General features: G+C 35.2%; 5 protein-coding genes and 2 long non-coding RNA genes across 37 annotated transcripts in view; 4 read left to right on the forward strand and 3 right to left on the reverse strand.

The window, feature by feature from the left end:
* The window catches only part of usb1 (U6 snRNA biogenesis 1), a 9,428-nt gene extending 5,878 nt beyond the window's left edge, over positions 1–3,550 (forward strand). For 3 of the 4 annotated variants that reach the window (XM_088651686.1, XM_087310671.1, XM_087310670.1), the window contains exons 5-7: positions 2,086–2,191; positions 2,274–2,357; positions 2,486–3,550. In XM_088651686.1, the coding sequence (XP_088507812.1) occupies positions 2,086–2,191; positions 2,274–2,357; positions 2,486–2,590 (295 nt within the window). In that variant the 3' untranslated portion in view covers positions 2,591–3,550. The remainder of the gene's footprint in view (positions 1–2,085; positions 2,192–2,273; positions 2,358–2,485) is intronic. The other variant, NM_001003460.1, reaches the window with a different exon arrangement.
* Positions 3,551–5,857: 2,307 nt separating this feature from the next.
* On the reverse strand, positions 5,858–20,620 carry pla2g15 (phospholipase A2, group XV). Of its 2 annotated transcripts, none has more exons than XR_015525568.1 (6): positions 20,323–20,590; positions 15,656–15,812; positions 12,511–12,629; positions 10,942–11,040; positions 9,097–10,837; positions 5,858–9,017 (listed from the first exon to the last, which is right to left on the reverse strand). XR_015525568.1 is itself a non-coding variant. In NM_001386706.1 (6 exons), the coding sequence occupies exons 1-6, from the start codon at positions 20,456–20,458 to the stop codon at positions 6,794–6,796; spliced, it is 1,248 nt and encodes a 415-aa protein (NP_001373635.1). In that variant the 5' UTR covers positions 20,459–20,620; the 3' UTR covers positions 5,858–6,793. The 2 variants fall into 2 exon arrangements, 1 of the variants encoding a protein (NP_001373635.1); NM_001386706.1 differs by having other exon boundaries at positions 5,858–7,305; positions 10,613–10,837; positions 20,323–20,620.
* Positions 9,217–16,915, forward strand: LOC147830829 (uncharacterized). The gene is made up of 2 exons (XR_015526340.1): positions 9,217–11,086; positions 15,634–16,915. It is a non-coding gene; the product is annotated as an uncharacterized LOC147830829 (long non-coding RNA).
* LOC141380927 (uncharacterized) lies at positions 20,305–26,468 on the forward strand. 9 transcript variants are annotated; one of them, XR_015526315.1, is made up of 8 exons: positions 20,305–20,741; positions 22,902–22,969; positions 24,564–24,621; positions 24,711–24,804; positions 24,928–25,084; positions 25,180–25,275; positions 25,450–25,579; positions 26,323–26,468. It is a non-coding gene; the product is annotated as an uncharacterized LOC141380927 (long non-coding RNA). The 9 variants fall into 9 exon arrangements; XR_015526314.1 differs by lacking the exon at positions 26,323–26,468 and adding an exon at positions 23,531–23,603 and having other exon boundaries at positions 22,902–23,427; positions 25,450–25,752; XR_015526312.1 differs by lacking the exon at positions 26,323–26,468 and adding an exon at positions 23,531–23,603 and having other exon boundaries at positions 25,450–25,752.
* A 2,928-nt stretch (positions 26,469–29,396) lies between these two features.
* Positions 29,397–44,931, reverse strand: lcat (lecithin-cholesterol acyltransferase). 9 transcript variants are annotated; one of them, XR_015525874.1, is made up of 8 exons: positions 44,732–44,922; positions 44,351–44,507; positions 42,407–42,522; positions 41,924–42,019; positions 36,516–36,740; positions 33,416–34,039; positions 32,343–32,605; positions 29,397–30,035 (listed from the first exon to the last, which is right to left on the reverse strand). XR_015525874.1 is itself a non-coding variant. In NM_001324407.1 (6 exons), exons 1-6 carry the CDS (start codon positions 44,874–44,876, stop codon positions 33,468–33,470), a joined length of 1,311 nt encoding a protein of 436 aa, NP_001311336.1. In that variant the 5' UTR covers positions 44,877–44,931; the 3' UTR covers positions 33,400–33,467. The 9 variants fall into 9 exon arrangements, 1 of the variants encoding a protein (NP_001311336.1); XR_015525872.1 differs by having other exon boundaries at positions 32,343–32,610; positions 33,410–34,039; XR_015525873.1 differs by having other exon boundaries at positions 32,343–32,613; positions 33,410–34,039.
* Positions 44,932–48,272: 3,341 nt separating this feature from the next.
* On the forward strand, positions 48,273–61,498 carry drc7 (dynein regulatory complex subunit 7). 3 transcript variants are annotated; one of them, XM_087311950.1, is made up of 18 exons: positions 48,273–48,378; positions 48,499–48,629; positions 51,560–51,734; positions 52,618–52,743; positions 52,841–53,035; positions 54,482–54,640; positions 54,713–54,931; positions 55,019–55,141; positions 56,371–56,443; positions 56,529–56,657; positions 56,775–56,903; positions 56,983–57,200; positions 57,450–57,665; positions 58,185–58,295; positions 58,371–58,481; positions 58,565–58,759; positions 60,611–60,750; positions 61,116–61,498. In XM_087311950.1, exons 2-18 carry the CDS (start codon positions 48,499–48,501, stop codon positions 61,195–61,197), a joined length of 2,532 nt encoding a protein of 843 aa, XP_087168076.1. In that variant the 5' UTR covers positions 48,273–48,378; the 3' UTR covers positions 61,198–61,498. The 3 variants fall into 3 exon arrangements, with proteins under 3 accessions (XP_087168076.1, XP_087168077.1, XP_087168078.1); XM_087311951.1 differs by having other exon boundaries at positions 61,120–61,498; XM_087311952.1 differs by lacking the exons at positions 56,371–56,443; positions 56,529–56,657; positions 56,775–56,903; positions 56,983–57,200.
* A 329-nt stretch (positions 61,499–61,827) lies between these two features.
* ckap5 (cytoskeleton associated protein 5) overlaps positions 61,828–71,674 on the reverse strand; it is a 45,081-nt gene continuing 35,234 nt past the window's right edge. For 7 of the 9 annotated variants that reach the window (XM_087310714.1, XM_087310713.1, XM_087310710.1 and 4 more), the window contains 9 exons: positions 71,101–71,280; positions 70,777–70,964; positions 70,594–70,669; positions 67,456–67,644; positions 66,130–66,267; positions 65,956–66,039; positions 64,628–64,787; positions 64,400–64,542; positions 61,835–62,562 (listed from right to left, as the gene is read on the reverse strand). In XM_087310714.1, the coding sequence (XP_087166840.1) occupies positions 62,347–62,562; positions 64,400–64,542; positions 64,628–64,787; positions 65,956–66,039; positions 66,130–66,267; positions 67,456–67,644; positions 70,594–70,669; positions 70,777–70,964; positions 71,101–71,280 (1,374 nt within the window). In that variant the 3' untranslated portion in view covers positions 61,835–62,346. 9 annotated transcript variants of the gene reach the window in all.

The following is a 71,674-nucleotide window of genomic DNA, read 5'->3' on the forward strand; positions in this document are numbered from 1 at the left end:
AAAGTCAACAAATTAAAAATGAAACCCCTGAAATGACACAAAACTCAGGAGGAAATGTGGATAGTGTGGTGACACAATGACGTTAATCAATCTATGTGCTTTATTATGTAAAACGTAGGGATGTAACGGTATCAGAATTTCACGGTACGGTAATACCTCGGTATGAATGTCGCGGTACGGTATTTATTGAATCATTTACAGGAAAAAACAAAACTTATGAAAATACTCCAAAAAAGTGCCAAAAGTGTCAATGACATACAAATTAGCCATCTATCTGTAAGCTTTGAAACAGGAACTTCAATTTTAATAACAAAAAATTATTAAACCATGTAAAAAAATAAAGTTTCAATTTAGTATTGTTGAAAACTCATCACATTCAACATTTAATCACACTCAGCCCATCTACCCAGATGAGAGCTCTGCTAGTCGGACTTCTCATCAAGCATCTCCCGCTGGATCTAATCTCACTATATTTATTAAACGGGATATTTCATTTATCTTGTTGTCTTTATCTAACGACATATTCCCTGACTTTGGGCATTGGAATCTATTACTTGTTCTCAGGTAACGTGTTTTGGCTGAGCGCAAAGATAAGTTAATGATTAATGTAAGCACGTACATTCTGTATATTGACTGATCGCTTGCCTTTATTTCCTATAATGTATAAACTTATTGTATATTATACTTTTAAAATGGCCATTATCGATTCTTAAAACTGATACTCAGCAAAAGAGAGGCTGTGTTTCGTATTTTCACTGAAATTGAAAGGAGGCAGTTGTTATCGGCTCCGTTTTGTTATAAATATCCACACAGTGAAGATGACGCTCATCTTATGCAGCACGGCGCCTCAACATTTCTGCTGTCTAAGCTGCTAATATTAAAATGAAAATAGGCAGTTCCTTAAATCATGTTTACATTTTATTGTTGAGAAAGTGAAACAACGAAGCCAGGGTGATGTGAATGAAGTTATAAAGTACACTGTTCCCTTTGAAGATTTACCCGTGTCCTCGGTATAATCTGCTTTTCCATATCAAACTGAGAAGAAGAGACTGCAGCCTTGATCAAACTTGCGAAGTCTGAACTTACACGGAGATAATGCAGGACTGAACTGTGCGTGTAAGAGTTTTCCAGCTCTTTTCATCCCCGCTTCTAGCAGCACACTCCATTTCCGCATTACTGGATCTTTAGCAACAACAGACCGCAAGGGATGATGGTCAAGCATGGGCTGATGGCAATTGTAGTTTTCGTTACCTCCCGTTCGCTTCATTCGCCTGAGCAAATTTTCTCAGAAGACCTATAGTTTTACCGAGTCATGCGACTTCGGTAATATCGAAAAAAATTAATATTGCGGTATGACGGTATTTACAATACCGTTACATCCCTAGTAAAACGGGATCATGAAAGGAACATTCAAAAAGCAACTCAAGTAAACACCTTAATCATGTTATTGTCTTACTCAGATTAGGGCAAATAATTCGATTACTGATGTCCATGTAAACACTCATTGACAATCATAGTGACGATTCTTTCAGACCAATCAGTGATCAGCAGTGTGCATGCGTCACATTTTGGTAATTGTATGGCTTCCTTGAAACCTCACTGCAAAAAGTACAAAGTATAGAACACAGTGGAAATGAGTCAATCAATGAGCCACGCACATCAATGCAGTGCAAAAGCATCTTAAGGGTGAGTTCACACCTGCCACATTGGGTGTGATTGCTGTTAACGTGAATAAGTGTAAATGCCGCCATCCAAATAAAGAAGTGAAGTGAGACCTGAGGAGAAAAAGAAAGGTTTCCAAAGAAATGAACTGTGACCGCAAGATTGACCAAAGATATGTATTCTAAACAAACCAAAAACAGGACATGATGACACAAGATTCAACCATACAAACCACAGTATGCTAGTTTATTTTTTTTTGTATTGCAATGTTGTTCAATAAGAACAAAGCTACAAAAACAAACCTGCAGCATGGCCTTTATAATAAACAGTGTCTTCATTTGTGTGAATGAGCCTTTAGGCTTAACTAGGATATGTGTTATTCATTTATTTACTTCAATCAATGATATTTTATTGTTGACGCAGGACTTTTCTTGGGATGGAAGTCTCCACTGGAACGCCTCACTTGCTTGAGCTTAGCAAAATAGTGGATGAAACCATGAAAGAATTCAACCTTAGCACCTTTTATGAGGTTAACATTTGACATCCTCACCACATTTGTAATGTTTAAATATAATCGGTTGTCATATAACACTTTTATCTGCCCATTCTAGGATCCTTCTTTCCACATAAGTCTCGCTTGGTGTGTGGGGGATCAAACGGAAAGGTTGAAAAAGGCATGTTTATTAGAATTGCAGGTAGGAGCCCGGACACACTCCTGTACCACAACCTAAACAAGCACATGTATTGATGAAAGTCAAAGGTTATGGCTGTTTTTTATGTAGCTTTCTGAACTAATACAACTTTTGATTGAACTTTGTTGCAGGGTCTTATTGACGCTCATGAAGATGGGCCATTCCATGCAAGGCTAAACTGCAACGAGCTTCGCTGCAAGACAGGAAATAAAGTCTTTGTTTTTCCCCTCCAATGATCCTAACACTACCGATGCTTAGTCAGACATGAAATATAAAAATGTTAAAGAGGTATTTGCAACTTTCATTTCTTAATCTAGGGTTTTCCCCCCTTAGAATTACAAATTTAAAAACAAAATCTTAATATAAGTTTACCACACATTTTTTATATACTTTATTTTTATTTCTCTGTTTTTTAAGGGGAAAAAAACAAGGGAAAAAATACAAATAGTAGATTAAAATAAATAAATAACACAACAAAACACCAGAACTTAATTGAACAGTTGACAGGTCACATATTGCCTTACAGGTCACATGAACAAATACATATATAAATCAGATTACACTCTGTAAAGACATAAGTACAATCCATTTCTCCCAATATTGCAGGTATTTGTCCATTTGTAGTTTTAAAGAAAAAGTCATCCTCTCCATATTTTGAACATTAGATATGATATCCAACCACTCAGATTTTGTAGGGGGTTCCAGTTGTAGCCACTTTCGAGTCACAGTTTTCTTACTGGTTGCTAGGAGTATTTTTAACAAATACTTTTCTTTTACCGTTAAGTTGGCTGCAATATTTCCCAGATAAATTGCTGTAAAAGAAAGATCCACATCATCACCAAAAATATTATGTATTACTTGCATTACGTCCTTCAAATATGACTGAATGGCTTGGAAACTCCAAAATATGTGAAAGTGGTTTGCCAAGTCTTCTCCACATTTCCTCCAGCACTGCCCCCTGTCCTTCTCCTGCGTTTGCCTGTATGTTAATTTGGGGGTTATAAAGTATCTGGTAAGATTCTTCCAGCAAAAATCTATCCACATACCAGAATTGGAAGAGGTGGCCTGAACTGAGCAGATATTCAACCAATCTTCCTCTGAGATAACTAGGTTGGATTCTCTCTCCCATTTTAGTCTGATGTAATTTGTTGATTCTTCCTTGGGCGATCGATGGCAGAATACAGTTTTGAACCAAGTCTTCTATTGTCTTTGTTCTTGTAGATGTCAATAACTAAGTCAATTAAACTGGGGGGATGGTTCTCCGAGCATCTAATCTCGCTATTAAAATAGGTCCTGGTTTGCAAGTACCTAAAGAAATCACATTTGTCCAGACCATACATATCTGAGATTTTCTGGAAGCGATCTAATTCCCCATTTGAGGAAATTAAAGTAAATGTAGTGATGCCAAGCCTATACCAAGCTTGAAATCTCCCATCGATTTTAGCTGGTTTAAAGTCAGGGTCAAATGCTACCCATTTTACCACACATTTTTTACTTAATTTTTACAATTCTAACCCTTTCCTATTTACATCATGAACGTCTCACAATTGACAGTTTTACTAGAGAAATTCTAGAAGTGTTTTTTTCTTTAAAGGGGATTTTTTTCTTAACAATTCTAGAGGCCATTGAGCAAACCTGTATTTTTAAACTCCTGAACTGACTGTCTAGCTATTTCTTAGGGGGGGGGAAGTCAAAATTGCAAGACGTAAACACTCAAAAAAGGATATTAATTCTCTATGTTGAGGGGGAGCAATTTTAAAGAGCCCCTATTATGCATTATAAAAGGTCATATTTTGGTTTAGGGGGTCTCCAACAACAGGCTGATATGCATGTAAGGTCAAAAAACACTTTCATTGTTTTATAATATGCATTTATCTTTACCTAATTATCCCAACGACTCTCCTACAATTCATTCAGCGATTCATTTGTTCCCAAACCCCTCCTTTGCGTAAGGCTAATTTACGCTGATTGGTTTGATGACCCAGTTTGTTGTGATTGGTCGACTGCATTCATGTCACTGAAATGCTCAAGAAATAGTCAGAGCACAGAGTATTTGTGAGCCCAATGCAGGAATGCATTAAAGCAATGACGTTAAACACCATCATATTACTCTATTTTTAACCACTAACCCAAGTAATAACAATGACACACATTCAGTATTAATCCAAACAGTGGCAAAAGTTGAACTTTTTTGAAAATTGACTGCGCCACGCGTGTTAGGAACAGCTAATGGTGGCCATAGCAACAAACAGCAAGAGATCGCGAGCACAAAACGTATTTAAACTGATAAAGGAAGAAGCACACGTTACGTTTTCAATGTGGTCTTGGACGCGATATGTGAATAGCACCATAAAGATTTAACCTGACAGATACGTTACAAGCACTGATCTATAACAGATACGTGATTACAAGCCGCGCAGAGTGACTACAACTTACAACACACTATTAAATACATATTTTGCAAACTACAGAAAACGAGACAACCGTTTTAATCACACTTCACTTTGTGTAGGAAAGAGAAACTCTGGAAGAATCTGGAGGGGAAAAAAATGGTCCATACATACTGTAACAGTTACTGACAAAATCCTGTACATTAGTAGACTTGATCCTGATCCTTCCTTTAATAACAAATGGCCGCCAAATCCCATGTTGCAGGGTAGGTTATTGTATCAATCATCAGAAAAATGACAGGAACAAACACAGCACACAGTTGGCTATACCAGACGGGAGACTGGAGACTCTCGGATGCCCTTAAATAAATGATAATCTCTTGGAAATCGTGCATCTCCTGCCCGCTCTTTAGATACATCATGCACCTCCAACATGTCCCTCAACCACCCGCAAATCATCTCTGTCTCCCATGGAAATTACGTTTCCCAGCTTGAGATGTCTGCTATATTGTGTTGTTGTGAAAATGAACTTTAACCCTTTAATCCCTGCAGCCGCATGTCTGGCCATCTCTCAGTGATGGTAATCCTCAGGTCATGATCAATCTCATGATTCCTTGCACTACGCTAGTGTCTGAAGAGAAAGGCTCAATCACGTTTTACCGTTCATATTTGGTATTGTTTCATGTCAACGTACATACGAACGAATTTTAAAAAATAATTTATTTTGAGGGAAAAATTAATTTAAAAAATAATATTTTAAACAAAGGTGCGTTTTTAGATTTAACCCTCAGCTGATATTTTTATTCACTTAAAGCTGTGATACACACTGCATGAAATATAACTTTCAAAAGCCCATAATAGGGGCTCTTTAAAACCATGAGATACAAGCTTGCAATTGCAAGAAAAGTTGAGGACTATGAAAAGTTGCACTGTATTTATTCCGGAATAAGCTTCAGAAACACAGTTTACTAATATGTGAATTTTTAGATTTTGCAGACGTACACGTTTCCATCAGCTTTTGTGTTCTATAGACTTGTATATTTAAACAGAATATAATAAAGATTCTGCAGTGAATACGATGGAATGCATAAAGGAATGCTTTAAGCATGACAGTTTTGGTAAAGAGCATTTTATTGTACATAATTGCAACATGGTGATTTCTCACTAATCCAGGGCATGTATGCAACATCTGTTTTTGTGAGTAACAGATAGCCAGTTAGCTCTGCATTGTTACCATCGGACCCGTTTATGAACAACACACCACATCCTGAAAATGAAAGACGTAGTTTCACTTCCCACGGTTAGTGTTGTACCTGAAAACGACTCGTTTTACAGCCTCATTTGTAGCATTAGGCAGCAAACAAATTGCTTTGCAATTCATTGTTCATTATATTTAAGAGGTAAGTACATGTCAAATAACAAAAATAATTACAAAACAAAGAAATTGTACACGTGTATTGATGGTTAACCCATCATGGGTCACATTTGCAGTCGTTGAGGTTAAGCTGACATAAATTGAGCAACGAGATTTCCAGCAGTTGTTTTTTTTCACTACATTCAAGAGCGACTGATAAAAATACATAAATCAATACTAGTCACAGACAGCTTGATAAATAAGCACTTGCGTCAACAGAAATACTGCAGAATCAGTACGATTTGGATAGAAACACCTTTGGAAATGTGGTAAAAACTCTATTGGAGGTTAAAAAAGGTTAAAAACGGACAATATCTTAAAATGCAATTGGAAAAAGTGGATTAACGGCAGTCAATTGCTTCTTCACATTAAACCACATACATATGTGCATTTAAATCTATAATAATAATAATAATAATAATAATAAATGGAGATCTGAATTCATTAATAATTTCTATAAACGCTGATTGTGCCCAACATTTTACGAGTACAATTTGTCACACTGATAACCTGACAATAAACAAATTACCACAAGGAACATCCACCCAAAAAGCAGAACTGCATCCTGTCCTTTTGGCAAACCAGAATGGTAATTCATTGGTTAAGGAAGGGGGAGCTGTAAAGCCTCGATGTCATCATGGTGAAAACAACACTTTTTTGATATAGTCAACTGTGGTGCTGTTCAACAGCATGGCGACATGCTCATTTCCAGGCAGCTCCAGCCACTCCACGGCCTGTTTTTGTTGGCCTTTCCAGCGTTTGCATTGTATGGCGCTTATCAGGTTGACCGTTCCGTCTCCATCTCCATTAATAACAGCCGGGTCTGTATCTGGGAAGTTTGTGTAATTGTAACCCTGAGGTGTTGGAATACCTGTGCCGTAAAGACAGTGGACAGGAACGCCCGGGGGCTGAAGTGCACTAACCAGTGGTTCAGTATCCTGCCTCATGGCCCAGCCATCCTCGTAGTCGATGTCTTTAAAGAAGCGCTGATAGTCCTGGACAGTGTAGGTGGTGTTTGGGGTGTAAACCAGGACCATGTCTTTGGGCCAGGTGTGGGCGTAGGGTAAGAGCCAGGTGGTGGAGACGGCCGTTCGCTGCTGGGTGCGGATTTTTAGGGGACTGATAACAGGAATGCGGTTGTTGTCGCCTAGGATGGAACCAAGATCAGATGATAAAATCAGTGATCACAAATGGTTTTAAAGCGTCTCGATTTTGACATTTTAAAGGATAAAGGATATCCTTATTTAGATTTGAAGGACCCCTGAGGTAGTTTTACATGCATCCAAGGGAGAAAAAAATTGGTAGAAGATCCAAGGTAGAACAACTTTAATTGTAGGCGTCATAAATGATTATCGTTTCCCTTTTACTGTTCTCTTTTTGGTCAGCTGGCCTCTTCTGGCATTGTGTTTGGTCTACCACTTAAAGCATGTGTTAAAAAACAAAACGCACATTACCTTCAGTGTTACCGTCACAAAATAGCTAGTTACTGTAATTACATTTTCCACCTAAAAATTTAGTATTTTTCATTTTTAGCTCATTTAATTAAATTTTACATGTACCATATCTGAATTTCACCTATGATTTTACTTTCAAGAGTCTGCACTTAGATATTGCTTGATAATAATAGCAGGTTTGGGATGGTGTCCCAGGAGAGAACCCTGAGCTCGGAGATAATTGAGCCTAGGTCTCCCGCCTTGTCAATGAGCATGTAAGGGGAGTACGAGATCAGGTAGTTCTCGAGAGCTCCCTGTGGTAAAGGAGTAAGGAGGGAGATGGGGTGGACAGGGGGTTTCTTCAGAAAATGAAGATAAGGGAGTAGTTGTAGCCAGGCTACTTATAAAGAGTTTGGATTCATCTGATTGGCTAACTAATGATTATAGATGAGAGACCAGCTGCGATCAATCATTCCACGTGCTCCTCTCAAAAAAAATTTTTCTCAAAAGTTTGTGAAACTTTACATATTAATCAGGGCCTGAGACAAAAATATTTTGCATTTAATTAAGCACTGAATGGATGTGTCTGACCACTGTGTTCATCAGTTTTGCAGTGTTTCAAACGTGGAACTGAACTAAAAAAAAAGGCTTTTATCCATTACCCTCAATAGTGAAATATGTACACATTTTGTGCAAATGCCATGTAGAAATGTTCTTTGCTATGTTTCCTTCCAAGAATGCGATTTAAGTTTATGTACATAACTAGAATATTGCATAAAAGACGTGCAAATAAAGCAGCGTTTCCATCCAAATAGTCAAAGAGAGCACAATCTTCACTTCCCGATTAACTGGCGCCAAATATCACAAATAAAAAAATGGAATTTGCTGCAGTTGGAGAAGCTGCGTGAATCTTTTCTTCATTTTATAAATGACTTTAGAAGACAATGCCAACATGTAATGAACGTGTGGTGGCGTTTGAAGGCGTGAGATGCGGAGCACAGATACTCTTGAAAGTTCTGGATGTCATTAATAATATAATAACACTAATACTGAGGTGATTCAGGCTTTTTAGAATGACCAAAACCACATTTCAGATGTTTTACAGTGTGCTCAGTTTGTTAGGTTTGTGCATTCACACACATTTTCAGCATCACATGATCTCTTACAACAAAATCACGACTTTAATGCGCATACTGGAATTGATGGGTAAAAGTTTCCATCGTAGTTTAAGCGCATCTTATTGAATAAAAAGTGATCTTACTCAGTTATGTTTTTATGAACAATTTCAATTTGTATGTGCATCTTGGCTTTTCCATCAAATGGTTTTTTATGCGCTTATACAAAATACGCATAAAAATAGCTGGATGGAAACGTAGCTAAATGTTGGTTTCATTTAGTTTTGAAAATCTTATTCCATAAACTATAACTAAAAGAACATGTTTATATGATAACAATATACTACTTATAAGGGGGCGACGCGGTGGTGGAGTGGGTAGCACGTTCACCTCAGAGCAAGAAAGTCGCTGTTTTGAGCCTTGGATGGGTCAGTTGGCATTTCTGTGTGGAGTTTGCATGTTCTCTCGGTGTTCACGTGGGTTTCCTCCAGGTGCTCCGGTTTCCCCCACAGTCCAAAGACATGCGGTACGAGTAAAATGGGTAGGCTAAAATTGACCATAATGTATGTCTGTCTGTGTGTAAGTGTGTGAGAATGCATGTATGGATGTTTCCTAGTCATGGGTTGGGGCTGGAAGGTCATCCGCTGTGTAAAAAATATGCTGGATAGGTTGTTGGTTCATTCCGCTGTGGCGACCCCTAATTAGTAATGGGACTAAGCCGAAAAGAAAATGAATGAATGAATACTAATAATAATAATAAAAAAAACTTTATAAAAAAACTTTCACTTTAAGTGTAAACATTTAAAAGCATTTACTTGCCCTCAAAACCCAGGTTTTGTGAAAACTAATAGCCAAAACTTACCAAATAAGCAAACATTCCCTGATAATAAAAAAAAAGCTTTTGTTTTCTTCTGCAAAGTCTGTGCAAATAATTCATTATTTTCAAGAAGGTTTAGATATAGTTCAAACACTGTGTTATTAAATAAAAATCCAATCGTTGTTTTTTAAAGGAACAGTTCACCTACTTTTTGAATTAATGGACACCAATAATTCAATTTTAATATGATTAAGACAATACTCTGATTAAGAGTCTACTATGTAAACAGTGATTTTTGATTACCTTTATCCGGCTTAAGTTATAATCGAACTAAACAAATCAAATTAAGACGTGGAGTATGCTGATTTTGGTCGCATTATTGAAGTGCAGTACAGACATGTAAACACCTTAATCAAACTATTACCATCGTGTAGGATTTCTGCCGCATTTTGTGAAAGGATAGTCTATGCACACTTCTCTGCACCTACTGAGTCAGTGAAGGACCACAGACACCTGCATCGCAAAATGCAGAGCTTTTTTCTCCCATTCGGCATGCGGTATCAAACTTCATTAAAACTACACTCTTCCAGCAGTTCATACTCACAATCCAATATCTCGTTTGATTTTCACGGAGGACGTGCATGAAATGTTCATAAATTAAAGTGAAAGCGCCAAAACTGCAGTTAAAGTCGACAAATTAACACCCGAAATGAAACAAAACTCAAGAGGAAATGTGGATAGTGCGTTGACTCAATGACGTTAACCCAATTATGTGCTGTAACATGTAAAACAGGATCATGAAAGGAACATTTAAAAAGCAACTCATGCAAACACCTTAATCATGTTATTGTCTTATTTAGATAAAGGAAAATAATTTGACTTCTGGTGTCCATGTAAATCCTTCAATTTTCACACACCACGTTTCTTTTGTGTAGAACAGGAAAATGGAAACACAAGGGTTGAAAACTACTTGAGGGTTGAGTAAATAAAATGTTTTAAGTGAACCATCCCTTTAATGTCCCACATCATGACAAAAACATGAATAATTATCAAATGGTTGCGTTAAGCTTTTTTTTGTTTGGCCCTTACCTGTTGCCATAACTCTCAGAGTTTTGGCCACTCCAGCCCACGGAGGCCCCAGAGACACGTATGCCTTGATGTATCGGTCCTTCCAAGCCTGCGGTTGGTGATTGAGGAAATAAAGCGTGTACATGTTCCCCATACTGTGAGCAATGAGAACCACAGGACCTCCAGCCTTATGAGCCATCTCCTCAATCATCTGCTGCAGACGCAAGAAATACTCCTTATTCTCATCTAGATCCAAAGAAAAATCAACAAAATTAGACATTAAGACCAAAATCATCATGTGTCTGATAACGGTTTGTTTTTATAGATAAGTAGAATGAAAAGAGACTCACTTGGGGCTTTACGCCAGTCATAAGGAGCACCTCGAACATCATCGTTTCTGGTGTAACCCCAGTCAACCAGAGATTGCACTATAGTGAAGAAGTACATGCCTGAAATAGACAACACTCCTGATAAACAACACTACAGCCACTGCAGGTGAAGTTTTCAACATACTTGCCCAGTTAACTGATCACGTTTAGCAATTTAAGCATTACGGATGTGACAGTAGAAATTAAAAACATGAATACACAAAAAGTATACAGTGAACATTATGTTGAAACATCCGTTTATATTTTCCTTAACAAAAACAACAAACCACAGAGTTAAAGGATCAGAAAAATATCAATCTCTAAACAGGGAAATAAACATAGGTTAGGATTGTGACCAAAAAAGTTAGTGAGTTTACAGTCTACATATATAAATTCTATGAATTAAACTGCACAAACCAAAAGAAAAAATGCTAATCAAAAGGATAAGAGTTGTCTTACTATAGAACAAAAATTATTGATTTTAATTTATTTGGCATTTTTTCCATTTATGAGGTAAAAGCTTCATTATGGATGTGACATCTCTCCATTGTGAATGTGATAGATGTGAAATTGCCACTTGTGTGTCTTTGGTAAATCAAATAGAGCTGTTTGAAAACATTAACAGAGATATTTTGAGCATTTTTAAAGTACTGGAAAATACTAGCTTACACCAAAAGAAATGTTGAAACGGTTTCACTATTTTGGTGAAAATGTCTTTTTTTTATAGCAAGGTTGACATTTGCATGGAATTGCTCCGTACTTTGTTTAAAAAATTCTGTTTAAATATGCAAATGACTGAGACATTATTTAATAAAATACATATTTATTTGAATGCATATCTATCTGATCCAGATCGGTCTAAAAAATAATACATTTGCAAAATAAAATAAGTAACTTCAAAACACAACTCAAAAATAGTCAATATCAATTTGTAAACTCAAAACACGATTAAAAAATCTGCAAATCCACTTTGCAAATTTAAAACACGATTTTTTAAATCTTCAAAAAATGATTAAAAATTATGCAATTCTAATTCGTAATTTCAAAACATGGTACAAAAATACACAAACCCATTTTATTTAGTGAAAATATTTATGATTTTTACTTGTGAATTTTGTACTTTTACTTTGTGGGTTTTGTAAATGTTAATTGTTGCTGAGCATTTATGCAATTTATTTTGCTCTAACAAGGAGGCTAAAGACCATGGCCTCTAGTGTCTGTCGCTAAAGCACCTTTCGAGGTTTTTGCTAGCGCACATTGCTAAAGGTCACATGAAGTGCTTTGAAATGTGCATTTTTATTCGATGTTTGATGTAATCTCAATCGAAATATGAAGAGTGGGTGGGGCAATTAAATGAAAATCCGGTTTCGATTTTGGCTTCTAACAATTATGAAAAACCATAAATCACGATAAACAAATCCATTTTATTTGGTGAAAATATTAATGATTTTACTTGTGAATTCACAAATTAGCAGCAACTTCTGGTTTATGCAGACAACCATATGTACATTACCATGTCTAGACTAAAAGAAACATCCAGTTTGTACTCACCCACACTCCGTTTGCTGGGATCCAGGTATTCCAGACTGTAGGTCTCTCCGAAGCCAGGAACTCTGATGTCCACTCCTGGAGGAGGTTCACTGAGGTGATTGGTACGGTTATACAGTAACCTGAGAATTTAAGTCAGCTTTATTTATCTAGCGTTTTTACAATGCAGATAAGTGTCAAAGCAGCTTCACAGTATCAGTGATAAACAGGAAAAATGTCAGAATCCACTCTAGAAACTCCACTCTGGAGACAATTCAGAGTCTGGTAAAACAGCTCAAAAAGACAGGAGTGTTTTTCAGATAGAGTCACATGAATTTTATACTCAGCGAGAAATATATTTGTATACAGAAAACATGGTAATTATGTATTTGCATTGTCAAAACAGGAGGCAAGATTAAGAAGATCAAAAGTGTGCTTTCAATATCAAAAAACACGTAGCATTTGTCGATTTCATATTCACTAGAGCGTGTTACTGTCTATATTTTTTTAAATGGTGTTCTTTCCAAATAAGAATATTAGCCAATGACCGGAGACATCTCATAAATCTTATTATTATTTAATATGATGATAATTATTCATGTTAAAACAAATGTCAACATATTATTTAGTAAAGAATAACTATGTAGAGTGCTTCATGATAATGTTCATTTATATAGCAACACTAAATATACGGTGTTCAAGAGAGCTCAAACACACTGCAAGTCAAAGAAAACACATGCAAATTGAAAAACAAATTGAGAAATCGTCTTCATTGGTTTGAAAACATGTGCACACAAATAGCACAGGCCACAACGGAAATGTGTTGTGGACCCCAAAAAAAGTGACAAATTCGTCTGCTTCCTAGCATCAATATTTTCAGAGATCTGAGATTTTTTTTTTTTTTATGTTTCTTGTTTGTATATTTTCAGCCAAGATAATCTGATGAACTGCACAATTAACGTTAAACAAACACTCTTTTATGGTGCATTCACACCAGCACAGATGAAGCCTCAAGCGAGAGTGATTTACATGTCAAGTCAACGCAAAGACAAAAATAGAAATTCTGGGGTTTTAGCACCAGTAGCCTACTAGTACTGCGCGCTGACATATAGCACCAAAGTGCTTACAGTGACCCGAGTTCGATTGCCTTTTCTTCCCCTCTCTCTGGCCACCCTGAAGAGATGCTCATTTAAATGTACTACTTTTTGTCTATAATAAATCTATTCAATCACTCTCAACTGGGTGTCTGAGTTTGGTTTTCGACTGAAGGAGATCTTTTGCATTAAGTTTTTTTTTTGGGGGGGGAAATCCACCACCCCAAGACATTTGTTTTTCCGTTAAATTACGCCCATGTTGTTTTCCCCTAGACTTGTGGCGTTATAGCTCCCCATGCTTTCCTGTCTAAATTCTATACTGTCTTGTCATAATAAAGGTGAAAAAACCCTAAAAAAAAAAAAAAAAAAAATATATATATATATATATATATATATATATATATATATATATATATATATATATATATATATATATATACATACACATACATATACATATATATACATATCACGAGAGTTACTACGAACTTTGTATTAAAATAAAGAAGAAAAAAAAAAATGACATCACTCTCAGATTTCCAGGAATAACCCTGACTCTGAACAGGAAGCAGCCGGTTTGTCAATTTTGGGGTCCCCCAACACATTTCCATTGTAGTCTGCGCTATTTGCAGCTAACTTCTGTATTTGGCATGTTGTGAGAATTGTGTTGTGTCAATCTGACGACGTTTTCTCATTTTGTTAACGTTTTTCTATTTGTATTTGTGTTTGTGTTTGTGTTTTTAACTTGCTGTGTGTTTGAGCTTTCTCTTTCTTCTAGGCTTGCTACTACTATTATTAACAATAGGAGTGTAACGAATCACGGTTGATCCATATTTCGTACAGATCACAACCCACGGTTCGAAACACACGTGACCCATGTATTAATACATTTTTTACTTGTAGATTAATCCTAAATTTATAACGATCACAGAGAGATCGTCTCTCGCGTCATTCAAATCACATGTATGAAAGCATTTAGGCTTTCCTGTAAATTATAATGATGACGGAAGTAGTTGTGGAGGGTTAGTCGGGACATGGTGGGTTTCTTAAGTTTTTAAAGGTGTTTTCTGTCACTACTTGTTTAGCCTGCATTAATGTATTCAGTGTAAGCTGCACGATTGATCATTAAAAGATCAGGATCTTAACACCCACGCAACATAAATTATAAATGATGGTGATTTGCATATGCTTATTAGTCAGAGATGGTCTTTAGTCTTTTGAGTTAGCTTCAGAAGTTATAACCAGTCAAATAACACAAAAGTACTGGCATAACAGTTTATAGTTTAGTCGATTAAAATCCTCATCATATATGCATTTAACGACGCTCAAAAATAAACGTTGGATGCAGAAATTACATTATTTAACCAATAGGTGGTGACAGTCCACCATCAAAATATGCCACTGAATTAAATTTTTTAATTCTTTAAAAATGAAACATCATTACAAAATATCAGGTTTTATGAGTGAATAATGGAATCATTTATTGAAAATGAGACTAAAATAAATATGGTTTGTACAAATTATAATGTTATATTTCTACATTTAGCCTTATCAGCAACAGTAGTAACATTGACTTTCCACAGTACTGAATATTTTAACATATATTTTTATTCTGCTGATTATTTCATTATTTCCTTCTTAATAAAATTACAGGTTCTGTTTGTTAAAACCAAAAGTGTCTTGCAGTGCTGTTTTTGAAATAAATGGAAAGCAAATTACATTTATCTCCTATCCCTTTTTGGCTCATCCGAAAAATGGTCCTATTTGTGGCTAAAAAAAAAAACAATGTAATCCAAACCATGAGATTTGTGTTCCATTACACCACTAATTAATAAGAATTTATAAATACTGTAATATTACAAAACTAACCTTTATAGTTATGTGCTCATATTAAAAGATCTTGATTTAAACATGTCTATATTATCTTTTAAAACAATTGATGTAATACCTATAGAGATAATTAATGATGTTTTACTTCCGTCACTCTACAAACGTAGTTGCAAAAGAAAGATATGTGTTTTTATTAATGCTATGGATTTGTTTTTAATTGCAGAGAGACCTCGTATTGTTTTTACCTCATGTTATCAATCCAGCAGTCAATGGCCACCGGCACCAGCAGCTCCAGGTTGAGCCACAGTGTGAAGTAGTCCTCGGTCTTCTTATAGCAGATATAATGCACAACGCTGGGCTTGTCTAGTTTTGCTTCCAGCTGGTTCCCAAGATCTCCCGGAACTATGGAGAGAGACAAAAAGTGAGTAATTAGGCAAATGACAAATAAGAGTACAAGAGATTTCACGGAAAACTCAATATTAAGTGCTTTACGAACTACAAAGAATCCTTGATTAAACAAACTTGACTCTATCACCATTTAAAGGGGATTACCTAATCCTCCACTGCTGATTAAACACCCTTATCATTGCTAATCTCTCAACCAGTTTGTTCTGGCTTAAAGTATTTTATAAACCACCGCTGTATTTACAAGTACGGTTTCCTGCAAAGTCTGCAAGTTTTTATCATCCGTCACATTTTTTTTTTTTAAATATTTAACATTTAAACCACAAGGAGAGTTTTTTTGTTCACATTATCATGTACATATTGACTAGTCAAATATTGTAGCGGCTGTAAAACAGTCTAAAGATATATTTTATCACTGAATAATAGTGCAGTGTTGATTCAGACAGATAAATTTACTTTATTTTAGCTCAGTGGTGCTTTTATTTTAAGGTTATTTTATAGTATTACATTATATATAATTGCAGTAGAAACTTAGATCCTGCTGAATGCTTTGGAGTACAGCAGATCATTTAAATTTGATATCAAAAATATTTGTAAAAGTCAAGATTTTAAAACCGCTAAAGTTTTCTGTTATACTATTCCTACAGTATATGCAAGTTTTTTATGTGTTGTAGAAATCTGTGTTTTTGAAACTAGCAAAGACAGCAGAAGTCAATTATTTATTTTAATTATTTAGCCAGACATGTTTACTGTTCCAAAATATTATAAATGTTTCCTAAAATGTAATACATTGTGTTAAATGGGAGGAAAAGTAATTTTTTTTACCCAGACATTTAAAAATAACATCTTAGAGCAGTAATCACAAAACCATGATACCATGGTATTTTAATTCCGGGGTTATCATACAGTCAGAAACTTACGTCGGCCCATGCCTAGTAAGAGTATTACTATAATATTGCATGGTACTTATTATTTAATGAATCTGAGCTGACATACTAACAATGTGCAACTGCATGTTAAAGATTTATCAATAATGTAAAAATGTATTGTTCATTGTTATTTATAATATTAACAAATGTAATAAACAATAATAATCAAAACTTTTTGTAAAGTGTAGTGATATTTCTACAAGCATTTTATACGTAGGTTTTCAACAGTGGTTTAGCCTACAGTGGTTTTTACCATATAACAATACCATATACCAGAGGTGCCCAAATCTTATGGCATGAAGGGCCAAAAACCAAATATCATACAGAGCCGTGGGCCGAAGGTAAATATGCCAAACTATTTAACGTTATTGTCATGGTTAATTTCCTAATTATTCCTAATATTTATTTTTTAAAAATCAAAAACATTTCTTTAAAATGGTATTAACTAATGCAGTAGAACTTTTTAAATGATAACTTACTCCAAAAAAACATAAAAAATCACATGTATACATTTATACAGTTCAATACTAAATACACTAGTCAAGCAGAGTCTGCCTTTGACTTAATTTGCTCACCAAAATCTCTGCATTGTCAGGTAACAGTATGTACATTTAAACAAAATCTGATTATTTACAGCATTTAATTGACACATTTAATTTCAGTTAGCTTTTCAAACAAAACAAACAAAGGGTTACATTCATTTTGATTTGACAATCTCAAAACCATCCCCATCATTCTCCTACTGTTCTCAGATGGGATGGTCCCGCAGGGCCTAGTTTGAACATCTCTGCCCTTTACTAAAGATTTATAAAAAATGTAAAAATGTATCGCTCATTGTTATTTATAATATTAACAAATTTAATAACCAATAATGATATAATTCACCTTATTGTGAAGTGTAGCTATTTCTACAAGCATATTATATCGATTTTTGACAGTGGTTTTGCCACTACACCCATGTCAAAAACATGGTAAATTTAATACCATTTACTAAATATATCATATACCAATACCCTGAAGATTTATAAATAATGTAAAAATGTATTAGTTATTGTTATTTATAATATTAACAAATAAAATAAACAATAATCAAATTCTGGTTTTTGTAAAGCATAGCGATATTTCTACAAGGATAATATATAGATTTTTGACAGTGGTTTTGTGCATGTAAAGTATCTGTTGTAAATATTACTCAAAATATGAGTAAAAAGCAGCCCTTTTTAAAGTACTTAAGAGGAAAGTAGTAAAGAGTATTATGCTGTAATACTGTAATTAATTATGCTGTTTACATGTCATCTGTGGATGTGTGTAAACGTAACATTCTGTAGTGCATTTAGTTATTGCCCAGCAGGCACAAAACATCATAAGACATTAATATCAGGTTAGATTTAGGTTGTGATGTCAGGTGACCAAAATAGTCATAGTGGTAACGTCCGCACAGCATCAAGCTGTAACATCATTAGACGTTGATATTTGGTTGATTTTAGGTTGGCCGTTGGATATAGATCTCAACCTGATGTTGGGTTCTGATGTCAACCAAATGTTCGTTTCCAAACAAAATGCAACGCCCCCATGACGTTGGGGTACAACGTCAATCTGACATCTTGTTGACGTCTTGTGCCTGCTATGTGATTAAGGCCGTTCGGTCATCATTGAGTAAACATCCCTTATCTCATCAGTGATATGCATCTAAACAGTCTCTGGGTCAATGTGTGTAAAGATTTTGGACATCTTCTTGGACACTTCCAAACAATTTGCTGCTATTATAAATTGCCCATGTCTTGAAGTAGTTCAGTATGATGCGATTTACCTTCTATATGCGATTTGATTAGACAGAAATCACAGGACTGATTTTTCTAATCTTCATAGACAAGAAAAAAAAAATACTACACTAAAAATGTACTCAAGGGAAAGTACAATTGCACATTTTTAAAGCTACTTAGTAAATTACAATTCCTGAGAAAAAACTACTCAATTACTGTAATCTGAGTGTTTGTAATTTGTTACTTTACACCACTGCCAATACCATATACTAAAGATTTTTAAATAATGTAAAAATTTACTGTTCATTGTTATTTATAATATTAACAAATGTAATAAACAATAATAATCTAATTCAGTGTAGCCATATTTCTACAAGGATATTATATGTTTTGGACTGTGGTTTTGCCTCTGCCCCAATGTCAAAAACATAACGGTAATACCATTTACTAAATAAACCATATATCAATACCATAAAGATTTATAAATAATGTAAAAAAATGTATTGTTCATTGTTACTTATATTATTAACAAATAAACAATAATAATCTAATTCAGCTTTTTGTAAAGTGTAGCGATATTTTTACAAGGATATTATATCAATTTTTGACAGTGGTTTTGCCTCTGCACCCATGTCAAAAATATGTTAATACCATATACTAAAGAATTATAAATAATGTAAAATGTATAGTGCATTGTTATATATAATGCTAAAAAGGAAAAACTGTACAAAAGCAGGCACATCACTGTTAATATTGTAAATAAATATTGAAAAAGGTCGCAACACCAAAGCTCCAAAGATGCAAATGTATTAAATTAAATTTTTAAAAAGGCCGACACGAAGCATGTACACATTTTGTGTCAGCCCTTTTAAATTTGATTTAATAAATTAGCATCTTTGGAGCTTTGCTGTTGCCGCCTTTTTCAATACTTATTTATAATATTAACAATTAAAACAACAATAATAATTTAATTAACCTTTTTGATATTTCTACAAATATATGCATAGGGTTTTGACAGTGGTTTTGCCTCTGCATCCATGTCAAAAACATGGGAACGTTAATACCATTTACTGAATGTGTCTAAAAATAGCGTAGTACTTTATTGTCATCTCATATTTAACTAAATATAGTCGTATATTTCATATTTCGCAAAGTGAGGAATTAAAAACCGCAAACAATTTAGTCAGTATCTTCTCAAGAACAATTACGAAACGGGTGACAAAAAAACAAGAGTCTACTTTCCCCCTTGTGTCATATGACCGCGTCATATGAGAAACCACCAAAGCGAAAATAAACAGACAACAGAAGAAAATGCTAGAAAACAAGCCGACCGTATCTTCTATGACCCAAACACAGCTACTGAATGTACTCATTTTACACTTTTAGATGGATATGTTTTAGTTTCTTCGATATGAAAAAAATCATGCCGCTGTCACGTGCCACAAACTGTTCTTAACGTACCTACAAATTTCAAGTTTACGTTTAACTGTTTTTAAGAATATGTTAAGCTAACAACTAAATACATGGCTATAAACACATTCATGTATTAAACATTAAAATATAGATATGAAGTTAAAACCGACTACTGTACATTCTGTACCAGTGGCCGTGACACAAACACGCTACCAAGACAACACAACTACTTGGCAACAAAACAAGCGCGGACGGCAAAAGTGTCGCCTAGGTAGGCAGCGCACTAGAGTTTGCGACGCCTCCCGCATGACAGTTTATCATGAGACAAGTAAACAACCATTGATTTGAGTCACAAATGCAACAGGACATTACAACACAAAGGATATTCTGTAAGGAACCTACTGAGAACCACAGGCGGCCGAACTGAGCACACTTTTCCAGGAGGGCATTTCAAACTTCTGCCTTCGGTAAAAGACACCACCAACAACAACAAACACAGCTGGAGCGACGCGAGGATCAACCGATGGCTGGGAAGCATCTCTTTCGGCGGATCTGCAGGCTGACAGCGTAAACGGTGTTTATCTGTCCATCTTGAAGGGGTGAAATGAGCTGAGAAGTAGCGTTTCTGGGTCTGTGCAGCAGTGACAGTGTGATGATGATGAAGACAGACAATACGGCGATCAAGCAATAGGTGTTTTTAAAGCGGACAGACGAGATTAAGCGATGGCCGAGCGCATCGAGTCGGTGGGCGGGGCTTTTGGATTACAGCAGATGGATGGAACAATCCATTTTTTGATTTCAGCATAATAATACTTTCAGGGGTAAGTATTAGAATATTTTGTGTGCAGCTTATTGTTTTAGGAGGTAATGAATGTTTCAAAATGAACAGAATAATCTTTCGTCAAATATTTTCTTACCACAAATCACGAAACATTTAGCAACAGCATTATTTAACTTGAATAACCTGATTAATTTGCCTTGTATTAAACATAGATAATTGAACATTTTTAGTGAAATCTTACGCAATGCATTTTCATATATGCTATTACGTGAGTCTAGTTTTCTTTTAATTTACTAACTTGAGTACTTCTAACCTCCTTCGTTAACATTTCAGTTTTTATGTATATCTCAGATAGCTTTAAATTATCTTTTAAATATATTTTATTGATTATTTATTCATTTTAATACTTTAAATAAAAATTATTAGCAAATTTAATCTATCATTTATATTTAAGTTGAGTTTTTTTAAGTCTTGTTACATGTGTTGACATTTCTATTAGTTTTGAATATAATTGAACATTATATAATTCTAATATTTGTTTATTTGTTTTATTTTGTAGTTTATTTATTATTTATTTTTTACTTTATTTCAGTTAGTTGGCATTTTTCCAGTTCCGATTTATTTAGATTACTAACATATTTGGGTTAGCAGTAGATGCAAACCTTTCAGTACTCACATAAAACAGTTGGGTTAATAATCATTTTGGCACCAACCTGCTGTTGGGTTATTTAACCCAATCCACTAAGTTGTTAAGGTTAACCCAACAATTTGGATTACAAAATTAACTAATTTGTTGGGTTATTTTGCCAAAAAGTGGCTTAACCACTATATAATAAATTATTATTATCATTATTGGTTTGATGTCTCGGCTGGGTCCTAAAGATGAGAATGACGGCCGAATATTTCAATTATGTGTATCATTTCCTCCCAAAAAAAACTGTAGAAATGAACACAGAGGTAGAGAAAGCGTTTATATCTGTATAGATCGGCTATGGAGCACGCGTTTGTATCATGAAATTAAGAGTGCTGGTGAAACAGACTTTAAAAAACATGACACAGAAAGGAGTTTTTTTTTTTTTTTTTTAAATAAATAAATAACTACAATTTTATTGCGATCGACCCAGGTTCGAATTTTGTAATTTTGGGGCCCTAAGCAATTCCAGCCAAAGGGCTCAAGCCCTGAAATGCACCCTTTCAACATTTATTTCATATTTATTTATATTACTGTTTTTTATATCACCCAATCTTCTTTTCAACATTTTAAAATAATGCAAGCTCTACATTTTAAATGATTCATTCATTCTTTTATTTTCTTGTCGGCTAAGTCCCTTTATTAATCCAAACTCCACACAGAAATGCCAACTGAGCCGAGGTTTGAACCAGCGACCTTCTTGCTGTGAGGCGACAGCACTACCTACTGCACCACTGCCTCACCCTTAAATGATTCATTTTCTTAAAATGAATTTAGTACTAAAAATAATCCATAGATTTTTTTATTAGATTTGACTGCTGGATTACTTCATGATGGATATTTTATTTTGTTACATAATTATTACATAACATTACTTTATTATAATAATATTATATTTGATTGCACATTAAATATTTAATTATGCTAAACAAATTGTATTTGTTTAGAAAACAATGTTATATATAGTTTAGAGGTACATTGTAAAACCCAAGAGTCAACTTTATCAAATGAAATAAGTGTAGTTAACTCAAAATTTACTGGAAGTTATTTTTTACTCATTTGAAAAGAGTTTTAAACTGAGTGCTGAAGGAAATGATGAGTCAATTAAATATCTCATTACTGTAAATGGAGTAAGTTCACAGTACCCATATAGATTAGTTTATTAACTCAAATGGTTTGTTGCAATTGGTTTCCTCAAAGGGTTTGAGTTGCCTTAACTTGTTGAGTTTTACTACTTACCTTGCTTATTGGTCAGATCCACACTGTAAACCCTAATGCTGTAACTAATTAATTGAGTTGAGTTCTATTAACTTAAATCATTAAAATTCGTTTATTTTAATTAACCTTGATGAGTATTTAGAACTTTTTCTTATTTTTGAGTTTGTAAAAATGTAATCTTTCAAGTAAGGTGAACAATTCTGCTGGGTTTAATCTATACAAAATGTCTCTTTAAAGTTTCATTAACTCAAATTCTGTCAGCCTAGTGATTTTGCGTCTGACGTCATCCAGGTTCACGTACGTGCTCATGCTTCATTCGTTTTTTTCAAGATGGCGGATCGGCCTCGCTTCACACTACAGTAAGTAAAATATTTACAAATCCAAGAAATATTAAATGTATGTTTTAATTAATATAATCACAGTAACAGTTCAATGTAATGTAGAGTTAATCAGGGTGCGTTTACATGTCGTACATTACAGAAAACATGTTTAGCCTCACTTGTTGCTAACTAACGTTAACATTACTGTTTAAAAAGTTAGAATCAGTGCAATGTTAGCGTTAGTTGTAATGTGTTAACTCTGAATTTTAACAGAGTGTGATAAAGACAAAAATATTTAAAATCGGCAGATTACATTTTTCAAAAAAATTTAAATCTTGGCGCGAGTATGCCTTTTCTCAGCCTGTGCTGAAGTTGTCATGGAGACGTGCGCTCTCACAACCGCATGTCATGGCGCTGCGCTGAACTCCATCCAGTCTGTGAATGTGGTATTATCTTCGCGATCTGTAGGCACTTCGGAAACGAAAGGCGCAAGAAACGTAACGTTAATCATAACTCAAATGATCTCCGCCTAAACACTTAACGGTATTTTCTGATGACGCGCAAAAACGTAGTCTCAAAACTTAACTCTGTCACACGCAGCTTGTTGCTTGCTGATCCATGTATGAGGATAGCCTGACGGAGAACATTTAAGCTGCGCTCCTCACCTGAGCAGGTACAGAGCAGAGCTTCATTTTACACTACCACATTGAGGTAAAGTTGGTTTTATATTCATACATTCATTTAGTAACAACTTGTGACTCGCTCCATAAATTGTTTACCATGGTTCTTTGTCTATTCGTTCTGAAATCACATGCAAGTATGACATGAAAACAACATTACACTAAATGCACTATTGTTTTTTGACTGAACAATGTTGTACTTTGAAAGTCATTGGCTGCTAATATGATTTCACCATTAAGAATATGCAAAAATTACCTTTCTGAAATTATATTATTAAGGAGAAAGTCTGAATGTATAAATATAAAACTAACTTTACCTCAATCACCAGCACTGATCAACACTTAATATTTCCTCGCGCTTAAGACGACATCTCTGCATATCAATGATTACCTGATTAATGCGATCAGTTAAATGAGTTTAAATGTCATTTAGGTCAAATGTATTTTAAAGGTATGATAAAAGTTTTTTTTTTTTTTTTCAATCTATTTTTTAAAATGTCTACTCTGGAGAGAATATAAACAGCCTAAAAAACAAAGTATGCATATCTATAACACATTAATACAAAATTATGTTATTAAATAAAATAATAACAAAACAAAATATTCAAGACATGGTAAAGAAGACAGTTTTCTGATGTGCAAATTTTGTAGCTTAAAATATATTTATATCTTAAAAATATAAATATTTTAGTCTATATATTTTTACATCATTAGACAATAAGGTAAGTTTTGTTATTTCTAGCTTTTAAAATCAGGCCTTAAATTTCTTTGTCGTCCTATTCAGTTTTAGAAATTTCAATACTGTTTAAATTAAATCTGTGTTCATCGAATTAAAGCAACTTACATGATAATCAGCTCTATTGCTAACCGTTTTGGAGGTTAACGTTAGACATCATGCAATTGTACTACTTCCACTCTCAGCTAAATGACACTGTGACTTTGTGTACTTACAGAATTGAAGGTCGGGTGTTGCTGACTACAGATAGGTTCTTAAATGGAGGCATGTGAAAGGTGGGTAAAATATTTATTTTGTACTACTATGCCTGGCATATCCAGATAAAATAAATATTACAGTGTATTTATCAATGATACTTTTGCAGCAAGGAAAGTGAAACTTCAGCTAGACCTTGAGTTCAGTTTACAACATGAAGATCCTGCTTTCAACATCTGATCAACACCTGAATTTCATCTGAGGTAAAAAATAGACAAGTAAATGAAACATAATAATAATATTAATACATTTTTTCTAGAATTGTATATTTTGTGGTGTGGGTTTGTTTAATGAAATTCTCTCTTGTTTCTTTTTGCTGTTTGCAGAGTACCAACATGTTACAAATGAGAATTTTCCCCACAAATTCTTTGCAAAACTGGACCACCACCTATTTCATTTGATGACAATTTAAGGCAAACAGCATCCAAAACTGGCAAGACAGCAGATACCCTGGCTAATCTTTTAAAGGTTTATGATGAGCAGGTATGTTTGGGGTCACGTGTTAAAGTATACATTAAAATATAATTTGAATTATTATTTTTTTTTTAATTTTTAAAAAATTGATTCTTGATTTCCAGGAACTGAATGATGTCAGTTCATGACGGACTACTGTTATCAGAGGTCTTTTGGTCTTGCTGCGTGAGCGTGACTTAAGATTCTTTAGGAACACCCTGGTAAGACTTCATTCATTCTTTTCACAATTAGGCATGTTTAATGAAAAGATGAAAGTTTTGAAAACTTTTACTTAATAACATATTTGTAATCAAGAATAGTTGATGAATCATATAATATTGGCTCAGTCATTTTGATACTGTCCTTACATTAATGTCCTTGAATTATGTTTTTAGATTGATAATCCTGCTGACTGAAGATGCTTTATTGGCCCTGCATTCACTGAGGGTCTCTGTTGTCCTGAAGAATGAATTGGACACCACCCACAGCACACTTCCAGACCTTTCTTGTCTTGTATGGATTAATGTATGCTCTTCACATAATATATAGTAAAGGACTTTGAACTTGTGCAAAAAGTTTTGCTTGGCATGGATGATGGAAAATAAAAAGTCTCGTAGCATGGAAACCTTAAAGAATGAGTTGATGTAGAGCTTTTTTTTTTTTTTTTAACTTAATAAAGACTGTCTCTGGGGTAGTAACTTCAAAACATTTATTTACCTTTAATTGGTAAGTATGCATTTTATTATATATAGGGATAGTTTGTCCAAATGTAAAATTCTGTCATTTACTAACTCTTCACTTGTCCCAAACCTGCTTGAATTTCTTGCTTCTGTTGAAGACAAAAGTTAAGTAAAGCTGACAACCTGTAACCACCGACTTTCTAATAGGAAAACAAATACTGTGGAAATCGGTGGTTACAGGTCTTAGCTTTTTTTTTTTTTTTAACAGAAGAAAGAAACTCAAACAGGTTTGGAATAAGTAAATGACAGAATCATAGTTCAACCAAGACTGAATATATATATATATATATATATATATATATATATATATATATATATATATATATATATATATTGTAATGAGCGCACACATGCCACGTCGCCCTGGTCGCTAATTCAACCCAGCTGGACCATCATCAACACAGGATCGTTCACAGCTGGACGTCATCAAGTGGAGAGGCATATAAACCAAGCCCACGCAAGGAGAAGATGAGCTTCATTCACCCAATGACTCCATGCGCTAACGCTTGTCTCTCTGTCTCTCCACAGCAGACTCCAGCTCGTGACGATCCCACATCCGACTACTCACTGTCCTTCACTTACTTCCCAGAGCATCTCACCTTGAAGAAGAGCACCGTTTACACCCCATTCACGTTGTAAATAAAGCACCCTCCGGGGACTTGTCTGTAAACTTATCCAACTGTGTCGCTGTTTTCCCTCTGCCTCGCTACAATATATATATATATATATATATATATATATATATATATATATATATATAATCTGCTCTCCGTTAAACAGAAATTGGGGGGAAAATAAATGGGGGCGAATAATTCTGACTTCAACTATATATATATATATATATATATATATATATATATATATATATATAGTTTCTGTGTAGTTTACACTAAACGAGTCACTTCACAGAATGTGCACTTATTATTTTTTTTAACGAATGCCTTAAGAGTAAGTTTTACACTTATTAATGTATTATTAAATTTTATCAAACTTATAGTTGTTTTTTCTTGAGGCTCTTATGTCTGATATCATATTTACATTGTGGGTAATTTTTATTAATTTCAGAATAGTATTCATTTTCAATCTCTTTATGTCTAATAGTTTTTATCGTTTTAAGACATTTGTAATTGCATAGGAGACAAATTTGAAAGTACTGTTGGACATTTTTTCTTTAACAATAAATGTCTAAAATGGTATTGTCTGTGTGTTTTAAATTACAGATTTATTTTGACAGATTTATGGGGTTTAAAGATTAAAATAATGGCTAATTTTATTTGTGAAACTGACGATGGAGAAGTTAATTTTAAAAAATGCTATCAAAATGTATGAGCTGGGTGACTAAGTATGTAAAGGTGAGATAAATAATTAAAAATAAGTTAATTGCTATTAAAATGTATGAGCTGGGTGATATAAGTATTTAAAGTTGAAAGAAATTAAAGCAATTAAGTTAATTGGTATTAAAATGTATGAGCTGGGTGACTAAGTATTTAAAGTTTGGAAAAATTAAAACAATTAAGTTAATTGCATTTAAAACGTATAAGCTGAGTAACTTGGGTATTTTAAGTTAGGTGAAGTGTCTTGCATGAGTACAACAAACTCAAAACTTAATGTTTCTGTTTACTTAAAATAGATAATTTCATAACTTAAAAAATTTGACGTAACTGATTACCTCAAATTTTTTGAGTTTTGTCAACTTATTCGGGATTACAGTGCACCTTTGGTTAGACCTCAAATAAACTTTATAACGCAAAACAACATTACTCACACATTTAATACAGCTGTTCTGTGTCAGTTAAATCAGCTTACTGTTGAAATTCAAAATTTTTAACCCAACTGGTTATTAGAGAAATAACCAAACAAAGGCTAAAAATAACCCAACAAAGCACCAAATATTTAACCCAATTGGTTGAGTTATTATTAAATAACCCAATAAAAGTTAAAAATACCTCAACAAATCACTGAATATTTTTAACTCAACCATTGGGTTAAATAAATAACCCAATGTTTTTTAGAGTGTAATGGTCCGAAAGCTTTTACTACTTAACACATCTCATCCTGTTAAAGTGGAAACACATCTCTGCACCCTTTTTTGATGAGTGGATAAAATAAGTGTTTACTCTCATTAAATTGGAAAACAATTAAACTTAAAGGCTCTTTAAAGACCTTTATTAAATTGTGGCACCGCATTTTAGATTGTCTGCATGCTAACTCTCTTGATTGCTAAGCTGAGCAATAATATACCACTGTAAAACAAATAAGCTATTTTACTTTTTTTTTTTTACGGCAGGGACATAAAATAACGGCCAGAAAATTACACACAATTACTGTAAATTACAGACGGTAAATTACAGAAATTTAGTGGAAATTTAAATTTAAGGAAATTTCTGTAGTTTAAAGTCCGTTATTTTAAGGTAAATGTTTGTAATTTAATGGCCATTATTTGACGTTTTTTTTCAGCACCCTAGCTGCCGGAAAAAATAACACATTTTTTTTACATTGTGAAAACATATCTATTATTCATTTTTAAATTGTGTATTTATTTATCACTATATATATATATATATATATATATATATATATATATATATATATATATATATATATATATATATATATATATATATATATATATATATATGTGTGTGTGTGTGTGTGTGTGTGTGTGTATATACACAATTTATTTATTTATTTTTACCTAATTATGTTAGGTTATAATTATGTAGAGGGAGGGAAGTGTTTATTTGGGGCAATGTTAACAACAACATAGACAGATAATTATAAAATGAATGCTGTAATTGACATTCCATCTACACTGTAAAACATTACATGATCGATTAGTCCTGACAGCAAATGTTTTGTTCATTGTAAACTAAGTATCTAATCTAACTAAAATCATGTTCTAGCTTAATTTCACAAATTATGCAAGCTGTTTTAAGTTAGTTTAACATAATACAAGTTCAATAGACTCATAAGGTTAATTTGAGCAGCTTAAAATTTTAAGGTAACCAGGATTTTTTACAGTGTAGTAAACTTAATAAAGAAATTTGAAATAAAATGACTAACATTTCTCAATTAGTTTCATGTATCTAAAATGATTACTAATAAACCACTTAAAAAGGCCATCTGCCAAGGCAACGCATCTCATTTTGTGTTAAAACATGTTATGACATAATGAATGTGCTTTATCATACAGCTTTGTTATAAAATGTGTGTCCTTGTTGATTTATTGTGTTGTAAGCATAAAAGCAAAAGCTGACAGGGAAAATTATTGTGCATATGGGCTTCATTTATATTTCACTCTGTGTGAAGATGATGTTCAAAGATCAGAACAGAAAAAAAGAGAAACCACCAAACCGAGTTACTAATTAAAAGAAGTACTGCCAGAATACCTATATTTCAAACGAAACAATCAATTTTTTTTTCCAGCAACAAACCAAGGAAGGATTTCTTGGCAAAACGATTGCCTGCGAACTCTGAACCTTTGTCGAACAAATTTAATTTGTTTGCAAAAAGCTAGAAGAAGCAGTTCAAAGGTTACAGAGTTCAACAAATATTATCAGTAACTGTGTAAAGACAGCTCCTGAACAAAAAACCCAGACAGATTAAATATTAATAAACATTTTAATATTTTATGTTCAACTAGTAGCTCAACTGTGACAGCATATACAAATATCAGCATTTTAATAAAGGAAATTATTACATTTGTTTAGGTTATATATATAAAAAAATATCTTTAGAAGCTGTCTATAATCTTTAATGTACATAATAAACACATTTGATGAATTCTGTATGACCTAAATAAAGCTCTGCATCTTAACAAAGAAATAATAACCATTTCATACCTATTAAAAGCTTAATTCACATTCAAATGTAAACTCAGTCATTAAATCATTTGCAAAACACAAACATTAAAAACATTAAATGTCTGTTCACAACTTCAAGATGCTTATAAAGAGATAAAACATAATCAAGTGGTTAATTCAGAATCTTCTGAAGAGATACAGGTCTGCTTTATGTGATGAACAGATTTAATTTAGGCTGTATTTTCACATATGAACACAGATCAGAACTGTACATCATATCAGCTTGACACAAAAAATCAAACCGCATTGCTTTTTGTGGAAGCTCAAGTGTACCAAACGACAGGCAGGAATGAATCGAACTGGTTCTCAAACAAGTCAAGCCATCAAGCTTGGGCTTCTGTGATAAAATCTGAATGCTAAGGGTTTCCAAACTCGTTTCTGGAGGGCCCGTGTCCTGAACCAAGCTCTTTAGGTATACTAGAAACTTCCAGGGAGGTGTGCTGAAAGAAGCTGGAGCTAAGGACACAGGCCCTCCAGGAGCGAGTTTGGACACCCCTGCTATAAACTATATTCACTGTCAAGTGTTTATATGTGAATACAATTAAATCTGTTCATCTTACCACACTGGCTTCAGATGAAATGATATAGTTTTGTGTGTTGTGATGACTCCTAAATGAATTTGACTCTTGTTGTGACATGGGGAAATATGTCAGTTGTACACACAATTCTCCATTTAACAACACTAATGAGTAAACATAGTCTCCATTAAAGGGTTAGTTCACCCAAAATTAAAATTCTGTTATTAATTACTCACCCTCATGTCATTCCAAACCCCTTCATTCATCTTTGTAACTCAAATGAATATATTTTAGATGAAATCTGAGAGCTTCCTCATCCTGAAAGAAAGCTTGACTTGTTCAAATTACAGAGAAATACCAAAAAGACCGACACAATCTCACGGCAAATCATAACTTTCATATTTAGTGGTAAATTTGTATGATTTAGAACAATCTCATTTGTACATCTTGGTACGATTTGCTTATCCCCCAATGTTGTTGGGTTTAGGGGTGATTTACGGCTATAAGAAGCAAATTAAATAAAGCGTTTTGTTTAAATCTAATTAATCGAAAAATAACTAATCAAAATAAACTTCAAAAGATGTTAGTGTAACGATCACACGCATCCAGTCAAATGTGTTTACACTGAAAAACAGTAGACAATAGTGCATTGGACAGGATGAAAATGTGTGTCAACCGTGACTAGAAGAGCAACAACAACACCAAAAAATTATAATAATTTAAGCTACCAGGGTCTCAGTGGCACTAAAACAACACAGCTTCATACTCAATAGAAATTTGCATAATTTCAGTTTTAATATTTTTATTCAGTTTCTATTTCTAGATGTCTACATAATTGTCATTCATTTCAATTTTAGTGTTTGTTTAAGCTAAATAAAAAAAAATTATAATTTGGTAATGAGCTAAAATCTATATATTATATATATATATATATATATATATATATATATATATATATATTGTATTTGAATGCTTTTTAAATATATATTTTAATGCTTTTTAAATTTATATAGGTTCTATATGTTATATATATTTGTAATCATTTTCAGACTACTTTAAATATTTTTTTATATATTTAATTAATTTTAATTTAATATAAGTTTTTGTCATTTTTGTGAGCTTCTTCAAATGTCTTTACATTTTAAACGCCTCCTTTTTAAAATCGTACATTTTCGTATGACTGAACTCAAACACATTCACCACTAAACTGACAAAACGAAAAATAGTTACGTTTCCTCGTGAGATCAGGCTGAAACATATGCTTTCAGCGGTACAGTCAGAGTATTATCAAGCTAAGAGAAACCTTTTGTGCTCACAGAAAATAAAAATAGCGACTTTATTTACAGTTACTTCAGTGTCAGTGTAGGGGGCATGTTCATTAACGTTGTGCACTAATGTATACCCGAGATGCCCCCATGCTCAAATTTGGATGTGTGAGTTATTCAATAAAAGCGTAAATGTGAAAGCTTCAAAAGGTTCATTTTCATTTACTAAGAAATGGTGTAAACCACTAGCCACTGACTTCCATAGTAAGACAAATATATATAAAATGGAAGTCAGTAGCTACCGTTTTCAACATTGTCTAATATATTTTCTTTTGTGTTCAACAGAACAAACGCAGTTGGGTTTGGGACAAGTGAACACTGAGTAAATGAGATTATTGAACTAGCCCTATCCTTTAAGGCAGGGGTGTCAAACTCAGTTCCTGGAGGGCCGCAGCCCTGCACAGTTTAGTTCCAACCTTGCTCAACACACTTACCTGTAGGTTTCAAACCAGCCTGAAAGACACAATTAGTTTGATTAGGTGTGTTTAATTAGGGTTGGAACTAAACTGTGCAGAGCTGCGGCCCTCCAGGAATTGAGTTTGACACCTGTGTTCTAAAGATTTATCTTACTAATGCTTACTCATGGTATTTTGTATGTACTTTCAAAGCATTTCTTTCAGGACATCATGAAGAATCCCAGAGTTAGCACATGCAGGTCATTGTCTAATTTGATGCATTTGACTCCTATTTACATTTACAAACTAGTTAGATGCCCTACATTAACCATTTGTACCAACAATGGGTTGATATTTTGTACCTTAAACCTGCATTAAAATATCTTAATTCATATGTACACATTTTTGATTTATATATGTTTTGGAGCAATCTTTGGGTGAACAGACGCTTAAAGGAGGGACAAAAATCTCTCAGATTTGATTATACTTCTTATGGGTTCAAAAAAAAGGGTTGCCAGGTACTTGTAAAAAAACACACAATCAAAACAAGTCAAAAAGTAGCCCCAGTGAACAAGACTGAAATAGACAAAATTTTCATTTTGTGTAGAACTAAGCCTCCCAAATAAACTTTTGTACACAAGGTTGTACACTATTTGACAAAAGACTTGCCACCTATCCTCCTATTGAGTCTTAGGAACGACAAATAATAACTTGACTTCTAGTAGATCATTTGATATCAGAAATGGCTTTTAGGAGAGGCAAAGGCCTCTAGATTGTGCTTATTTCACCAAAATAAAATATGATCATGCCTTGATTTTTAATTCTTTAATTAAGACAGTTCTGACTTTGCTTAGACAAAAGTCTTTTTACTTAACAGAAATAATGTCCAGTATAGAATATAAAGTCATGGTGCAGTGGAAGAAGACTTAATATCGTGTCTGACTCCCATGAGCTTGGAGGACTGCATCCATACATCTCTGCAATGACTCAAATAATTTACTAATTAAGTCATCTGAAATGGCAAAGAAAGCATTCTTGCAGGACTCCCAGACTTCATCAAGATTCTTTGGATTTTATCCCATAAATGCTTAATAATCATGTTTGGTGAGTGAGCTGGCCAATCCTGGAGCACCTTGACCTTCTTTGCTTTCAGGAACTCTTATGTGGAGGCTGAATCATGAGAAGGAGCACTATCCTGCTGAAGAATTTGCCCTCTCCTGTGGTTTGTAATGTAATGGGCAGCATAAATGTCTTGACACCTCAGGCTGTTGATGTTACCATCCAAACTGCAGATCTCTCACACGTCCCCATACTGAATGTAACCCCAAAACATGACTTTTCATTCACCAAACTTGACTTATTTCTGTCAGAATCTTGAGTCCATGCGGGTTCCATTAGGTCTTCTGCGGTATTTGTGATGATATGAATGCAGTTCAACAGATGATTCATCAGAAAAATCTACCTTTTGACACTTTTCCAAATGATCAACTAGAAGTCAAGTTATTATTTCTTGCTCTTACAACTGGATCGACGACAAGACTTTTGTCAGGTAGTTTAATAACCGAAAAAATATCAGACAAAACCAATTGACGACGGCTGTTCAAAACCGACATCCTTCTCTTCCCTGTATGTTCCTTCTAGAATCCTCTGAACTGTTGTGAGTGATTTGTGATTAAACACCATGTCCAAATGAGGCATGCCTCTGAACTCGGTCACGTGAACGGCCTGCTCCTGCTTCCCAATCCAGCGTTTACAAAGACTCATGCTTCGGCTGTCAACGGTATCGTCTCCGTCATCATAAAGAATATCTATGGGGTCAGCGTTTGGAAATTGTTCGTCGTATATGTATGTAACGGGTGTAGGAAGTCCTACCCCATACAGGCAGTAAACCTCGACTCCGGGTGCTGGCAGGCCTGCGGTGAGGTTTCTGGTGTCGTCCCACATGTACCAGCCGTCCTCAAAGTTGATGTCTTTGAAGAACTGCATGTAGTCCTGATTGGTGTAGTTGAAAAAGGGGGTGGAGATGAAGGTGTGGTCTTTAGGCCATGTCTCCTCAGAAGGGATCATCCACGGGTTTGTGGTGGTCATACGTTGCTCTTCCCGAATTTTTATGTTGGAGACGAAGGGTATGCCGTCATTTTCACCTTGAAAACGGAATGAAAAAGCATCCAAATTCAGTGTTCATGTTAAAGAAAATGGTGATCAAAATGATAGTTTTACAATTACAATTAAAACATTTGTTTAGAATAAATTAATTTAGCAAATAAATACATATAATTAATCAGGTTGGTGAAACTAAATGTGAAAAATACAATACAATGAACTGAAACCAAATAATCAAGAACATGTAACAAATTGACTAAAACAAACAATTAAAACATCTGTATTTAATGTTTAATAATCTCTCTCTCTCTCTCTCTCTCTCTCTCTCTCTCTCTCTCTCTCTCTATATATATATATATATATATATATATATATATATATATATATATATATATATATACTGTAAAAATAAATATATACTGTATAAAGTGGTTGTGGTTTTTAATTCCTTATTTTGCGACATATTTAGTATATCGTATTAACGTTACCATGTTTTTGACATGGGTGCAAAACCACTAGAACAACTAGAAGTAGAGGTCTGCAGGGACCCGACCAGATTTCTTGCAGTCGGGAATAAATTTCCGAATAAAGTGCTAGAGCATTTGGTAACAGGTGTAATTTTGGATGTGAGCGAGGGGTCTAACAATATCGCTCATGACTCCTGAGCACGCATATGTATGTGTGTGAATAAGAGAGCGTGATACTGTGTTTAGCTTGTTTGTTGTTGTCTATGTGTGTGTGTGTGTGCGAATGAGAGAGAGAGAGAGAGCTTTGTGCTGTGTGTGTATGTGTGAGAGAGCGTGATGCTGTCTGTGAATGTCACTTGCTTGGTGCTGTGTGTCTATGTGTGTGTGTATATATATACAGACAGCTTGTTATAGGCTGTCTGGACACTGTATAGCTGGGTGGTTTTTGGTTTTGTTCTCCCCCCCTTCCGTTAGCGGGAACGGGTGCGGTGGGTAGAAAACAGAGAGGGTCGGGCAGCGGGACAACAAATACTGAATATAAGCGGGAGCGGTCGGGTTCGGATTAAAACCTGGCAGGAGCGGGATTCAAAATTTAGTCCCACGCAGATCTCTAACTAGAAGTAAAGATTCTTTTAAATGTGACATTAAATACATTTATATAGTCACAAAAAAAATATTATTAATGAATATTTAAAATAAATAAGTATGTCACCGGACATAACATTTATTATTTACAAATAATTATCCAAGTTGAAGTAATCTGTATAAGTTATCTAATCTGTTGAAGTTATCTAGTATTTTATAAATTATTTTATTCAGCAGTAATGGTGGCCGAGAGAGACTAACATACTGCAATTTAAGAAAACAACTACACAAAACGCCAGCAAACTGAGAAAAGCTTTTCATCCGTTTGACAGCACATGTGCTGCAAATCGTCACAACGCAAACAGATTATTAATAAACGCCCAATTTTCAAACAACGCAAACAAATGAATGAAATGTGCTGCGTTTTCTCACAACACAAACATTTTACGAAAACAACACGACACAAAAACATCAGAACACAATGGAAATGTTTCAAGGGCACCCAAAAACGTGCAGACGTCGCTGTGCCATGACTACTGCTCAGAGAAGTTGTAAGTGATCTTTAAAAGGTTTGTTTGTTTTAATGTCTCGATTCCAGTATCTTTAGTATTTATTAGCCTAAATAACCATAACCTAAATAGCCATTTCCGTCACATTTTAGGGTTTCCCTAAAAAATTTCAATTGTGTTGTGAGAAAATACAGCGCATTTTACTAATTGTTTGTGTTTGTGTTAAATCCAGTGTTTTTTTGATGTGTTTAATGTGTTTTAATCCTTTGAAAGGATTTGCAGAATGTGTGTGTTGATAAAGTAAATGAATGAAGATATTATTTAATTTGTTTTGTAATTGCACATTTTCCTAAATTGCAGTAAAATAAGCTCTCTCGGCCACCGTAGTAATGTTTTAATATATTACTAATGCTTATACTTTTAAAACGAAAAAAGCAAAAGTTTAAATAAAATATTAATAAATAACTCAAGCAAAGATGCTTTAAAAAAGAAAGTCTTTAAAAAACTGAATTTTTTTAGACAATAAATATATGAAATATTTAAGAACTGTTTTTTAAATATTTAAGAATTATGAAGGATCTTGTGCCACACATTGATGCTGAGTTAGCTTTTACATCACAAGAATAATATTAATTTATTTTTATTAAATGAATTATTTATTTAATCATAATATTGATTATTATTATATGACTTGGTTATGGAGTCATGATGGCGCAGTGAGTAGAACGATCACCTCACAGCAAGAAGGTCGCTGGTTGGAGTTTGCATGTTCTCCCAGTGTTTACGTGGGTTTCCTCCACGTGCTTCGGTTTCCCCCACAGTCCAAAGACATGCGGTACAGGTGAATTAAATAAGCTAAATTGGCTGTAGTGTATGTGTGTGAATGCAAGAGTGCATGGGTGTTTCCCAGTCACTGTATATTTGGTCAGATAAATATAGTCATTTGTTCTCTGTACCTGATGCTAAGACTCTGAGGGGCTTCACAGCGCCTCCCCAAGGGGCCCCTAGAGAGATGAAGCCCTTGATGTAGTGGTCTTTCCAGTCCTGCGTCTGCTGATTGAGGAAGTACAGGATGTAGTTGCTGCCCATGCTGTGGCCCAGCAGGTACACGGGCTGCTTGTACTCATCGTGCATTTCTTCCACCAAGTTTTTCAGACGTGAAAAATACTCCTCCTGCTCATCTGTGTTGTGCCAAACAGAAACAATCACGTTTTATTGATTCAATGTCTAGCCTGTTTTAACATGCTTTCAACAACATTTTAACATAATACTAGGATTTTCTGGCATGTTTTATCACATGGCTTTTACCCAAATTAGCATCTTTAACGTTGCATTGATGAACATGTTTCTAGCATTTGTTATCTCATGACTAACATAAATCTGTACAAAGCATGTTTCTACCACGTTTACCGTTTGGCTAGCATGATGTTTTAAATGTTGCTTAAATGAAAGCTTTTACCATGTTTTACCACATAGCTATCATGGTTCGCAATATGCTAGCATGACTTGTGATACTGCTAGCATCTATTCAGCATGTTTAATATTAGGCTAGCATGAATTAATACATAGCTTGTTAACTTTTTTGTTAGCATGCATTGGCTACATGACAAACTGTATTTTAAAACATCAATAATGTGTTTTAGCACACTACTAAAAAGATTTAACATGTTGATAGCTTAGCTTGTTTATGCATGTTTAACGTTTGCCAACATTAGCTTGTGATTATCATGTCTGTGGATTGTAACAATACGCTGTGTAAACAATGTATTACAATGTATTTTTGGGTCCAGTTTCAGATCTCTGCGCAGTAATTGCAAAATGAAAAGAATGCACTGGCTCTACATGACCTTTTTCAACTCCGGTTTCTCTATACTCTGTATCATTTTGCCAGTTTGATACTTTTCTCCCTCTTTCTTTAAGACAATTATTTGACACTATTGGCCCCCGGCAGACATCATTATTTAACAAATCTTTACTTGAAGGAGCAGTATAGCCCTCGCTTGAAAACTGCTTCAGTTACACCTACTAAAGAAACCCTCACTAGATACCTGCATTCAATCAAATGCCACATATATGTCTAAGAAACTGGAAGAAATTGTGCTTTTACAGCTTTAGATCCTCCTGTCTGAAACCATTTTTTTTTAAATATCATGTTTGAAACTACTGATTCTTTAACAAAATAGTCGACTCAGAGTCGAATAAATGAATTATGTTGGGTTCGGATCTTTTGCTTAAACACATAAAACACAGTACCAAATATGTACTTCCAGATCCGGTAAAATGTGAACACCCTTTCCCTCCAGACACTAGCGGAGTGTGGGGGATCACGGAATTGATTATAACATGAACTGACAGATGAAGATTCAGCTGTGGGGAAAAAATTGTTCAGGTTTATTTTCACAACAATACCACAGTATAGCCTATTGCAGTATTTGTTCCTGTCATTTTTCCCCTTCGCCGGCCATTTGCTATTAAAGCAAGGAGCAGCATAGACTATTATGTTCAGGACTTTGTCAGTAACTGTTACAGTTCATATGGACCAGTTTCTTCTCCCTTTGGATCATAACATGTAACATTATTAAAATGGTTGTCTTGTTTTCTGTAGTTTGCACAATATGTGTTTAATAGTGTTGTAACTTGTAATCGCTTTGCACGGCTTGTAATCACTTATCTATAATAAATCAGTGCTTGTAATTCATCTCTCAGGTTAAATCTTTATGGGGCTATTCATATATTGTGTACAAAACCACATTGAAAACGCGTCGCGTGCTTCTTTACTGATTTAAACTCGCGATCCTCTGCCATTTGCCTTTGCTATGGCCACTATCAGCTGTTCCTCACACACGTGGTGCGGTTAATTTCCAAAAAGTTCAACTTCAGCCACTGTGTGGATTAATACTGAATGTGTGTCATTGTTATTACTTGGGGTTGTGGTTAAGAATCATATGCTGGTGTTTAACTGCATTGTCTTGCGCTGAACCCAGTCGCAGATTAGCTTCTCGCTAATGACGGGTTTGGGAACAAACAAATCGCTAAATGAATTATATGGGAATAAAAAATAAATGCATATTATAAGACAATGAAAATGTTTTTTGATTTTACATGCATATCAGCCGGTTGTTGGAGACCCCCAAAACCAAAATATGACCCTTTATAATGCATAATAGGGGCTCTTTAATTATATCTATATGGTCACAGATTCAGGAAACTCTGTTATCCTATTAATGATCTGTCCGCTGCTTTTGATCGCATCAATTATGCAATCATTTTAGCATGACTAGAGTCTTGTTTTGGGTCAAGGGCCCTGTTTTAAGTTGGTTTAAGTATTTTTTTTTAACAAACAGATGTTTTTTCTGTAAAATAAAGATGTTTCTCATCACAGTCTCTCTTGTGGTGTGCCTCAAGGCTATCCCCTGTCCTATTGTCATTTCCTGTCCTTTTTCTTTTCTGTGATCTTCTCCCACTGGGCTCCATATTTAGGAAATATAATGTCTCATTCCACTCCTATGCTGACGATATTCACATTTATTTTTTCTTTGTCTAAAAAGGATGTGCGCTCTAAGCAGTCTGACAGCACATCTTGATGATATGAAAGTATGGCTAGCCAAGAACGTTCCTTCAAGTCATTGTTATTAACCCTTTAGAATCCAACCCAAACAATCACCTTGTCCCAGAATCACTGCACCAATTGATCTCTCCCCATGCTTGGAATCTAAGTGTTTTGGTTATTGGCTGCCTTAAATACAACAGATTAGCAGAGATGTAGGGTCTATCTTTTTCCATCCACGCTCTCTGTCTAAAATTTGTTCAATGTTCCATTGAGACTGGCATCCATGCACTCATTACCTCACGTTTAGATTATTGTTACTCCCTCTATTATGGCATATCCAAGTCCCAAATGGCTTGCTAACAGGTCATACAAAACTCTGTAGCATAACTTCTAAAATAAAAGAGATGACCTGATCACCCCCATCCTAAGATCTCTACATTGTCAACCTATTAGTTTTAGGGTTCAGTTTAAAGGGCACCTATTTTACCTCTAAGATAAGTCTTTTGTGTCTCCAGAATGTGTCTGTAAAGTTTTAACTCAAAACACCCATCTGATTATTTTAAATTTTTTAGAATACTGGAATTTTCTGCTCTGAACCTTATGTAGCTGTTTTTGTTGCCTGTGCATTTAATGCTAGTTCTCTAGAGTGTGCCTCAATCTTCGACTCGGCTGCGTCAGATAAACAGCACAGTGACAGACAAAGGAGGCAGATCTCACGTAGCGTTTGTCAGAAATACTACAGTAAGAACTTTCCCTTTTCATTTGATTTATTTGTTGTGAATTTAATTAATTGATAAGAACGATTAGTCACACACAATGTCGTTACAATGTTCACACACCACACAGTGGACACACACACACACAAACACACACAAACACAAACACACACACACACAGCGCATGCGTAAACTTTTGTCATGTAAATTAGAGCAAAGTAAAAAGTTAGTTTATTAAAATAATCCTGGAAGCAGGATGACACCTGTTACACACACAGAGTGAATGTGTAAGAGACTGTCTCAGTCTTCTCAACAGACAGTTTTATACCCATCAGTGCACGTAAACTCACATCTGTGCCAAATTCCAGGATAAATACATTTCTGGTGGGAAAGAAAATATCTTCTTGTGGTTTTCTAACTCCTGACCAGGAGTGCTACAATGTATCAGGCTTTGGCCTTGACCAGACCGCTGTCTGGATTCTACAAAACATCTTTATTAAAACATTTTGCTTGCAAATGTGACCAGAAACAGGTATGGACATCCATTATGTTAATGTACAAAATAAACCTGATTTAACGTCCACAAACTGGGATTGAAGCTTCTTCTTTCTTAATTGTACTCTCACACCGGCTGTGCTGATAAATATAGTAAAATCACTGTAATTTATTACACACATGCACTGTTTTAAACACGTTTTAAACTTGTAAAACTCATTCTTGATCACATTTGATGATGATTGATGATCACAGAGAGCTGAACAGAACTTTTAATTCCTGTTGCTTTGTGCACGTTTGTCTTGTTGATATGATTATACTTGTTACTACAAAGACACGGCTGTCAATTAATTGGTTGGCGGGGAAACCGCACTCCTATGTCACGTTGCATCGGGCCTCAAAATAGGAGGGATTTTAATCCTATTTTAACATTCAGAAATTTAAAAACAGAGACTACTGTCTTTATGTCTTCCCAATATAACTGTAAACACACTATACCTACTCACAGTTCTGTCCAAACAGCTTACGAAAGATGATTTCATCATAGGTGCACTTTAATATCCTATTACTTATTTACAAATCAATAAATCATTTAGCCCCTTCCCATTGTCTGATCTGCTCCACACATCTTCTCCCACCAGAGGTTTACAACCCAGGCTCAGTCTGAAAACCTTTATATACATTTCTGGAGGCCACAAAATACGTCCCAAGAGGTACATTTTTGGAGTTTTTGCGAATCCACCAGAGCCCGCAGTGTACGCTTTTTGAGATATCAAATTTCTCTAACGAGAGCCATTTGCGCCTGCTGTTCTCGTGTAAACCCACTAAAGGCTGCTGTTGACTGACTGAATGACTAACTGACTGACCGAATGTTTAATCAAATGCAGCCATACGTACTTCTGGCTACATAATTGCCTCCAGAAACGTATATAGGGCTGCATTTTGAGAATGAGCCTATGTTGAAAGTTTAAGACTTAAAACCAAACTCTTCGAGCTTTTGAAGTTGCCGGTCCCACACTGTGGAACAAATGTCCACTTTATTTTAGATCAGCTTTGTCCGAGTTTAAGTCTTGTCCTAAAACTGATTTGTTTTCTGTTGCTTTTAGTCTATAAATGATATCATGTTTTATCTGGGTGGCACAATGGCTCACTGTCGTCTCACAGTAAGACGGCCTTTATGCTGTGGCGACCCCTGGAATAAAGGAACTAAGCTGAAGGAAAATGGATGAATGAAAATGTTGCTTATTTAATTATTAAATATACAAACTCTCTCTCTCTCTCTCTCTCTCTCTCTCTCTCTCATATATATATATATATATATATATATATATATAAAAAAAAAATATATATATATATATATATAAATTTATGTGACGTAGAGTAGGACTTTTAAACTCCAGTGTGTGCAGGTCACTGTCCTGCACAGTTTGGCTTCAGCCCTAATCAAACAAACCCGTCTGTCATTTTCAGACCTTGATTCTCTGGATCAGATGTATTTGATTTGAGTTGGAGATGCGGGACAGTTGGCTAGTCCTGTTGTACAGTCAACTATTTGTTTTTGTGTGGTTGCGAAATGATTGTTGTCATCTGTGATTTCACCTACTCGGAGCGATTCTCCAGTCATACGGCGCTCCACGGACAGTCTCGTTTCGCACATATCCAATGCTGACCAGATGCTGAACCATAGTGTGGAAGTAACCTAGACAGGAAATGTACATCTTTTGTGATTTCTTTTTACCATACAGTATGTAAATGTGCTTGTTTCTTTCGTATCTTAAAGGTAAAGTTCACCCAAAAAATAAAACTCTTTCATTATTTACTCACCCTTTACTTGTTCCTTTCTTCTGCTGAACAAAAAATAAGATGTTTTGAAAAATGCTGGAAACTGGAAGCCATTGAGTTTAATAATAGAAATAAAAAAAAAACATTCTTCGGAAGTCAATGGCTAGCAGTTTCCAACATTTTTCAAAACATCTTATTTTGTGTTCAAGAGAAAAACAAAGTCATAACGATTTTTGAAACCACTTAAAATGGTGAGTAAATTTTTATTGGGTATACAATCCTTATCAAAGAACCTAATTCTCACCGGTCAGCTTGTTTAAGTCTAGAAACTCAATCGGGTGCGTCTGTCCAAATCCAGGAACCCTGACATCCACCCCGGGCGCATTTGACGTCTTGCGAGTGGTTCTGTTGTAAACAATTCTGCACAAAAACACACAAACTTTACAATCATATTAGGTTTAAGCCAATAAATACAAGAGTTGTATTTTCATGTATTGTTTTAAGGATGCTTAAGCTTCTCATGGCCTCATTTGACTCTACAGGAGAGTACTACAGCTGCTAATATTGATTATGATACACTGGACTGTCCATATGACATCAGCCTTTGAGAATCTTCCAGAAACAATAGACAAAAGGTCGGTGAGGTGAAATACAGAGCTGTAAATTTGCACAAGACTAAGCAAGCTGTTGAAATATTACAACTAAGCCATTATAACATTTATTACTTTGTTCTTATGAAATCAACATGATTTAAAATAAAATAAAAGTATGATGGCTTATTTTGGTTTAGTTAGTCATCAAGGATATAACGCTAAATAGTATTAATGTATAATAATTACAATAATAACAATTTGTAATAATAATAATAATAATAATAATACCATAAATAAAACTACACAGACATTTAAAACAAATGCATCTAATTAAAACAAAAACACCAATTACAAAAATGTATAAAATAAATGATAACACTTTAAATTTTATTAATATATTCCTTAATAACATTCATAGTTTATACATGACATATCAATAATCATTATTATATAATAATATATATAAAAATACAAATAAACCTGTCATAATAAGGAATTTTGTACTGCCTATTAATTTGTATTAGATAGCAATTAATTTTTCTTCATTATAACTATATGTACTACAAAACACATCTTAAGCACATTATTTCTATTTTATTATAACTTATTAATAATGATAAATATAAAATATAAAAAAGTAAAATCATTTAAAATCTATACAAATTATTAAATATTTTTTTATTAATTACATTTTATTTATTTACAATACATTTTTGTCATTTATTTGAAAAATAAACACTGTGAGAGGTAAAATAATGATAATAATAACTATAATTATTTAATTAAACTAAAATATTTAATTCTAATAACTTTTAATATGTATTTTTCTTTTAAGGATGCATTCAATAGTTCTTATGAATTAATATTTATAGAATTAGGTAATATAATAATATTTATGTAATACAAGTAATATATAATTATAATACTTATGAATTAAGATTTATATCTGTATAAATATATACATTTTAACTAAATGAATAATAAATATAAAGAATATACTCTAATATAATAATAATAATAAATAATAAAAAATAATAATAATATATTATTATTCAAGGCCTTCCAGAGGCCTTTTTTCTTTTTTAAATATTTTCCAATTGATGTTTAACAGAGCAAGGACATTTTCACAGTATGTCTGATAATATTTTTTCTTCTGGAGAAAGTCTTACTTGTTTTATTTCGGCTAGAATAAAAGCAGTTTTTAATTTTTTAACAACCATTTTAAGGTCAAAATTATTAGCCCCTTTAAGCTATATTTTTTTCCGATAGTCTACAGAACAAACCATAGTTATACAATAACTTGCCTAATTACCCTAACCTGCCTAGTTAACCTAATTAACCTCGTTATACCTTTAAATTGTCGATTTAAAAAGTAAAAGTATCTAATGAAATATTATTTACTGTCATCATGTCAAAGATAAAATAAATCAGTTTTTAGAAATGAGTTAATAAAACTATTATGATGACTAATAATTCAGGGGGTTTAATAATTCTGACTTCAACTGTATATATATATATATATATATATATATATATATATATATATATATATATATATATATATATATATATATATATATATATATAAAGAAATACATTTTTAAGTGAGCAGGGATGCATTAATCAGGTCAAGTTTGTTTGCACAGTGAACTCGCCTTATATTATCAATCCAGCAGTCTACTCCAATGGGCATGAACATGTTCAGGTCAATCCACAGAGGAAACCAGTCCTCGCTTTTCTTGTAGCACATCCAGTGCACCAGTGTGGGCTTGTCAATTTTGGCCTCCAGGCGGTTACCTAAATTTCCAGGAACTGTTCAGAAAAAGAGGTCAAATATTTAACAAATACACCTCTTATCAAAGATGAACCCACAAAACAAATGATGGACTTCAACTAGTCTATAAAGTGCACTTGCTGTCAATATCTTATCTTCCTCTAGCTTAGCATTTTAAACAGAAAGAAATGAATGAACCAATGAACATTATCACAAAATCTTTACAAAAAAAACTGCAAACTGTACATTTAAGTTGTCTTACCAATGATAAGTGGAGGAGTGCTGTTATTTATGACGCGAGGTTTGGCCGTCGGAGGGAAGATAACATTGAAAAGCCAGAATCCCGAAGTCTGGTGTAATAAAATAAGAAATAAAGCGACACACCTGAAGAGAGACGAATTTCCCATAGTGTTTGCGTGTACCTGTGTGTGTTTGGCGCTCTGGATGTGATCTGACTGCTGCGCTTCAGCTCGCGTCTATCAATGCGCGCGACCAATGGGGCGTCGCGAGGGGGCGGCGAGCCAATCAGTGCGCCAGGAGCCCCCACTATGCGTCATGATTACATTATACGAGTATTATTTCAAAGACAGTGGGTTTAGGTGTAAACATACGCGAGAAAACAGACTTGTGTCAGTCAAAGCAACAATAAAAAGCCAATGGAGTTAGTTGAAAATCTAAACAAGCAGAGGTTTGTTCACAAAATGGGTAAAAAGCGTTTTTGATGAGTTTTTTATTTCAAGTTAAAAAAGTTACAGTCTAGCTACAGTCGAGATTGCAACGTGGATCCCGAGACAAATTACAGATGTTATTTATTCATTTAAAAGTCTGTTTTAACATCAAGTGTAAAACTAACTAATATTATATATTATCTCATCCCTGTGTGTGTGTGTGACCCACACAGCCACACACACACAAACACACACAAACACAAAGCAATTCCAGGTATGCCCTATAGCATTAAAACTTAAAACTGTCTCTTTCTTTGAAGATAATTTTTTTTCTCCGTAGATTCGATTTTTATTTAAATAAACTGCATGTTAAAATATATTTTAAAGGAAGTTTTATCTTAATGTAAAATTAAATAAAATAAATTCACAAATAGGGCGTCACTGTGACGCAGTGGGTGGCACGGTCGCCTCACAGCAAGAAGGTTGCTGGTTCGAGCCTCGACTGGGTCAGCTTGCAGTTCTGTGTGGAGTTTGCATGTTCGGTTTCCTCTGGGTGCTCCGGTTTCCGGAGACATACCACAAAGACATGCGGTACAGGTGAATTAGCTAAGCTAAATAGTCCATAGTGTATGTGTGTGAATGAATGTGTATGGATGTTTCCCAGTGATGGGTTGCAGCTGGAAGGGCATCTGCTGTGTAAAATAAATGCTGGATAAGTTGGCGGTTCATTCCGCTGTGGTGACCCCTGATTAATGAAGGGGCTAAGCTGAAAAGAAAATGAATGAAATGAATAATATGTACAGTTAATTAGCCATATTTGTGATTAGATTATAACATTTGCATGTGCAGTACGGAACAAACGTTCCACTATTTATGCGGGCCCCCGATTTTGAAATTAAATAATAACATTACAATCTCAATTGATATAGATTTTAAAAAATATGATCGAACATTTGTAAAAGAGCTATATTATTAATTTAGGCTGCTTGGCATTGTTCAGGGCCCCTTTTACTGGCCGCTTACCTTACCTCATTTATTGGGTAAATTTGCCCCTGATTGCCAGCATAGGCTATTTTGAAAGTACTTGACATTTCATTTACGCTTAAATGCCAACCGACACAGCCAAGACTCGAACCAGCGTCAGCGACCTTCATACTGTGAGGTGACAGCACTACTCACTGCGCCTCTCAGTATACATATTCATTCTTTTCTTTTCTTTTCTTTTCTTTTCTTTTCTTTTCTTTTCTTTTCTTTTCTTTTCTTTTCTTTTCTTTTTGGCTTAGTCCCTTTATTAATCAGGGGTCACCACAGCAGACAGAACCACCAACTTACCAGCATATGTTTTACGCAGCGGATGCTCTTCCAGCTGCAACCCAACACTGGGAAACACCCATACACTCTCATTCATACACATGTACTATACGGCCAATTTAGCTTATTCAATTCACCTACACAGGGAAAACATGCAAACTCCACACAGAAACGCCAACTGGCCCAGCCGAGGCTTGAACCAGCAACCTTCTCCACTGTGACACCATGTATATAAATAGTCTTTTTTTTTTTTTTTTTTTTTACATTTTCCTTATTCTTACAATACTTTTAACTAATTTTCAAATATCACAGACACTAAAATAACTCCTATTTATTATTATTGTCTACATAATCTTTTTTTTTGTCTAACTTATTATCATAAATGTAACAATTTGTGCTAAGGAAATAATTATAATTTTTTTTAAATTAAGGCTGAAATTAAAACTTTAAATAAAGCATAAAATTAAATGTAAAGAAATATAAAAATTAAAAAAACAATTCAATATAAAAAATAATTGTGGACTGGAGTTTTTAAACTTTTTATCAGTCTTGGACATGTGAAAGATTTGTAACAACATTGCCTTTGATGTATTGTTAGTTTTTGTGCAACAGAAGGTTTTCATTTTTTCTCTCCCTAATTTACTGTTCTTGGTTGTTTTTGGCCTATTGACTTACATTATAACCAATTTTTTTGATTGCAAAGCCATGACACCATATAATTATGCATTTTTGATTGTCGAGGTAAAATTTTTAATTTTTATAAGAATGTAAAGAAATTTAGAAAAATCAATAAAACAAATGAATATTGAGTATTTTATTTACGCTCCTACATACACACCCACAATAAAGGAACAGTAACATTAACTAATTTAAATATAAATGTATATTTTAGCCACCAATGTTGCAATAGTTTAAAAGTGACAGTAATTTATAACAAAATATTTTTAATTAGATGTTTCTTTACTCACCTAAGATTTTTTTCAGTCTTTTTTATTAGTCTTTTGTCTGACAATACAAATTAAATAGTGAGAGGTAACGGTAATGTATTGTCCATGGTTAATCCCATCCCCTAACCTCTCATTCATTAACTCAATTAACAAAACAACAACATCAAATAAATAAATAAATGCCAAAATAAAAAAATTGAATACATGACAAAATAATAATGGAGCCTCGACTGGGTCAGTTGGCAGTTCTATGTGGAGTTTGCATATTCTCCCCATGTTGGCGTGGGTTTCCTCCGGGTGCTCCGGTTTCCCCCACAAGTCCAAAGACATGCAGTACAGGTGAATTGGGTAGTAGGTTAAATTGTTCGTAGTGTATGTGTGTGAGTGAATGTGTATGGATGTTTCCAAGTGATGGGTTGCATCTGCTGCGTAATGCTGGATAAGTTGACGGTTCATTCCCATGTGGAGACCCCAAATTAATAAAGGGACTAAGCCGAAAATAAAATAAATAAATGAATAATAATAGCTGGATATAGATGGTAAAAATAATAATAATTAAAATAATAATTATAATAATGAAAAAAAAAACCTTCTAATAAAATGGTAGAAGTTACAGGTTGCCAGCAGCAGATGTAATAGGCAGGCCTTTGGTGTAACTTAGTCAAGAAAGGAATCTCAACTCTTATAAAAGGAATCTAGTGAGCCAGAGAGTGAGCATCTCAGCTTTTCAAGTCTGATACAGTAAAAAAGTCCTGGATCCACTTGAAGATTTATTATTCTGATTTAAAAATGTAACAATTTAAAATGAATTCAAAATAACACAAAAGCTGACTCCACCCCGCGCTGTTACGTCACGTCTCCCCTCGCCATGGAAACTAAATTGCGCAACATAAACAAAAGTTTCACGCTCCTGCCGCTCGTTACGTTAATCTACTGTTTATCAGTTAATTTAGATTAGGGACGTATATTCACTTTTATAAACAGTAAGTCTTTAAACTGCTAACTGTAAAAGTAACAAGATGTATGTGTTTAATGTTTCAGTCATCGACCTGCTTTCTCCTCTCTCGTCTGTCTGTATAATTATTGCTTTATTAATTCATTAGATGGAAGTGTTACCGGAGATGGAGAGTGAGGAAGACGCGACTCTGACAGATGATGAAGAAAAGAAGGGGTTTCGGGAACTTGAAAGCAGCCTTAATAATAACATACGATTGACTCCAGACCTTCCACACATGTGAGGTTATTAAAGTTCATCAGCATGTGGCAAACTCGTGTGTTCATGAAAGCTCGCGTTTCTCCACAGGGGCTTCTCGTAAATGGACGCTGGCTGTTTACAGTGTTTGTAATCATTAGCCATAAACATGAGTGGTGTATCAACTGTGGGCTAGTAGACCAAAGTCAAACTGTTTCACTTTAACAAAAAAACTACAGGGTACATTAGTGCACAGAGAACAGGGTCGCGCTTGTTGTTTGTTTTACACTATACTTGTTTGTCTTTATCTGTGCAAAACGTGTTAGGAACATGTCCAGGTCAGTGTTATTTTAGGTCACTCAACAAATAAATTCTCCATATAACAGGTTTTTATGATTAGGATATTTTCTGTTATTATTGAAAGATTTATAAATGTTAAAAGAAAATCGAATTAATATTGTGTCCCTTATGTATGTTAAGAATGTTTTCATCCACTCTGGGGTGATTTTGAGTCATAATTTGGTCATAACGTTCTCTGTGTTTCAGCTAGCAGAATGGTTTTTGGTAATAAATCTTTATTTGACATATTTTGGAGAAAATGCTTTGAAATTAAAAAACAAAAATAAATGTACTGTTCTTTTTTATATTAGTGATGAAAACATCCAATGAAATAAACTGATGTAAAAGTGCATCAGATTAATATTTTTTCTTTATTAATTTTTGCATAAGTCTGTTAATCAACCTCAGTCCTGATCAAAACTACTAAATTGCTTATAAAATTACAGGATTTTAACTCTTTAATTGCCAAATTCATAAATGATGTCACTGATATGGTGAAAACCCCCTACAAAATTACTTATTTTCTATATAAAAAGTAATTGTACACTGGATTTTTAAAAAAACATTTAATCACAGTCTTGGACATGTAAAATATTATTAACAACCTTGCCTATTATTTAATGTTAGTTTTTGTGCAGCAGAAGATTTTCTCTCTCCCTAATTTACTGTTTGTGGCTGCCCCATTGACTACCATTAATCACATTTATTAATTGCAAACTATGACATCATATAATCACGCACTTTTGATTGTTGGTGGTTTTCCCTGTTGGGAAGAGGTCAAATTTATTTAATTTTTATTTATTTACCTTGATGCATTCGTTATTTAATGTTTGAATACTGAAACAAATAACAGACATCGCTTAAAAGGTTATATTTTACCATCAAAATGCAGTTTATTTTATATCTTAATAAACTTTTGATATGAAACTGCTGTGTAATTTAATTGATTGTTAAATATGAAATTATTTAAGTGCTATATAGTTTATTAGTGAAAGTGCTTATTAGTGAAAATATATTTCTGCCACTATAATACAAATGCACTATTATTGTTACATTATCATTGTTTTGTTTTCTGTTCTGTACGGATATTTGAAATATATTATTTATTTCCCCTCCAATCATTTTCATTCATCACCATACATTTTGGTCGTTTTTCACTCCAAGTAAAGCTTGCCCAGAGCCTCGCAACATTTGACCTCTAAATAAATAGGGGTGCTGTGACTTGTAGCCCAAACAAGAGAGCGGCATAATGTAAGTGTTAAGTCATGCGGTTGCTTTCGCTTTTACATATTAAAATGAAAAAAACTAGTGTTGGCTATTATTAAAATTTCTTTGTACAAAGGGAGCCGTTTACATTACGTTACCAAGGCAACTACTGATGTGTTTTATGTAACATTTCAAAGAGCTTTGTTGCAGCACGACAGTGGAAAATGAAACCATATCCGTACTGTCTGGTCCAGTTTGGCATGGTTCCACATAAAGAACGGTTCAGCACCATAGTGGAAAAGTGGCTTATGACACTATATAATGATGTGTTGGGAAGAAGTAAAGTTTGTCATTTCTAAGGTTGAACATCAGTTGGCACCATTAACACTTTAGATAGATTTATATGGCATATAACAGCAAATTAAAGTGTGTATTTGTGTCTATGAGTGTGTGACCTTACCTTGGTGTCTCTGTAAAAATCAAAATATGCATTTCAGCTCTCCGAACTACATGGAGTAAACAAAAACAACGCCTGTTTTTATGCACAAGGTTTAAAAAATCCAGTCCAACTCCTTTTTTTATTGAAAATAAGAAATTTTATGTTTTTCTTTCGCCAAATCAGTGACATCATTTATGAATTCTGCAATTAACGAGTTAAAATCTTGTATTAAAAAAAACATTTAGTAGTTTTGATCAGGACTATGGTTAGGACAATAGTTTATATATAACAATGGTTTGTTCTGTAGACTATCGAAAAAATAGCTTAAAGGGGCTAATAATTTTGTCCCTAAAATGGTTTTTAAAAAATTAAAAACTGCGTTCATTCTAGCCGAATTAAAACAAATAAGACTTTCTCCAGAAGAAAAAATATTATCAGACATACTGTAAAATTATTTGCTCTATTAAACATCATTTTGGAAATATAAAAAAAATTCAAAGAGGGGCTAATAATTCTGACCAATTGTACATATACTCTTGCTTTGTTAAAATAATTTAGCCTTCAACTTGCAATTTATCTAGTAAAATGTGTGATGTTAAAGACGAAATAAATTACTTATTAAAACTAAATGTTAAGAAACTCATTTGAAAAAGATCGAAAATTTCACCTAATACTTTTGTGCTGTGTTTGTGTGTATATATATACATATATATATACAGTATATATATATATATATATATATATATATATATATATATATATATATATATATATATATATATATATATGACAAGAAATTTAAAATTAAATAAATTAAAATCATAATTAAAAATTTGAAAATCATGATCAATAATATTTCAAGTTTTTAATATTTTTCTTAAAAAAAGTTATTTGTGTTTATCACTCTCATCGTTTTATTATGTTTAGTATACGATACAGTTATCCTCTCTGCTTACGTTTATTGTTATACTTATTTATTGTAATACAGAATGAAACCAAGAACTCCAGTTGATCTTTCAAGATATCCGTCTTCATACAAGCAGAATTCCTCACAGGAGACGCTCATGCTGGCCATGGCGGAAAACTTCCGTCAGCAGTTTGTGCTGTTGTATCCTGATAGAAAAGCACTTCTGCTGAGTCCTGTAAATGAGTGTGGTGTTCAGGTACATACAGCAAATCTGACAATTATCCAGCTTTATAGGCAATCTGAATATCAAGACAAATGAGAAGAAGAAAAAAAAGAAAAACACAACCCTGCAGCATGATGAATAATTAATATAGGTTATACACTTTTAAGTGCATTTATGTAGATGGGTCAAATGTATAAACTGATTAAAAATGCTTTATATCATATCTTAATTATAAATGGAAATATATTTGTTAATTTATAAATAACTATAATGTTTATAGTTAAGTATAGAATAAATGATTAAGTTTGAATTGTGTGTATTTATTAATTATCAAATTTAATTATGATTAGTTTAGTTTTAGACCTACTGTAAAACTTCAATTTTGGAATATGGCAAAAAATAGTATTATGCATTTATTAAATTGCATATAGTTAAAATTTAAATGATATCCATTATTATTATTTTAAATTATATCAATTATTTATTTATACATTTCTATAAATGTATTTTTACAGTTGGTAATTAAAAACATTCAAATTTGGTTACAAGCTATGATTAAGACACAAATATTATTAAGATACATTACTGTATTAAGCATTATTTACAGTAAAACTGCTGAACTATAATACATATAATTTCCCCCCTTTAATTAAAGTTATAAATTGTTATGAATCTATAAATTGCATGTTAATAAATGAATGTAATAAAAAAAAATCTGACTTTAAAATCTAGAATAATACATGCAAATTGTATTATGAGTTTATGCCTAAACTGCATATTTATAATTAACATCATAGACTAATTAAATAAATAAAAAACTTATTGATTCATTTTTGTAGATAATTTTCTAATAACAAACTGTGAAATACTCATGAATCATATTATATAAAAATGTATTTCTTCACTATATTTTCAGAAGTTTGTAAGCACCACCTTGCGAAGCTCCTTACTTCCATATCCTGAGCTTTACGATTGGGAAGGATGTGCCAGTTTTGTGTCTGATTATCTCTCACTGGAACTTTTGGATCCACCATTTGAACTTGTATTTTCCTTTTTTTTTTAAAGTTGATCCATCTTGACTTGTGCTTTTTTTTTTGCATCTCATACTCAAAAACATGTTTTTTTGATTTCATTTCTAGCCCAAGCAGCTGTCCTCCCCAACTCGAGTTCTGCAGACTCAGAGAGGCACGTGTTTTGAGTTCTCTATGGTGTTGTGTAGTCTGTTGTTGGGTGCAGGATTTAATGCTTACTGCGTCAGTGGATACGCCACTAAAGAGATGTGCCTGCTTGATCAGTCCCGACAGGAGTGTCCCTTGCTGAAGCCTCCAAAACAGGTATCTTCCGACTGATTCCAAGCCGAATAATTAAGCGCATCTTCTGTTAAAAAAAAAGGATAAACACTCACTGGCCACTTGATTAGGTACACCTTACTAATACCGGATTGGACCCCCTTTTCCCTTCAGAATTTTCTAAATATTTTGTGGCAAAGATTCAACAAGGTATTGGAAATATTCCTGAGATTTTGGTCCATGTTGACATGATAGCATCACACAGTTGCTGCAAATTTGTCGGCTTCACATCCATGAGGCGAATCTCCTTTTTCAACACATCTCAAAGGGACTTTAATGGATTGAGTTCTAGTGACTGTGGAGACCATTTGAGTAAAGTGAATTCATTGTCATGTTCAAGAAACCAGTCTGAGATGATTTGCACTTTTTGACATGACGTGTTATTCTGCTGGAAGCAGCAATCAGATATTGTTGATGCCAAATTCTGACTCTACCATCTGAATGTCAGCAGAAATCGAGACTCATCAGACCAGGCAACATTTTTCTGATCTTCTATTATCCAATTTTGCTGAGCCTGTGCGGATTATAGCCTCAGTTTCCTGTTCTTAGCTGACAGGAGTGGCACCCAGTGTGGTCTTCTGCTGCTGTAGTCCATCCGCCTTAACTGTCGACGTGTTGTGTGTTCAGAGATGCTCTGCTGCAGACCTCAGTTGTAACGAGTGATTATTTAAGTTACTGTTACCTTTCTAAAAGCTCAAACCAGTTTGGCCATTCTCCTCTGGCAATAACAAGGCATTTGCGCCCACAGAAGTACCGCTCACTGGATATTTTCTCTCTTTCAGACCATTCTCTGGAAAGCCTATAGATGGTTGTTTGTAAAAAATCCCAGTAGGTCAGCAGTTTCTGAAATACTCAGACCAGCCCGCCTAGCACTAACAACCATGCCACGTCACTTAAATCACCTTTCTTCCCCATTCTGAAGCTCGGTTTGAGCTAAAGCAGTTGCTGCCATGTGGTTGGCTGATTAGAAATTTGCATTAACGAGCAGTTGGACAGGTGTACTTAATAAAGTAGCTTGTGAGTGTACAGTTTAATATTTAAGTTTACTACTTTTACAGATGTTATTTTACATGATTTATGAAGTTACACATTGCAATGCTGTCATGCATATATATTATAACTTTAATAGTCATTAAAATAGAAACATGTAAAATGCTCAAGTAAATTGAGATACTGCTATTTATTAGATTTGTTTTACTCTTAAATAGTAATGAAAAGTTATTACATGCAACTTTTCTTTTATTTCCCACCCCCATATATTTTTATATAAATTAATCAGACCAGATTAGAATTAGTAGATACCTGAAAAATATTGTCCCATGTAGACTGCATGCAGCTTTACCACTAATTACCTTGAGCAGTAATGCTAGAATCATAACTTTCCAAAACCTAAACTGGATGCATTATCAATATTATGCATGATCTGCTCAGGATAATACAGAGGAACCAAAGAAGACAGTAAACAAATACTCTGTAAAACCCCCACGTGACTTGTACAGCACCTTTGAAAAACATCAAGAGGAGAAACAGCAAGCAAAAGTTAAAGCAGATGCAGTGAAGAAACAACAGGAGGAAGAGAGACTTCGAAAGGTCGGACAGAGAGTATTTCAAAGGAACTCGGTTTGATTTTTACCTTAAATTTGACCGGTTTCTCTTGAACAGGAGCAAGAACGTCCACCGCACGACCCTCTTCTGGGCTTGAGGATTCACAGCTGGGTTCTGGTGCTCTCGGGAAGCCGTGAGATACCTGAAAACTTCTTTATTGACCCTCTCACAGGAAAGGGTTATTCGACCACCAATGAGAACTTTGTGGGTATTGAGAGCATCTGGAACCACCAAAACTACTGGGTCAACAAGCAAGACTGCTCTTTCGGTTGTGGGGTCAGTAACTCTTAGCGTAGATGTGACATTGTTTTGGGTGAAGATGACAAGCTTTGTAAAGGTTATCGTGTCTGTTTGTGTTTGCAGAGTATGACGTTTGACTTGGGTGATCTATCAAAGTGGGAGTACATGCTGTGTGGACTTACTAGCCAATCCATATCAATGATTTCAGAACAAAAATCACCCCGAGAGCCGGAAGACGAGGAGGAAGTACAGAAAGACTGTTCATTATTTTTTTTTCTATTTAAATTTAATGCCACTGTAATGTGGCTAGCTAGTGAAAGCTGTGTAGATAGACCTTGATATTTCTCTTTCCCTAACAGAGACGCTAGAATTAAGGGGTTACGTTGGTGCCGTGACCCTGGTGGGAATGAGGTTTAGAGTAGGTAAATATAATGAGGGCCAGCTAGTAAGAGGTTTGTATGTACACCCCACTCAACTGCCATCAAGAGGTGCACTAGCAACAGATGCTATAGACTTTATGATTCTTGCAAGCACACCTGCCGCCCATATTATTTATTTCAGTTTAAATCCCACTTTGAGTAGTGCGAGTAGAACTGAAGGGTTACATTGGTTCCATGACCAGGGTGGGAATGAGGTTTAGGAGGGTGAGTGTAATAAAGGCCAGCTAGTTTGTGAGCCTGCCTCCAATACTGAAGACACTTATGCGAATAACACTCAAAGTGTGTGTCTGACGTGGGAGTGAGGTTTTGGGGGCGGGGGTGGGGATAGTGTAACAGAAGCCAGAATGTAACAGCTGTGTGGAGATCAGCTAATATAAACTGTATGACTAGGGCTGCGTTCCAGTCCAAGTTTTATTCCCTTGACTTGCTAACTTCCTACATCTCGTTGACCTGCATCTCTGTCCACTACTGCCAGAACATCTGAATTGGATTAAATGGAATGCCTTTGGGCACTTGGAAACTACACTGTTGTAACACCAATCACATTGCATTGTGAGACTTATGGGTGCTGGAGTGTGCATATGAAGCAAACTTGTTCCCTCGGGTCAAAATCAAGGGGTCATGAATCATGTCCATTTAAGCCAGTGGTCTCAAACTCAATTCCTGGAGGGCCGCAGCTCTGCATGGTTTCGCTCCAATCACTTCCAACTCACACCTGCTTAATAGTCTTTAGTAGTGTTGAAATCCTTGATTAGTTGGATCATCTGTGTTTGATTATAGTTGGAGCAAAACTGCAGACCTGCAGCCCTCTAGGAATCAAGTTTAAGACCTTGGATGTAAGCTTCCCTCATTTCCTTGAAGTGGAACTTCAAGTGGGGATTAGGGAATTTTACAATTACTGGTCTGCTTTAAATTCTGCTTAGAGATGTAAGTAGAACTTGAGGTGGGCCACAACATTATTGACTTAACTTACTGTACCAGTAGCAGACCGAATCTTTATCCAAAGTTATTAACCTACATTCCTATCTTCTAAAGGAGGAAATTGATGAGCTGAAAGCATTTGAAATGCCTACATCTTGGGTGACTAAAATAGACATTCCACCTCCAGGTGAAGCCCTCACTTTCTGTGTTTATCATCCATTTTCCAGAATTCCTAAGGATTATTTAATAAATCACATTCTGCTTTTTTGCAGATATGGAAATGCGTTATCCAGGGGGTTCGAAAATACTCCAGTACAGGAAAGCCAAGCTAGAGAAGTTTGCGCCATACCTTCTGAAAGACGGTCTGGTGACCAAACTTACCACTTATAAAGACCTTGAATGTAAGACCTTAAATGACTTCAGCAGATTTATTACTTTATTTGAAATCATGTAGAAATGATTGTTCACCCAAAAACGAGCAGTTAGTTAAATCAGACACACACTGTCACTTTCTTAAGGCACTCAACCCAACACTATAAAGGAATGGTTCAAACATCGAAGTGATCATCTTGAGGAGAGGGAGCTACACACAGACAGCAATGTGACAACTGAGCATTTTAGACCTGGAAGAAGTGATGCTCTTAAATGTAATCAAACACACATTTAATTAGTTTCTGATGTCAAAACTTGCCTGAGCAAACGGTTTAAAATGTTACTTTTGCTTAGACCATAGGTACGTGACGTTAGTTCCTGAGACTGAGCGTCAGATGGACTTTTATGGTCATACTTGCACCGATGGACTAGCCAGACGAATTGAGAAGCAATCTGAAATGACTGAAACCTTTGAAGACCGGACTGACTTCCTCTATTATCGTCATATTGTTTATGGAAAACAAATTAAAGTGATTCGGGCTGGAGAGGCTCTTAATCAAAGGCCTATAAAGGTAGTGTACGAGCTAAACAAGCTTGACCTTTAAATTTCAAGCAGTTTAACCCAGTGTTACTTTAGAATCTTAGAATTCTTGGTTGATCTTATTTATACCTGATCCCTTGTTTAGGCAGTTTTAAGACAGGACTACAAGTCAAAAATCAACAAAATATGTTAATCCAGGAGCACTGCTAGCGGTATTGTTTGCAATAACCGTCCCACAGATAGAACAAGTTATTTAATTCAATTCAAACGTCTCCAACAGAGTGTGGAGGAGCGGTTCCACAGAGATCCTTCTAAACCTGCAAGTAAAGATGTGGCTGAAAGGAACTTCAAGATGTCGGACGGAAAGATTCAGGTGACCTATCATCTAGAGGACGACAGGATCATCCCAGCATGGATGAACTTCATCAAACCAAAAGCAGCAGCAAACTCGCAGAAAGGACAAGATTTTTCTCCTGAGATGGTGTCTGGCTTTCAGGTCAGAAATTTCATTGGTTGAGTTCAAGATCAAGATATTTTTTTTATTTTATTTATGCTCCCCTGACATTAATAGATGCAGACCCTTTAGACTGTTTAACAGAAATATGTTCAATCAGTCACATGGCAGCAACTCAAATAGATCTTGTGTGTGTGTCTACTTACATTAGTGCATTGAAATCCAACACTTCAGAAACTGTATATTCAGTTCAAACTGGTAATGGTGTGTATAGAGGTGGTAAATATTTTCTTTTTGCAATTTGGGCCCTTTATTCACCAACAATATTCAGGTCAACTGTGTGATTTAAACTAAACTCAATTGGTACCATCAATACCTTGAAATCGAGTGAGTGGTCTTTAAGCCTTTTCCTGGAGACCCTTTCCTACAGAGCTACAACCTTTATCAATAACACCTTATTAAGGCCTTCAAGATTATTTGGAAGTTAAAGGTGATAAGGGCCAGCGTTGAGAATCCCCAGTTTATAAATGGTTTAATAGATTGTTCATTTTGCATCTTCAGGTTGATCCTTTTGCAAAACCCTACAACGACTTGCAGCTTTACAAAATTCTTTTGGAACTGATGAGAGATGAGGAGAATGTTGAACTTCAAATCAGAAATTCAGAAAAAGAGGTATTACAGTTCGAGCATGGCAAAACATTTGTCTCGACTCTTATGAGGACTTAAATCTTTTTTCTTCTTTTAAAGGTCAAGTCCATCCTTTCTTCAAGAGAAAAGGAGGACAGTAATACTGATCTGCTGATCTCCATCTACAACACTACAAGAAACGAGACTGCTCGTCGGCACATGGAGGAAAAGGTGAATCAGGGCTTTGATCAGCCAGTTGCTTTTGTCAAACTAACCCATAATATCACTTACCCCTGGTTCTTGTCATTCCTCAGGAACGTAAGGCTAAGGAAAAGCAGAAGCGGCAGAAAGAGAAAGAGCTCGACCTCTTGGCTCCTTTCCAGGCCCGACTAGAACAAACAGAATCCCTCACTCTCAAGGACGCACTTCAGCTGAAGAGAGACTGTTTGACAGAATTTAAACAACAACTCGCCAACAAAGCTAACCTCATCCAGGGCAGATTCGAAAAGGCATGTTCATTTGACCCAGACAATTTACCACTTTCTATAGGTTCTGAAGGTCCTCTGTCCTGCAGATTTCAGCTCCTGTCTGGAAATCTCACGTATTCCTAGTAAGACCTTAATTAGCTTGTCCAGTGTTTGATTAAGGTTGGACCGAAACACTGCAGGACACTACCCCTCTAGTATCAAATGTGGTCACCCCTGCCCTTGCCAAACACACCTGGCGTCAAGCAGAAGAGTATGCAAAACCACTCCTTGTCATTAGATGGCGCTACACAACTATTAGCTTCCAACACCCGTTTATAACACAGAAGAGGAAGAGAGGAAGTTCACGAGCTTGTTGTTAAAGTTACTGGTGACTTGAACAAGCATGGATGGTTCAAGCAGCAGCTCCAGCTTGTTCATATCGCCTCGGGGCATCTTCTTCAACGTGCGCTCGTATTGACAGTTTTGCGCTTGAGCGCCTCCAAGTGCTGTTTACAGTAACTTCAGCAGCTCCGTGCACGTGAACAAAAAAGCCAACCTGATTGGTGAAGAGGGTTTTGACGCAGCGCATCAAAAAAAAAAAAAAACAGGCATGAGGCATTTATTTATTTTTTTAAATTACGCTTTTGCGCCTGACGTTTCGCGCGTTGGTGTGCACGATCACATTGACGCCCTTTATTTAGTCACGAGGCGTTAAACGTCGACAGAAAACGCAAGCAAAAAACGTATCGGTGTGAACGGGCCTTAAGACTGCTACCCCCGTCCCAGATAGGCGGATTAAAATTAGATGAGATGTTTGATTAGAAATTAAAGAAAAAAATTTTCCTATTTCTGGGAACGCACCACCTTGCATGAGTTTTTGGTGCACATTGTTCAGTTCATGGAGTTAACGAGTTGATAATCTGCATGTCTGTCTAATTTAATAGACCTTATTCAAAGTTTGCAGGGAGGTGGGTCCTCATAAGGGCCCTCTAGTATCAGGGGCCTGTTTGCACAAATTCTGGGTTTAACATACCATGAGGTTGGCTCAGCTGCTCCATAATACCATGACGAAGAGTGATTAAAGTTCAGCCGTCTATTTGTTACAATAAAACCAAAGATTGGTGCAAACTACACTGAAAATTTAACTAGCTAGGCAGCTAATTCAGCTTCATGGTACAAGCCGCCAAATATGGCCACCTCTGGCTTACAAAGTACATAAATGGTATAAAAAAAAACTATAAAGTTTAAAAATAGAAGGCAAAACACAATTTTACTGACTTAGATTTTTACATGTGGTGTCCCTTTAATGGAATATACTCTAAGCCAAATATTGGCTAGATCTCATTGATCATCTAACATGGTCTTGGTAGATCAGGGTAAACAGAGTTGACTTGGTTTAAGTTCATTTGATTAAGACAAATAAATAAGTGCATTGTTGGGGGACAAGGTTGAGAATGTCTGTTTTCAGACACTTCCTCCAGTGAACACAGGGTAGATCATCTTTCTGAAATCAGACAACAGTCTCACATTGCATGGATAGGTTAGAAATGGTTTGAAAAACATGGTAAATTCAAAGGTAGTCTGGGCCTCCAAATTCCCCACATCCCAATCCAGTTGTGCATCTGTGGGATGTGCTGGACCATCAAGTTTAAATTACATTCCGTCTACCTGCAACCTAAAGGTCTTGTGGAATCTCGTTCCAAATATTTTGCAAGAGCACGTAGACAACCAACAAAAAAGTATGGACTTCGAAGGCGTCTTGAAGGATCTGTCACAGCAGGGTGCCAACAAGACATCAAAATGTTGATTATGATGATTCGGCCCAATAGTACTTGATAAGTTTACTTCTTGCTGGCAAAAGGGGCAGAATAACCTCAACTTTTTCTTGTTCAGGAGACAGAAGAGCTACAGAAGAAACAGCTGTGGTACCAGAAGAACCAGCTCACTATGAGCACAGAAGACGAGGAAGACTACTTCAAATACTGCTCTGAAGCCATGTTCAGGATCCATGTTCTCAAACTGAGACTTAGTCGGTAAGCGTTGAATTACTGATCAATGCATTTATGATGGGTGCCCAAACTCTGTCCTGGAAGGCCTGGATAGTGTCCTGCATAGTTTGCCTCTAATTTCCTTCAACACCTCTGCCTGGGAGTTTCTAGTATACCCAGAAAGAGCGTAATTAGCAAGATTAGGTGTGTTTAACTGGGGTTGGAAATAAATATGAAGTACACCAGACCTCCACGATTGGGTTTGGGCACCTCTTATGACAAGATATTTTTTAGATTAACTTTGTCAAAAGGTTAATGCTAACTGATGATAATGTACAGTTTTGCTTTAAATTTAAATAAGCTTGTACATTTTTGCTTTAGAACTGATCAGTAAATGTGTCTTTTTCTAGACAGAAAGAGAGAGCGCCTCAGAGATATCTGGCACTGGAAGAGACACTAAAAAGACATCCAAAGTTGGCTACGGACTCTTGATTCAAGATGAGTACTTGCATTGAAATCTGGAGACAGCATTATGTAACATCTATTACTCTAACACAGGGGTGTCCAAACTCAGTCCTGGAGGGCCGGGGTCCTGCTGAGTTTAGCTCCAACTGGCTTAAACACATCTGCCAGAAAGTTTCTAGCATATATAGTAAGAGCTTGATTAGCTGGTTCAGGTGTGTTTGGTTAGGGTTGGAACTAAACTCTCCAGGACATCGGCCCCCCAGGACCAAGTTTGGACACACCTTGCTCTAACATATGACCCAAATAAATGTTTTCATTGCATAATTGATCAGATTGACATATGTAATTATGGATTTGGCAGATTTTGACAACTCTGTATGAGAACAATAGAAAACATATGCAATCGTACACTAGACTTGGTCATTTTTGCACCGCAGAGCTCCCTAGAAAGTACACATTCAAAACATCAGTGTATAGTTTGTTAAATTATATTAAAAAAGTCTTTATTGCCATGTTCACTATAGATTATACACGTAAAACCTAATCGCAACACTTCAACACTAATCCCAGTCCGATGATACAAAAACAAAACGCGTCGATGACCAACATTCCACTTCAGAATGCTGGAAATATTATTCAAAAGAAAAACTAAAAATTAACAGCCTTTAATAATGCAAACTTTATTTACAGAAAAAGAAAGATCCAGTACTTCATGCCATGCTCCTTAAAAGAAAGGAATCGATCCTTCACAAAAAGTTATGAGAGAGTTAGAGAGTAAAGGCAGAAAGAAAACAGCAAATCTGGCGAACCATGTTGAACAGAGAGAAGTTGAGAGTTGAGTGAGAGTGACATTAATTTAGATTTCTCTAAAATGTCTATTAAAAAAAAACAAACGAGCTTCAGTTACACTTATTACAGCATTCTGCACAAGAAAAACTGTACACGGAAAACCCTAAATGACACGTAAAAGCGTGGTGTTAGCCACCGTATGTACAAAAAACAACTGTGCACAATACTAACATACAGGAAATGCTGACTTAGTATTATACAATGTAGACGGACTGAGTTATTTATTAGTTTTTATTTCACACATCCTATTTCGCATAACCGTAACCTATGTATGCGCTTACCCTGAAGAAACAGTGGGATGTGTTTTTTTTTTTGGATGGAGTGGACCTACTGGCGGTTGCTCTTGATCCTCTCCAGCCTCTTCTTGAGGTCGTCCAGGTTGGAGGCGGGTGAGGAGGAGCGCGTGGGGCTATGCGAATGCGACTGCTCCTGCTGGAAGTGCTCGCGGGACTCCTTCAGCTGGGATAGTTTGCTGTGAAGCATGTCTGTGGAGGAGGCGACTGACGGTCTCAGGGAGCTGAGGGGTGGACGCTCATCTTCAGGCTGCAAGACGACAGAGAGAGAATATTTACAACCCTATTTTACTTTATCATAGATTGATTTAGTTATCAAAAACTATCATTAAGATTAATAATAATTATAATAATAACAATAAAGTATTGATTGTTATATCTAGCTAAATATTTCATACTGACAATTAGGCAACAAATGAAAAAGTAAAAATTAAAAACATTTTTTATTAGTATTTCCATATTCAATGCTAAAAATAAATAGCTATTAAATTTATAGTTCTAAATTGCATGCAACTTTAACAACGTAAAACAAAAATGTTATTTCAAAAGTACTTTAGTGGATTAAATTCTTTAAAATATCTGTTAATGAAAGATAATATTAAATAATAATACAAATGCTTGTTTTAAATAGAATCAGTTCCTATTGATGTGCATTAATATTTAATCTGAGGTGTTTAAAAAAACAATAATTCAGTTAATATTTTTGCATTATGAATCAAACGCGATTTCTTATTGATGCATTTATATATTTTTTATAACAGACTAAAATGTACAAGTTACAATAAAATTAAAATAAAAAATAAATAAAATTAATGTATTGATCTTGGTAAAAGTTAACATAAGCACCATTTAGATAGTTATCAAATATAAATCAATGAGTTAATAAAACTTAATAAAACTACTATTATTGCTCTTCTTTATACACCTTAGAAAGTTGTTGATAAACAGTGGTTAATGCATAAAATGCAACTTTGACACCATTACGGAGAAAAAAAAAAAAAAAAAAAAAAAAAAAAAAACTTCGGTTTAGACCCAATCCCAATTCTACTTCTTAGCCCTTTACCTTAATGCTACCCCTTGTTTTGTGTGTTTATGTAAAAGGGTAGGGGTGTTCCAATTATCTTAATTTAAAGGCGTACCACTAGGGGGAAGAGCTAAACAGCCCTTGAAACTGAGATTTTTCAGGACCACACTCAAAACCAGGGGAAAAGAAAATTTCCCAGAATACACCATCTACAACAGCAGCAGGGCAGCTCATGGAGGGAGATGCACAAATTAGTTTTTTTTTGTCATCATTACAAATTTTTACAACAAACACGTTAATGCATTCACAATGACATTCATTAATTAAAATAATAATAAAAAATCGAAAATACAACCTGCTTAATTTAGCTATCTATAATCCATAATAATATCTCCTGTATAGTAGTCCCTGAACAGATTTCCACATCTAACACTTGAATACCCTGTTAGAGAAGTCTAATGGCTGGGAATGAGATTTTTACAGTGTCTGCCATCATGTTAATGTTGTTTTCTTGCGTTTACATAGATGAATATGGCCAGGGTGTAATTGCACAGTACAGTTCCAATCTTGCCACATTATACTGTTATGATAACATGATATATGCCGTCAGTGATTTCCTGAAGATAAATACCAGAAAATAACACAACTAGAATAACTACAGCAGTCGATCATCTGATCTCATATGAAGTACGAGCTCACAATGACATGTGCAGGTGTAGTGCCGTCCTATTTCTTTGAAAAAATTATTTTGAAGCCATTCCCCTTCACACTGTGTTTCAAGGGCCAATGGGGAAGGGGAAAGGTTAGGGGTACAAAAATAGAATTGGGATTTGGCTTTAATATTTGTTAATAAAACACTTAAATCTTAAAGTGGACTTAACTGGATTAAAATGCAACTAATAAACGATTCATTAAAAACAAAAAAAAGATGCAAAGATATCCAAAATAACAAACTAGCAACAAATAGTACATTTAAGCTGTGTGCCACAAAGCAAAATCTATAAAAAAAGTAGCACTGTTTAGCTCATTTTGCATGTTCAGCTTGTATGAATGAGAGACGAACCGCTGAGTTCTCCAGCCCGCGCCGCTGTCGTAAGATCTTCAGTCTCTCGTAGTAAGCGGCAGCGTTTAGATCTTCTCCATTACTGCTGACGGGCACAGAGCTGGAGCTCGGCACAAATGACTCCGTGCTGTGCTGCGCGATCACTGAAAAGCACAAACATTAGAGCATGAGGGCGGAGCTTATGCCAATGACAACACATCTAAACTGAGAGAGTCTGCCGTGCTTCACCTGTAGAGGTCTGGATGCGGCCCTTTCCCTCACGCTCAGACTCGATCATGCGCAGGCCTCGCTCCACATAGCTCTGAAAGAACTGAGATGTGTTCCTTAGGAAGGGCTCCAGGTCTGCATCTGAATACTTCTGCTTGTACTCGTACAACTCCGTCAAACCCTGATAAAACAGCATGTAGAGGACAGGTCATAATGGCGCATATTTCTCATATGAGAGGCAAGATGATGCAACTGCTATCTGATGCATGTATTAATCCTAAATCCAGGTTGTTTTAATATCAAATCTTTAATTACTGTAAATAACTGTTTTATTTATTAATATTTAATCAATTACATAAAATATTCGTATTCTTGATATTTGACGTTAACAAAATCGTTTTTATACACAAAATGTTTGCAATTACTACTCTTACCACATTTTCATACCAGTACTATGGTTTCTTATATACTAATATCTTTACTTTTGTGCATAATACCTGTAATTTTAGTATATTAACAGTTACTAGTATTACGACGCAAATTTTGCATACAGTACTATTTTTTACATGCTAGTTTTTCATTTCGACACTTAAAATATTTTTAAATATAATGAATTCATGGAACTACTGTGTGGAAGTCACAATTTTGACAGGTTGGGTAGCTATACACGAACAAACAAAAAAGATTGTTAAAAATGAATAAAAAAAAGACCTACAACACTATATTTCAGTAGACTTAAAATCAACTTTTGAGATTTAAGACCCTGCGGTTACCCTGTATAACTTCCAGTTCCATTTTTTATTTTGAATATTACTACTATATTGAACAGTAATTTATACAATACTATGTACCAAAAAACAAAAAAACACACAAAAAAAACATGCATACTAGTAAATGTTAGCACAAATAATATTCTGTTTTCTACTAGCACTTTTACTTCTCTATATATTCTCTAATACTTTATTCATGATGTCAGATACTAAATGTAATTTTTTTAATATTGTACAGACATTGTTGATACTATTACAGACAAATCAAAAACACTTATTGATGTCACTATCTATTAACACTTACAGCTTAACTTTTAAAATACTTGTGGTTCTTTGGTGCGGTTTACACCAGTGCTTTTTCCCCCCTTTAAAACAACATTTTAGCATAAAAACACTCCTTGTCCTTGCCAGTAAGACACAGATTGTGGAAAGCCATGCAACAGTTTGCATTTCTGTAAATATATACCATAATACCAGTGTGTCCTAAATAAAACAGGCTTTGATCATTTTTAAAACATTCAGTTTCACAGGTGTGAAAAAGTCTTAAGACTGCTAAATATCCAGAAGTTGTAGTGTTACCTCTTTTGTGTTTTCCTTGGAGCCGATCTTTTTGAAGATCTCAGACAGGATGTCACTCACTTTCGCCTTGATCATCTTGTCATCCTGTACAAATTGAAATGCAGTTGAGAAAACCAGGTCAACCGGTATGCTTTCCTCAAAGAGCCGGGATGAGTGTTTGATATGAGCTCATACCGATCGGAGTGCTCCCTTCTCCGTGCCCTTGTCCGACTTCAGGCCTGAGAGGTTTGCCGAATGTTTGACCACTCGCCTCAGATGCGCTTCCAACTCTGACTCATTGCGGTTCTCGATCATGGACAGGTGGTCTAATATCTGAGACATAAACATTGGCTTTCAGACATTTGCAGGGTTGAAAAGTTTCAAGCTACTTGCATTGCTCAAGTTCATTTAAAAATGAGAATTTAAATTATAAAGCATCAAGTGTGAGTGATTTACATGTTAAGTCTGTGGTCACCAAACTAGTTCCTGGAGGGCCGGTGTCCTGCAGATTTTAGCTCCAACCCTAGTCAAACGCACCTGAACAAGCTAATCAAAGTCTTACTAGGTATACTTGAATCATTCAGGCAGGTGTGTTGAGGCAAGTTGGAGCTAAACCCTGCAGGGACACTGGCCCTCCAGGACCGAGAGTGGTGACTCCTGTGTTAAGTCAATGCAAAGACGTAAATAGACATCCTGCTGTGCTATTTGCGCGAATGAGGCAGCGCGAACGATGCAATTTGTCAAACGTGCATAATTCGTGGGGCTTTTATTTGCTCAAATCGCTCAAGTTGCAAAATCTAAACTTTAGCAGACATTTGCACCATGTTACCCAATAAGGAGCTTGCTCTAGTAAAGGCGTGATTATGATTTAGCGCCTGTTGTTGGTGTTCCGAGGGGGAAATCCTTATGCCGACAGCAGCTCACCAAACTGTGCATGGCTCAGTCTAAAGCACCGCTAAAAACTTCCATCATCCAAGTACAGTTGACCTGTCTGAGCTAGGTACACCTCTGAAAGGATCTAACGGACGCCAATGTTTCTCAGACTAACTATTCAAAGCAAACAATCATCTCATTCGGAATGAAACAACAGTTTCCATATTTTAGCAACAAAACGTCTCATTTTGATTAAGGAAATGTCAACCCTGGTGCTTTGCATGTGTTGTTGCAACATGAACCATCCCTTAAACAACAATGGAGGACACACAGCAGATCCTGCCCTTGCTTCTTGGAATGTGACTGTCCAAAGAATACAACAAGCATTGTTTGCGGTTAATTGCCATGCGCAGTCATTGCATTATTTTGGAATTTTTCGACTGTCTAAAAATTGCATTTCCTATGTTGTTGTTCACCTGGCTTGTTTTACGCTCAAGTGATGACTCTCTGTAAAGCAATCAGCATTCAGTGCATCTCTACCCTACCAAACAAAAACAGTTTGGTTCGTACGGTTCACTCTTTTGGTGCTTCTGATAGTGGAAACGAAGATAAACGGTGTACTGTAAGCTCTGCAAATGAAAGTTGTACCTTGGCGCCTGTGAGTCTGCAGAGCGTGTGCAGCAGTGTCTTCAGTGTCCGATGAGGAACGTCACTCTTCAGTTGCTTCAGCTTCTCTTTAGGGAAAACCTTCATGAAATTGTGCACGTCCAGCAGGATACGATCCAGATTAATACTGTTGATGGTCTGGGGTAGGAAACGGATCATTCTCCATAGACACTGAGTAAGACAGAGAAGTTGATGTTTGATGTTTGGAGAGAATTTAGAAGCAAGACTTAATAAACTGATTTATGCTGCGATGGAAAAAGTAACCTTAATAATTGAAATTCAGTATAAAGTAACAAAAAAAATTTTGCCTTGGAAAGTAAAACATTTCAGCTACTCTTCAATTACTTGGAGACTACTAAAAATCAAAGTTTGTGTTTTTTATAAAACTCAATTTTTCGGCGCAAAAATATTATATTGGATAATTTTATTCTATAGTAGTCTATCAAAACCTTCAAAGTTGTTTTAAAACTATTGAATGGTCATTTTTCTGAATTCTCAACCCAATTTAAAGTGTTAAATACAGTACATGACTTTAAAAAACAAAAGATGACCAGCTAATAAAATGTCTTTGACTGTTGGTTGGTCACTATAACTTAGAGTTGCAGTAAATTTGGTTTGTAAATATCAAGAGTCAGCTGTTCAAAATGCAATAATAAGTTCAATTTTAAAACTTATTTAACACTTTAAAAAAAATTAATTAAGATAACTGATGTTAAAGGTGCAGTAGGTGATCTTCCACATGCTAACAGCTTAGCATAAATCTCTGAATCACAGTCCCTCCCCTGCAGTCTAGAGCCACACCTCCTGAAACACGAGCACCGCAAAAGAACTCTCTCATGTGTTAAAAGTGGCTAGTGCTTGTCCGGCGGCATGCAAGCCAAACTGACATGCTATTTCAGAGCAAATATTTAGAGTTGCATGGTAAACAATATAGGGAGAGACTAGGCGGAATAGCTTTTATGTTTTTACTTGTGTTTTGTTGTTGAACTAATTAAAATCTACATTATCGATGCAGTAAAAGGTCCCTTATAAAACTGAAAATAGTCATATCAATCTTTCATCAAAAGATTTTAGTGGCTGAAAAACACTTCTGTGAAGTTATAACCCATTTGTAACGACAGCATCTAACATTAAATCAGCTTTGCGTGAAGCTAAAATAGTTTTAAAGAGCCCATATTATGGGTTTTTGAAAATGCCCTTCCATGTAGTGTGTAACACAGCTCTAAGTGAACTGAAGTATCCAGCTAAGGCTTAAATCTGTAAGTGTATAGTGTTTAAAACTGTTGATTCATCTATAAAAGAGTCCACTCAGTGCTTCAAACGAGTCGCCTTGATAACGAGTCATTAGGTGTTTCGCCATGACGTACTAACGAAAACAAGTTATTCACGCGCAAACCTGGGTGTTTTGATACCTGCGGCCCCGCCCTCTAACACAGAAACCCAGACACACACACCCACAAACACACACAAACATGCCGGTCGATTGAAGTCACACTGCAGATGGATATTATTGAGTCTCTACCCAAAGATGAAACCTCCCATGCCTTGAACAGTTGGAAACTACTGGAAACTTCATGCTACAAAGAATACTTCATCGGAGTTTGTTAAAGGAAGTATCAGTAAAGAGTAACTTACTGATGGATATGTCAGGATGGGTTTCTTCCTCCATTTCTCAAATGTAAGTATGTGCGATTAAAGTTGTTGCCTCGTTTACTCTAGCTTGCAAATGTATTTAGTTGTGATTTGTTACCTGTAACCGCGTGTACTGTATGAGGTTACCTCGCTTTATTCTCATATCGCGTGCAAAGCACAATTAAAAACGCGTCGCGTGCTGCTTTGTTTACGGAGCTCCGTGGAGGAGGTTAGTGTGTGTGTGCGCTGTCGTCCGGAGGTGTGTTTGTGTATGCGCGCGCGTTGTCGTCCGGAGGAGGGTTAAGTGTGTGTTTGTGTGTGTGCGCGCTCGCGCAAGGACGAGGGCAATATGTGTGTGTGTGTGTGTGTGTGTGTGTGTGTGTGTCTGTGAAAAGAGCAGAGTGAGACAAGCTAGAAGATCTCCTCAACAGTTTTTGGAGTTTTTGCTCAATAAAGTAGTTAGTCATCTGTATTTTCAAGTCCATAGTCTGTATTTACATTGACCCACTAGCAGCTAAAATCCACACCTACACTATTGAGCGTGTATGAACTGTGATTACTTTTATATTGCTGATTAGCTTTTGGGCATTTCACTCCGTCTCTCACTGAAGGCAGTCGACCAATCGCAACAGACTGTCATCGGTCCAATCAGCGCAGATTAGCTTCGCACTAAGGAGGGGTTTGGGAACAAATGAATCACTGGACGATTCATACGGGAGTCGCTGGGATAATTAGGTAAAAGTAAATGCAGATTATAAGACCATGGAGACCCTTACAACCAAAATATGACCCTATTTCATGTATAATATGGGCTCTTTAAAACAGAACATTACCCGTCTAAGAGAAATCCTTCAGACATGGCGTCATCCTTTCTCAGCGTGCAAAGGTAACTCCAATATTGATTGAGGTTTTTAAAAAGTTTTGATTCAGCATGTTTTTACTGATTGCGATCGCGCGTGCTCTCTTTCGTGAACGTGCGGTGGTCGGCGGAGATGCGTACAAATGGCTGCGCAGTTGTTCAAATCTGCATTTGCTGATAGACAGTTTGGCCTACTTAGCGGAATTATGAGAGATGTCGGCCCGACTCTATTTAATTGGATGAACGTTTTTTTTTTTTATGCCTTACCCAAAACATAAAAATACATAAATACATTTAGATCATTTACTTTAATCATTACTATTAGACTGTGAAGAGACTTTCAACCAGCACATCAAAAAATGCTTCTGAAGACAATCACCTACTGCACCTTTAAGTGAATGATGTACGATTTAAAAGCACATGCTATGACAGAAAAATCTCTAAATCTGAAACAACTTTCTGGGTGTGTGAGTGGAATTATGCATATTAATTAATATGAACATATTATATGGCCCAAGTTTAATTGAATTTAAAAAGTCACATGGAGCCAAAAACCAAACAAACAAGTGCTTCTTACATTAGGACATGGTGAAAACGTGCACCCAAACATGCATGTTGACTAATCATACCTTCATGACAAGTTCAGAGAACATGGGTGAGCCGGCGGTGCTGATAAGACTGTCCTGCAGCAGCACTAGCAAAGCACTGGAAAAAAACAAATGACCTTTAAACTGCAGTCTGCAGTGCTGGCCAGGTTTGTACACCACAGTACACACAATCTAAAATTCCAGGACATGAAATCAGTGGCTAACCTCAAAATGTTGGTCTGATCAGATTTCTCTAGCACTCGAACCATGAGCAGGTTGACAGAGCGAATGAGCTGCTGTCCGTCCTCTATGTCCTCCACTCTGGAGTCCAACATTAGTGTGATCAAACCGTGCATCAGGTCCTTCAGGACGCCCATCGAGGCCTCCCGTGCCAGACTCTCCATCGAGAACAGCTGAAAACGCACAAACAGTGACTCAGCATGCTACATAATGATCACTTTTGTTTGCTTGCTGCATTTTAATTTGATTTGACAAACAAATGGCGTTGTGTTTATGGCAACACAATGGCAGACGTGTTGAGAAACGTACAGATAGCATGTTTCCGATGATGCAGCTGTAGAGTTTGAAGATTTCCTTCTTGTCCAGCCGATCGTCAGCCATGTGTGTGTTGTAAATAAGCCGCAGCTGCATGAAGGTGGCGATGAGGAACTGGTCGATGTGTCCAGACATGGCTTCTGCTTTGTCTGCCTGCCTCAAAACCTCATCAATCTGCAAAAAAATAAATAAAAATGCTAATTCTTGTTTAGGTTTAAGATGAAAAGCATAGAGCACGGTGAAAGGACTCAACCCAAGGTACAAACAGGTTTTGATCAATGTAAACTTGTTGTGCTCTCTCAATAAAACTAAAATGATAATTAACTGTATTCAGGGTTCATACAAACTTTTACGACTAAAATCTCATATTGTTTCATGCAATGTCTACATACGTGGCAAAAAACCCCAATGCATGTTGAAATTTATTCCCATATCGTTAAACACGCAACAATCTCTTAAGTTTAAATTTATATTTCATTCATTCATTCTCTTCAGCTTAGTCCCCTTATTAATCAGGGGTTAACACAGTGGAATGAACCGCCAACTTATCCAGAATATGTTTTACATC

This window comes from Danio rerio, chromosome 25 (assembly GCF_052040795.2).
Source record: "Danio rerio strain M-AB ecotype USA chromosome 25, GRCz13ab, whole genome shotgun sequence".
In the NCBI taxonomy this organism is placed as follows: domain Eukaryota; kingdom Metazoa; phylum Chordata; class Actinopteri; order Cypriniformes; family Danionidae; genus Danio; species Danio rerio.

Coding starts and splice junctions, on each gene's coding strand:
- pla2g15 (NM_001386706.1), bottom strand. CDS start 20,458: ATGCTTCCCAGCCATCGGTTGATCCTCGCGTCGCTCCAGCTGTGTTTG. Junction 15,813..20,322: donor TCGGCCGCCTGTGGTTCTCA/GTAGGTTCCTTA, acceptor CTCTCTCCATAG/TTCCGGGAGATCTTGGGAAC. Junction 7,306..10,612: donor TCTGAGAGTTATGGCAACAG/GTAAGGGCCAAA, acceptor GTTCCATCCTAG/GCGACAACAACCGCATTCCT.
- lcat (NM_001324407.1), bottom strand. CDS start 44,876: ATGGGAAATTCGTCTCTCTTCAGGTGTGTCGCTTTATTTCTTATTTTA. Junction 44,508..44,731: donor CACTCCTCCACTTATCATTG/GTAAGACAACTT, acceptor TTTTCTGAACAG/TTCCTGGAAATTTAGGTAAC. Junction 42,020..42,406: donor AGACTTAAACAAGCTGACCG/GTGAGAATTAGG, acceptor TTTCCTGTCTAG/GTTACTTCCACACTATGGTT.
- drc7 (XM_087311950.1), top strand. CDS start 48,499: ATGGAAGTGTTACCGGAGATGGAGAGTGAGGAAGACGCGACTCTGACA. Junction 54,641..54,712: donor AGGAAGAGAGACTTCGAAAG/GTCGGACAGAGA, acceptor TCTCTTGAACAG/GAGCAAGAACGTCCACCGCA. Junction 58,482..58,564: donor GTCGGCACATGGAGGAAAAG/GTGAATCAGGGC, acceptor GTCATTCCTCAG/GAACGTAAGGCTAAGGAAAA.